Source organism: Cryptomeria japonica, chromosome 10 (assembly GCF_030272615.1).
Source record: "Cryptomeria japonica chromosome 10, Sugi_1.0, whole genome shotgun sequence".
Lineage (NCBI taxonomy): Eukaryota > Viridiplantae > Streptophyta > Pinopsida > Cupressales > Cupressaceae > Cryptomeria > Cryptomeria japonica.
The window spans coordinates 289813008-289885096 of NC_081414.1; positions in this window are offsets into that span (position 1 = coordinate 289813008).

Consider the following 72089-nt stretch of genomic DNA (forward strand, 5'->3'; position numbering starts at 1 on the left):
CCGAGAATGACTATTACTTGATGAAACTAAGGACTATGGTATGCCCCATGACTACAACATCTTAGAAGGACACTATCATTCCAAACAGATACTAGCGTGAATCCATGGGTGTCCTAGAAATGGGTTGGAGTCTTTCAAATGTATTGGAGTCCATAAATTATGTTGTGTTTTTATTTTTGCACAAATGTCCTAGCTAGATATATGAAAAATAATTATTTCTCGGTCTCAAACCTAAGGACAACTTATAGGATTTGAAAAAATAAGAATGCAATGAGAAAGCAAATCAATTTTTTTAAAAAAAATAGGAGACCAAAGCAACAACCACACCTAATCTCCAACATGCAACCAAATAAAAGAGACACTTTTGAACAGTTAGAAGGTCTAGAAGGGGACTCCAAAATGAGCTCAAAGATATGAGGGATGAAGGGGAATTTTTCCATCACATGACTCACCCTCCAACCATAAGGAGGGCCTCACAATGAAACCTCACTAAGGTGGTCATCACAACAGAAACAAGACAAAACATACCTTTCAATAGGTTATGATTAAATAATTTTTTAATCGCATTACATTTATTTTAAACTCAAATACAAATATTCTCTATATTCATTTTTATAATCGTAGAAATAATGATGAAAAGAATTTAAAGTGATGTGTTTTTAACACCAACATCAGATCATGATTAAAAAAACAAAATCGTACCATCACCACTTATGTGGTAATTTTACAATCCATCCACTAAGGAGGTTCCAATATAAATATATAACTATAAGAAAACACTCAAAATATCTCAAATGATATATTTATGATAAAAAAAAAAAAAGGAAATTGAAGTGAAGGATTAGGACAATCCTACTTGCACATTCATCAAGCTCCCTTAAGATCCTATAAGTCCCCATTTATGGTTTCCATGCCACTTAACCATATGGCATCCATAGGTCCACTCCACCATGCTCAGAGATCATCACTTGAGCACACACACATACACTCATGCAAAATAAGGGAGTAGAGCTTAGACACACACCAACCAATAAAAAATATCACATCCATTTGACCATAGCAAGATAAATTTGCATGGCATACATACCATCATTAACAATCACCAAACAATACATTTAACATGGTCAATGGTACAACATCACCACATTAAGCATAATAAAGGGGGAGAGAGTCCACGTCATGTGGCATACACAAGCCTAAAATAAGCATACAACATCTAGGTATAAACACATTGAACCACCAAAATATCAACTAGTCACATACACATAGCTAGAGATGGGTTTTTCATTGGATATCAAATCCAATGGCAACAAGGATGAGGGTCTTAGAGGTAGGTGAGAAGTGTCATTGCAATAGCACAAGCATACATGGCTTTATGAAACTGAGTACCAACACTCATCACAAGGTGGGTCAAATATCCATGCAGTATCCACCAACTCCTTTCTACCTGTAATACCCTAAAAATGGTCACCTAAACCATAGGCCACTAATCTTGACTACATCACCAAGGTCCTAACCAAAGGCAAATTAAATCAATCATGAGCACCTAATTAATTAATTCTCAATCATCAATGTCACATGGCAAATAAATCACTCAATATTAATTAAATAATGATTTAATTAATTATTCATTCCAAGTGAATCATTTTAATCAATTATCCTATTTATTCAATTAAATATCCTAGCTTTTTTAATTAATAAATCAATTTGAAAATTAAATCATCAAAAAGGAATTAATTTGAAAAAAAAATTGGAAAAGAATTTAAAATTGAGAAAAAAAATCAAAATGGAATTAAATTGAAAAATCTCAGAAAAGCAATTAATCAATTAAAAATCAAAATTAAATATCAAAATATAAAGTATGAAATAAATCAATTTTTCTGATTTTATCTTAAAATTAGTTCAATTTTCTTTGAAGCTGAGAAAAGCAGTCAATCACATCAATTCACCTGGATTGTGCTTCCTCTTGGAGAATCTTTGTTGTTCATCGTTGATCGATCTTGACCGTTGATCTTTCTCTGGATTTTCTATAAATTTAGGCCCTCATCTCTCATAAAAAAAAAGAACCTGGAGATTATTGTTATTATGTTATTTTTGTTGTAGGCTTATTGAGATTTGTGCATTGAGATATTACATATTAGGTATTGCATATTTGTTAAATCATCGAGCTTTATATTGCTTAAATCATGTTAGATTAATCATGCATATCTAGCTTAATCTTGCATCCATTTATCTCAATTTCATACTCATATAGATTAAATCCTTCGTTTAGGTGTCGTCTAGTCACTAGTATTGCATATGGAAATCTGAGAGCAAAACGAAACTCACATCTACTAGAAGGCAATAGGTCGCTTTGTAATGGTTTATTATTCATTATTGATTTTTGATTTACTAACCATGCATCTAATGACTTAATTGAAGTGTTGTGTATTCAGATACAGATACAGATACAAATCCACTTTTCACACACACATTTTTGGTGCCCACCGTGGGGCCCGAGAATTTCATTTTTAGCCTTGCAAAATCCTTATTTTATTTTGAGTTTTTTCGTTTGTAAAGCCTGTGCAAAAGGTCGTACAAGTTTTTGTGCATTACAGGATGAGTTCTGGGAATACTCATTTGACTATGTGGGAATCATCATACGAGTTCTTTCTTTTTCATCTTCTTTCAGGATTTACTCGTTCAGTCTAGTGAGAATACTCGTTCTGCCCTGTAGGAATTGTCATCCAAATTTTTGAGTTTATCATTCTATAACAGTATATTTTTAGGGTTTTTTTTAACTTGGCTTTGAATTTCACTGACGCTAACCTTGAATTGTCTTATGTATGCCTGAGATTTTTACAGCCTAAAACATTTTCTGCAGAACGTCTATCGAAGAATTTATCAAATCAAACTCATGCATATCAAAGAATCAAAAACAACATGACTACCGATGCATTGGTTTTGTAGGTTGCCTAAGGAGAATCGACCAAATATCATGTATTCTTTAATTCATTTTTAGGCACTTAAATTGCTATTTGGTTAATGAACAAATCTGTCGTTTGTGTTTGAATAAAAATCTAAGAGGTAGGAAAGTATGCTCTTGTCTGCACAGACAATCAAAAATCCAAACCCTTGAAGTTTTTTCTAAGTTTGATATTTGTGTACCTTTTAGCAGGCCTATCACAGTGGGAAAAAGTAATCACCCTCTAAGAATGACCCAAGTGAGTACAGCTAAACCCAAGCATTCCAACTCACTATAATAAATAGGCCTTTCAGGATTAAATTCTCGAGGGATGGGATAATTTGAGTTTTCTCTTTTGAGATCTCTCATAACGAGCATTTTGTAGGGCCTCGCGGTCTCAATCACGCTTGTGTGACTACAACTTGTTTTGGTACCTTGTCAGACTATAGGCCTCAATCGTGCTTGCGCGACTTCAAGGGGTTATTTCGAACGGAAATCATTACTACGAACTTTAAAATAGAAGCTACTTGATTCACCTCCGAAAGGGGGATAATCTTTGTGCAAGAGAGATAGCAACTCTCCCAAGATACTTTCCATTTTGTGCCCCCATTAGCGTTTGGAGTTGGCTAATATGGTGTTGAGAATCCATTGGGTGAGACTCAGTGGCCGTATTCTAATTAGCTATTGGGTGTGTGCCTAAGTCTGCAAGCATAGGTTTTCTCTCTTAGCCAATTTCCTTAGAATTAGCATGTTGTGTTTGATGTCACTTTGGATCTTACGTGTTTGTTGTGTTTTTTGTTTGAAGTAAAACTAAAAATCTAAAAAACTAGAAAAACTCAAAAACACCATAAAAAGTCAAAATTCAGTGGTCAAAAAAACTTAGTCTCCTTGTCAAAAATTGTCTATGAGCATAATTGCCATACGAGCTTCCTAATTTGTTGTATAAGTCATTCTAGTCTATGACAAGTTGTCGTCTGGTAAACCTTAAACTGTCGTTCGAGTATAGGCTGATGAATACTAAGAAGGGGGGGGTGAACTAGTGTACCCAAAATCTTAACCAAACTCTTGAGTAGTTTCACTGCAGACTGATGGAGCAGGTTAAACAATAAACCGGTTAAAACACAAACAAGCTAAATAGCAAATAAAGCATTCACCCACAGAAGCACAATCACCATAACACAAGATGTTTTGACATGGAAACCCAAGTGGGAAAAACCACGATGAGTAAAACTCACAAGTCCACTATCTGCAGAATAGTAAACAGATTGGTTAAGGTCAGACTGGTTAAGGCCTTACAGTGTTCTTCACCAGAACAAATCCTGTTAGGAATCCAGATCTTTGTTAGGAGATAAGTCCTGTTAAAGACTACCCTGTTAGAGGATTTTAGATCCACAATTGTGAACCACCTTGTTAGAGGATTTACAATAGGCTTGGCTAGGCCTACCCGGTTAAGGGTTTCAAACTTGTTGAAGAGATTAGTAGTCAACAAATGAATGATCTAGATAGTAGCACAAAATGCTTGATTAGATCCTTGATAGCACCCTGTTAATGCATTCCAGCATTAATTCAGTCTTGTATACTTTTCACTCTCAATCTCTGTCGTGAGATGTCTTTCCTGCATAGACCTAATATTCTCTCTTACACCTCGCACACGACAACAACCTCAAAACCTTAGACATGATGTCCTCATATAGGAACCTAATTTCATGTCGGTCCAATAAGATTAGACTACAATTTCCTAGGTACAGTGCATCTAGACACATTTGGTAACACGACACAGAAACACCGCCAAAGTGTCGGTGGATGATAACTCACCACACTTTACAAATTTACTGGTTGAATCACCACATTGGTGTCGGTGGATGATAACCCATCACACTTTACAATTATACCGGTTTAACACAATATACCGATTACCGGTTAACAAATCAAGACTGGAAAACTGGAACATGGTGTTCCAATCAAAAAGATTAACTGCCGCTAGAGGTCCTCGTTCCGCTTGAGGTCTTCATACCTCTTGGGGTCTTTAGTCATGCTATGACCGGTAAGCTTCTTCTGCAAAACATCGATAGCCTTTAACAAACAAAGACTATACATACAATGACATACAATACCGGTTGGAACAACTACTGGTTGAGAATAACTCATACATCAAATAAGTGTGTCCATCAATGACAATCACAACTAAACATCATCAAAATTCCAACAATCTCCCCCTTTGGCATTGATGGCAACACTTAGGAAAATTTGACATCTAAGTGCTTATAAAACAAAAAAGATGTCATAATCAAATTACTTCGCCTAAGCATATACACTACTCCCTTTGCCAAAATAAAATTTTCATGACAGAATGTTACTCCCCGTTTGCCAAAAATGACAAAGTAAAACATGCCTCAGCAATTGACCAAAAATATATTACATAATCATGAAAACAGAGTATATGTCTATGACAATAAGGAATAAAACTTCTCAAAAATATATTAAAGTTTTTCAGAAAATCCTTCATGTCAGAAGACCAGGTATCGAGAAGTGAGGCAACAATTTCACTCTCGGTCTTTATCTGGAAGGCTAATTCTTCCATGGCATTGATAGTGCTCATCTCCTGTGTGACAGTAATAGCCTCCAAGTTCAGAAAGCACCTTTAAAGAACCTACAATTTTGGTAATAGAAGCAACTGGAGCTCCTACAAATCTTGAGTCCGTTGGTAGATCTCTGATTCAATCATTGCAATCTGATGCTAGTGAGTGTGAGCAGTCTGCCCATATGCTGTGAAGGAATCATATGGCAGTTTGAAGTTGCCAATATACTGCTTTAACTCCGATTGGAGTTGACTCTTTTTCTTCAAAGCATCATCACATAATAGATTGAGCTGGCAGATTTTGCTCAGCAGTAGGTTGCCTTCACCCATAGCTAAACTTATATTATCTTTTTGTTTCATCAGGTTTGCTCTGTCTTCATCCATTTTCTTTACTAAGGCAACTTTGAGTGCCTTTTCATGGTTTTTCTTTGTAGTGGCCTCGGCAACATCTTCCAAACATTGTACTTGATCATCCACTACTGTGCAAAGAAGTTTTAACTTGGCCAACGAGGAATCGGTACTGGGGAGGTTAGTACCAGGGATTAGATTGGAAAGAGTTTCAACAGTAAAACTAAATGACATCCTATTCTTTCTTTTTCCTTAGTTCTTCCAATCTCTCCTAAGCTAGTTGAATGCTCCTCAGTAGCTCATTCTCATCAACCGATTGAGTAAGACAGACAAGAGTCAAATCGGTGGGATCAACCTACTTATCTTGATCTCCGGTTATCTTAGGAGTATGTCCTCCTTCCTATGCCTTGATCTCTGCTTGTCCTTTCTTCTCCTCTTCTGCTTTTTGTTGGGCTTCCCTAGCGGATTTCTCTTTCTCCTCTTCCACTCTCTTCTTCTCTTCTTCTTTCTTCCTCTCTTCTTCCCTCTTTTTCTCTTCTTCCTTCTTTCTTTCTTCTTCCTTCTTCTTCTCTTCTTCTTTCTTCTTCTTTTCTACCTTATTTTTCTCTTCTTCCTTCTTCTCTTCTTCCTTTTCTGCTTTCCCTTTCTCTTGTCTCACTATCTCTACTTGCTCTTTCTCTGCTTTATCTTTTTCCTGTTTCTCTTTCTCCGCTTGTGCTTTTTCCTGTTTCTCTTTCTCCACTTGTGCTTTTTCCTATTTCTCTTTTCCACTTGCTCTTTTTCCCATTTCTCTTTCTCTGCCTTTTCTTTCTCCAATTTCTCCTTATCTGTGTCCTCTGGTTGAGTACCTTCAACATCAAGGGAATCCACATCAATAGGGTCAATTTGTTCAGGTATTCTCTCACCCTGGTTATCAAAGGCTTCATCTGGTTTGGCTGGAGATATGTTAGGCTTTTGCTCAGCCTGTCGGTTAGCTTCGGATACCTTCTGCATCTTGATAACTACTTTAGTCTGCCGATGGGTATCTTTTTCCACTTCAGAGGTTTTGCCTCCGAGTAACTGAAGTCTTCTTCTTCGCATGAAGAAGATGCCTTTGTACCGGTTGAGAATCTCAAACAAATCTAAATTAGAAACATCAGGAAAATATTGAGAAAATATTTTCTCCCTAATATCTTGCTCCTTTTCAATGACAATGCGCCATTTATTATCCAAATAATCCTATAAAGAATTAGGAATAATAGACTTAATATCAATCGGAGACCGGTCATTTTCACACAAATATTTAATGACCTCTTGCTCTACCTCTTCCTTTTCAATATCGCTAAGAACATCAAAATAATCTTTCAAATCATCAAGAACTTTATTTTTAATATTCTTCATAGACCTTTGAAAGTGAGTCATAGGCTGGAAAAAGGTTCCATGTATATTTACGAGTGCGGAGGTTGCAAGTACATTACCAGTTGTCTCCATCTTCTTACTTGATTGCCTTGTCTTCTTCATTTCTACCTCTGGTTCAGTGTCGTCTGAATCAGGCGTGTTATTCCTGGTTTTTTTCTTCCTTTCAAATACCTTTGGCGGAATGGCCTCCGATTTGTTTTTGGCTAGTGACCTCTTGGTCACTTTAGGACTAGTAGTAAATGCAATCGGTGTTGATGCTGATGGCATTTCTTTCCTCTTCTCCTGCTTTGGTACTTCAATATATTTGATCATCTCTGAGTAAGTATCGGTCCTCTTCTTCTTTGGATCCAATGGTGAAGCAAATAGGGTAGAGGCATACCCTGTGAGTATATCATTTACCACTTCATAGCTCATAGGCTCAACTTCATCTTGTCTAGGCTCCACCGCTTGCATTATGCAGTGATCCACTTTGATTGTGAAATAGATATCTTCTTCATACTTTTTAACCAAATCACCTGATATTCTCATTCTCTAGTTCATCTTTAGTCTGAACTCATCAAAGTACTTGTTCAGAGTCTTCGGATAAGAAGATCCCATTGCTTGCAGACTCTCCTTTATTTGTCTTGAAACTGGTGAATTACTCGACCATTGAATATCACCAACCCCTGGAAAGTATCCTTGAAAATAGAAAAACAAACTGACAAGCAGTTGACCGAACTTAAACCTCAGTGTCTTGTCCTCTTTGATGGACTTCAGATTCTCCATGAGTTGTTTTTGCATGCAGGTACATAAGTTATATTCTACATTTTCCTTGATCATCCTATAAGCGGCATGCACTGTAGCTATAGGAACAAAATTCATTCTACTATCATAGAAACATCTATACCCTATCACCATGCATGCATACTTTACCAGGTCATCTTTTATGGTGTTTACAGTCATTTCCCATTGGTCACTCACAGAATTGGTGAGCTCTGTCACTTTGGTTTTGGTGATCTTACGAAGAACAGGGACTTCTCCAACATTGTAGAAACTAGTCACAACACGGATTGCCTCTGATGTAATATCATGGGTTTGTTCAAGGTACATCTTGTCACCATGAACCCTACTGAGAATAATCCTGATGTGGTCTTCTGTAAAATCCTCAAGAAAATATACTGCATTGTGAAATTTCTTCTTCTCGATCACGCCGTATTCAGGTTTAATCTTCTTATCATCTCCATAGAACAGACTCAACTGAGAGTGAATTACTAGAGACCCTAGGTATTCTAGTTTGCAATCAATGTATCTTGAAACATCTCCTTCGATAATGACTCTAGTAGGAATTTGAGATAGGGAATTATATTTCACCTTCTTCTTAAGAAACTCAGATGATTCCTCAGGTTCAGTAGAACTAGAAGGGATTTTAGATGTAGAAGCCATATCTAGATAATTGCAAATGACAAGAATGTTTCAACGAGAAATACCTTCACATGCCGAACTAGGGTTTGTCGATGTCGGGCACAACACACTTCTTCAAGAGCTTACTTTACCGATCTAACTTCCACACTGATAGCTTGAAATGACTGCAAAATCTTGTACAAGATTCCTTTCTGAATTCTTTAAAATGCAAGATGAATCACTCTGGTTGCACTGCTCAAGCTAGAAAAATCTTCTCTGAAAAATAGGTAAGTAAAAATGATGACAAAAGTCACCATTAGGGCACAAACCCTAACTTTTCCTTTTACCGCTTCATTTATTTTGTCTCTTGATAGGTAACCAATATCGATAAAGGCACTTTACCAATATACTCTGGGGGTTCAAAATAATGTTACCGATATGTTCCCCCTAAGCTTTTCGAAGCTCATTTTGCTGGTTCAGGGGTCTCCACACTGGGTGCAGAAACTGGCTCATCTTGTGGCTTCTCTTCCAATTTCTTTTTCCATGTTTTCTCCATATCTGCCTAAACGATTTCAACATTGACCTTTCCTTCTGGGCCGACCGATATGACTCCTGATGGATTCTTTCTCAGTCTGCATTCTCTAGCAATGTGTCCCAGTTTGTTACAATGATAGCATACCATACCAGGTGCTCTCCGTGGTCCGGTGTTCACCTTTCCATTCTTCCTCATGCATGTTGCAACAGTGTGACCACTACCACGATAGATCAAACAAGTTGCTCTCCAACTGTTTGCCACTCCATAACCATTGATTGGTGGTCATAGGTTCTATACCGGTTTGGGTTTCGATTCATAGGAGTTTCCGGGACAACTCCTTTAGATCTTGGTGCATAACCTTCAGAGTTGTTCATAACCGACCTACACTCAAAAGCTCTATGCCCAAACTTGTTGCATGGATAACAGTGACCATTAAATCTACCAGTTCTAGCCAGATTGTTTTGCATGTAAGGAAATTTATTGTAAGCCTTGCTCCTACATATATTGGCAATATGTCCTTCCTTAAGACAGTTAAAGCAAACAGGTTTAAAATTTTGATTACCTTTGCTCTTGTTGTTGTTCTTAGGTGTCGATTTCTCCTTTGGTCCATCACTCTTGTTTCTACAGGTTTCACCTTCCTCATATCCAGAGAAACCAAGTCTAGTGGTATCCTTTAATGGCTTTACCAATTCCATCTTTTGTTCCAACTTCGCACCACTCCGATTGAACTTAGCAAGTATTTCCTTTGTCTTAGCAAGTTCCTTGGATAGAGCATCATTGGTCTCCATCAAGGTTTCATTCTGAGAAATAGTTGCATTCAGTTCAGCTTGTATTTCTTCTTTCTCTTCTTTACCCTCTTGTAGATAAGCGGTAAGGGTACCAATTTCTTGTTTCAGCTTAGAGATCTCATGCTCCTTATCCTTTACCAAAGATTCATCTTTTCTTCTGTTTTCTAGCTCCTAACTCATCCTGATAGTCAATCCTTCCAGCTCCCTCCTTAGGTTAGTTTTTGATTCATTTAGTTTCTCCACTTCTCCAATTAGGGCATCCATGTTTGCTTCATCAAACGAGCTATTTTCAGTATATTCCATCAACTTCTTAGTATGCTCTCTTCTCTTGTCTAAAGATGCTTTAAACTTGATCTAGAGTTCATCATAGGCTCTCTCAGATTCAGCCAATCAGTAGGTGAGTTCCCTCATGTTGTATTCCCCCATATCTCCTTCCAAGTGGTTAGACTTATGGAAAGGTAGGCTCTGATACCAATTGATGAATACTAAGAGGGGGGGTGAATTAGTGTACCCAAAAACATAGCCAAACTCTTAAGCAGTTTAACTGCAAACTGGTGTAGCAGGTTAAACAATAAAATGGTTAAAACACAAACAAGCCAAATAGCAAATAAAGCATTCACCCACAGAAGCACAATCACCATAACACAAGATGTTTTGATGTGGAAACCCAAATGGGAAAAACCACGGTGAGTAAAACTCACAAGTCCACTATCTGCAGAATAGTAAATAGATCGGTTAAGGTCAAATCGGTTAAGGCCTTACACTGTTCTTCACCAGAATAGATCTTGTTAGGAATCCAGATCTCTATTAGGAGATAAGTCTTGTTAAAGACTACCCTATTAGAGGATTTCAAATCCACAACTGTGAACCACCTTGTTAGAGGATTTACAATAGGCTTGGCTAGGCCTACCTGGTTAAGGGTTTCAGACTTGTTAAAGAGATTAGTAGTCGACAAGTGAATGATCTAGATAGTAGCACAAAATGCTTGATTAGATCCTTGAGAGCTCCTTGTTAATGCATTCCAGCATTACTTCAGTCTTCTATACTTTGCACTCTCAATCTCTATCATGAGATGCCTTTCTCACACATACCTAATCTTCTCTCTTACACCTCGCACATGACAACAACCTCAAAACCCTAGACATGATGTCCTCATATAGGAACCTAATTTCATGTCGGTCCAATAAGATTAGACTACAATTTCCTAGGTACAATGCATCCAGACACATTTGGTAACATGGCACAAAAACACCGCCAAAGTGTCAGTGGATGATAACTCATCACACTTTACAATTATATCGGTTTAACACAATATATTGATTACCGATTAACAAATGAACATTGGAAAACTGGAACATGGTGTTCCGATCAAAAAGATTAATTGCCGCTAGGGGTCCTCGTTCTACTTGAGGTCTTCATACCGCTTAGGGTCTTCAATCATGCTATGACCTGTAAGCTTCTTTTGCAAAACACCGATAGCCTTTAACAAACAAAGACTATACATATAATGGCATACAATACCGATTGGAACAATGACTGGTTGAGAATAACTCATACATCAAATAAGTGTGTGTCCATCAATGACAATCACAACTAAACATCATCAAAATACCAACATAGGCAGCAACTCACACGATAAATTGTCTTTGTCATCTGGAATCTGTCAAATTGTCATCTGAGTCAGTATCCTCTACCGTACGAATCTCTGATTTTGTCTGTCCAGAACTTGTTTGTTTGCATACTTTTCTAGAACTGTCATACTTGCCTAATCAATCCGCAATGAGCGTAAATTTTCTCATTGTAATATTGAACATAAACAAGCTCGATAGCGTACCTATGTCATTGTGTTGCATGACTTTGTCGATTATCTCCCAGCTAGTTCAAATCAATCGATTATCAAACTTATCAAATCGATTATCAAACTTAATCAACCTAGGTTGCTTAGATCACGTCTTACACAAGATAAATTGTTCTTGAAACCAGACTGGGTCTTAGTTGCCTTTCTTAATCACTACATTAAGATGTGTAACTATCTTTGATGTAATCTTGACATCTGCATCACATCTAACTCTCGGTCACGTCGGTTGTAAATGCATATTCGAACCAGGACCTCTTCTAAGAAAGCTAACAAAATTAAGGACAATTTTTTTCATTATAAATTAATCCATTCTTGCAAATCAAAAATGTCATAAATCTCCATGGCTACCTTAGCTCAACAAATTTAGGATCTCAAGAGAGAAATATATGACATTCAAGCCCAACAATAAGATTCAATGACCCCTTTTGAGATAAAATTTCATGATACCAAGAACACCAGACTTCAAGAAATGTGAAAACAATTATATAGGGTGGAACAAAAAGTAATTGAAAATCAAAAGCCAAATCTCATACAAGATCACAAGGCGTCTTCACAAAGACAAAAGGACTTCTATCTTCTAGATAGACACTTTACACCTTTGGGGAAATCTATTGCGTCAGCTTTGGAAGAGCTTCTTAAGCACAATCTTATCATATTACCTAACAAGACTACCTGGGGATGTGAATTCTTGAGTAATTATTGTACATATCATAGGAATAACAAACATAAGACTTCAATGTGCATAGAATTAAAACATAAAATTCAAGACCTCCTTGATGATGGTGTTATTGAGATTGAAGATCCCAATAATTCACCTAAGGAGAAACCAGATGTCATTACCAAGCATGATCAAAATTATGAACCTGTGTCTAGCAATGGCCCACTTGTAGCCTCCATCTCTTCCAGGCTTCTCAACAACAATCCATACCATATCCCTCTTATAATGATCCTAATGATGAAACTTTGCATGTTGACCCTCAAGGGCTATCTCAAGGGCCATCCCATCCAATGGTTGAAAAAGATCTTATCTCCACAGAATCCCATGATGATTCCCTTATACCTTTCCATTTATTCCAAGATGATCATCTTCCGTGTCAAGATCAAAGTATCCCTTCACCCCCCTTGTCATAATCCTCCATGTTCACCTTAAGGATCCATCATGCCTACAAAGCTATCTCATGACCCTACAAGTCAAAATATTTATAAACACAAAGGGGTAGACCTTCACAAGCAAGAACCCCTCCATGTTAAAGACAATATTAAGGGTCATGGCCTCAGTGGCATTCCTCAAGATGTTGGTATCCCTACTAAACTAAAATCCAAATGCATGCCTTCCCCTTCATCTCTTCCATCCACTTTAGGACTCTATATCCCTCCATCCCTTATGCAGGATCAACAAAGGAATACATCTTCATGTACCTTCCATCCATATAAAAGGACACAAAGGCTCACTGAGAAAAAGAAAGAAAAATCAAAAGTTATATGGGTTCCTAAGGCACTTATAGAAGCAATGCATTCCAAGGAACTGCAAAAGCATGAAAAATAAAAAACCATGTGGATCCCTAAGCGGCTCCTTGAAGCACAACAGTCTAAAGGAAAGTCCAAATTGGCATCCAAAATTGTTGTTCCTCCATCCAAACTTTCCAAATCTATTTCTCCATTGCCTCTTTTATCAATTTTGGATCCTTATGTCCCAAAATCCCTAGTTGTGCCTCTATCCAAATCTCAAAATCTAAGATCCACTTTTCCTCCATCACTCCACCATCCCTGAAGATGTGTGTCAGTGATGATCTCGCCAACATTTCCATTCACTCATGCACAAAACTTTCAATATTTGATCCATTATCCAACACCTTATTTTCACCCTTCCATCCCCCTTATCCAATCCTTTACATAAGTCTTTACCCTAGTTTCATGTCAAAATCCAAAAAAAATGAGGAAATCAACATTGGAGATGTTAAACATGTACACTTAGCTAAGTCATTCTTGGAAAGACATCTTTATCCGACTCTTAAAACAAATACCAATGAACTACCTACATAAAACTCCCTGACACTATGAACAACATGCACCTTAAACGATATTATATCTAAGGGTTGGTTTACTTTCAGTTTTTCTTTTTACATTGCATATCATTTTATCCAAAGCATTGCATCGCATATAGTTTCTTTTTTTTTTAATGGATAGTATTCATATAGTTTTTGCATTTGTATATAGAAGCATTAATAAAACAAGACAACTATCCAATTTTATCAATTGTTTGCATTCAAGAGAAATAAGGGTTGTATCCTTAGATATTAGGACATGAATTTTTTGAGGCCCTAAGGTCATTCATTTTCAACATTATTCTGTGACGACACTTTACTTATGGTTGGGTAGTGATTTCACTTTTTGAGACTTTGTTAACCCAAAATCTATCAATTTCTATATCTCAAACACATTAATAAATTCTCTAATTCATTCTAGACACCTAGTTGATCATATGAGCGGTGAAAAATCTAAAATTCTACTTCAGCACCACTATAATTGTCATGCCCAAGTAGGTTTCATTACTTACAAGTCAAGGAAAGAAAAATAATCTAGTCTAATAAATTTGTGACCCTAGCAATTTTTGAATGCATTAGGGTCCTCGTGGATGTGAATTTGAATCCTCTAGCCTGATCAAAGACCAGAGAGTGCTCAGCTTGCAGAAATAGCTTCTTCCTTGGCCTCTGCATCACCCCGACCACACTCTACCCTAGAGAAGATGGTAGGACAGGGATGTGGTGCCACTTTTCCCCCTTGGACAGGGGAATGGTGCTCTTTTCCTCCCAAGATAGGGGCGTGGCACCCCTATCCCTGCCCTATTTTGGGGCAAGACCCTTCCTAGAGCATGCATTGTGGGTTGTGCCTCAGGTGGGAAACCTCCCCGATGTTGGCCCATGATGAAAATCAGATCCACCAACATGTATTTAAGAGGAATTCATCCTCTCATTTACATAAGTTGGATAGGTCGAAGTTGGAGAGATTCAAGTTGCATAAGCGATCAAGCATTCAAGCATTCTTTTGCAGCATTGAGCATTCTCAAGTCTCCCTTCAAGATTAGGTGTTGCATTCAAGTCAAGGATTCAACCATTGAAGAGGAGATTGATTCCAACATACAATTCCACACAAGCATTTTTATCAACATTGCTACTACAACCTCCCTTGAGATGATTTACAATTCAGTCTTTCATTTACATCTACTTGCAAGTACTTTCTTTCATTACTTGGTTAATTCCAAAACTAGGGTTTGACCTAAAGGCAAACCCCCAATCCCAACCCATTTTCCTCTCTTTTATGTGTGTAGGTTGCAGGTACATAGCTATACTTTCGGATTCAAGCTTCATTTGCAGAGGCAGAAAAACTCTTTTCATTTCACAAATTTTTCAGAGGACCGTGTACATTCCTGCCATGGTCTGGAAAAAATTTCCTCACATTTGCAAGGAAATTTTGTCTCGACATTTCACTGCCTGATCCAGGTGTATAGCTTCATCCCATATTCTGATCTCAAGTTATAACCGATTCTTTGACACTTTTGCACTACATAACATAGTCAATTTCCTTTCCAAATCAAACAAAGGAAGAGGGGATGAGCTTAACATTCCCAATTCATTCATAATTCAATCTACCATATTCATGTGGAGAGATTGAATCTAGTAAATTATCTTCTCCCCTTCCTAATGTAATGGTGAAATGTGCTTGAATGGTAATCGATAGCAAAATTCTCATCTCTCTTTGAGGGAAAGGGTAGTTCCCTTCTTGATTCATCATTCATCATTTTCGCACCATTACATTTTGGTGAACCCAAGGTCTTGCATGCTTTGCTTTGAACAAAATTACATATTTTTCATTTACAAGTTTCAACTTTCTACAAACTTAGTGGTTGTAACATTCAAAACCCTAGTTTTTCAATTTAAAATTGAACTTGTGATTTGTAAAAATTGTTTTTTCTTATCTTAAATTTGAAGATTGTTTTGTTTGTAGAATTTAATTTCCTCATTGTCTTGTTCATTTTGCAATTAAAATTTATAAAATTGAGAGGTTACTTGTTAAAACCCTAATTTTCAAAAATCATCCCAAACTTGTGCAAAAATTGGATTTCAAGTTAATTTTGAGATTTCTGATTGTTCTCAGATTTGTCTTCAATCCTACGATTCCAATTTTCAATTTTACCCCTTTTTCCCAAAATTCAAAATTCAAAATTAAGTGGTTAGGTCATCAAACCCTAATTTTTAAATTAATTGAATTTTCTGTTAATTTCAAATCAATTTTAATTCAATTCAGATTTCTAAACATTTTTCAAGGTGTCCTTATCCATTAGGTTTGACCATTTTCAAAATTGCAATTCAATTCCTCTTTTTTTTTCAAAACCCTAATAGGGTCCTATTTTCACATTTGCACCTTCATTTCAGCCATCTAGAGATCATAAAATTCGCCAATTTTGGGGGGTTAGCTTTAAAATCATTGTAATATCCATCCCAAAAAAATTTGAAAAAAGTTGGTCGGACCATATGCGTTCCTGCCATGGTCCTCGACTTTTTTCCAGAAATTTCAGGAGACTGTTATGATTGTATTTAATAGCCTAAATTTGGAAGATTGGTTGATTTTATCGATTTTTTATCCTTTTGGAATTGGACATACCTTCAAAACTCAACATTTGAACTTTCAAAAGAAAATTTTAAAAAATTAAGAGGTTAATTATAGTCTGCCTCAATTTTAAAAATTCAGATTTTAAAATTATGTGGTATTTCCTTGGCCCTAATTTTAAATTTCTAGTTTCCTTTCATTTTTGGAAATTGTGTCATTCCCTTGCTCCAATAAAGTTCAAATTGTGTAATCATTATTTTCTTGAATTTTGTATTACTCAAATTTTGTAAGCTTTGTTTCAAAACTCAAAATTCAAAATTTCCCTCTTGTGCATGAGTTTTACCACTATTAGTCCTACTTATCCTATCCCCGTTAGACAAAGCATTAGAATTAAGGCTTCCCAATGTTTAATTACCGAGATGATGGAGCCTAATTTGGGTGACTTCTTTAATGAGGATCATGCTAATTTTTCCCATCCTAATCATGTGCCTATTTACCCCATTAATGAACCCCATGATGAAGAAGAAACTTTAACTAGAGTTTCTTTAGATCAACTTTCTACATTGGACAATCAATTTGATAGATTTCAATAATGGATGTCCCAAGAATACCCTAATAGTGAAGCTCTTCCTTTAATTGAAGGTCTTAAACACATGCTACAAAATGATAAGAATGGAATTGATATATTGTGTGGCATTGCACATATTGTTGATTCTACTGTCATGTCTATCAAGAGTTGTGCCAAAACCCTAGGTTACTCACAAACTTCAACACAAGTCAATTCCTCTATTCCTTTGACTAATCCTATGACTAGTATTCTTACCTTCCCATATTGTTGATTCTACTATCATGTCTGTCAGTGTGACACAAGGGGGAAATTCCTTCAACAACTTTATTCCTCCTTTAAGTATGTCCCTTTTCTTACCCAATCATCACCAATGCCTGCTTATCATAATGTCCCACCACCTTATTCTAAGTCCATGTCTTCTTTCAACAACATCACACCACCTTCTCAATCACCTATGTCTAACATCAGTTCTTCTACCAAAATGACAATTAAATATCTTTCTCAAATTGTGTCTTCCTTACAACAACAAATTGCTTCCATTAGTCAATCCAAGTTTAGTGTGCCCACCTTTGATGTTGCAAGCCCACTTTATCTTGATATTATTAAATTAGTGCCACCTAAACATGTGGAGATCCCTCAATTGGAAATCTATAATGCAAAAGATGATCCTCTTACGCATGTCAAAACATTTCAAACCGTGTGTACTGATTTTTCTTATGATCAAAGATTGCTTGCAAAATTGTTTACAAGAACACTAAGAGATAAGGCTTTACAATGGTAAAGCTCTTTTCCTTCTTATTCTATCACTTCTTTTCAACAACTAGCAAATTCTTTCATCCAACAATTTCAAAACAACATTTGTCCTAAAATCACATTGACTGATTTAATGCATTGTAAACAAGGTGTTAAAGAAAAAGTGGCTGATTTCATTGGTAGATATAAGCATTTGTGTGCTCAAATTTTTTTTCATGTGCCTGATAATTTTTATTTCTAATTTAGAAAAAGATATCAGGGCAAAACTTCTTTTGTCTGAGTTTACTTCCTTTCCGCAGTTGTGCGCAACACTCCATAATTATCAATTGGTTGTGAGTCAAATGGAGCAATCCACTCCTATGGCTCCGAGCGATAAGGGGGAGAGAGTTCAACAACCATTTGTGAAGTTCAAACCAACAAAAAGCTTCATCAAGTTCAATGATCCAATCAACAACAATCATGTGAATGCTACAACAGGTGTGCCTTCTATTTCTAAATTCTTCCAAAGAGAAAGATAGCTTACTCCTTTGAATGAATCTTTACATAGTATTATGTTTCAGTTGTTGTATAGAAATTTTATTAAACTTCCTCCTATAAAACAAATTGATCCTTCCAAACTTGCATCTGCTTATTTTGATAACTATTCCTCTTGCCAATTTCATCTTCAACCTGGTCATGATACTGAGAAATGTTTTGCATTGAAAAATAAGGTTCAAGACTTGATTGATAATAATACTATATATGTGGCAGGTGTGAATGATAAACGGAATAAATCAGTTGCTCCTCCTAATCAAAATCAATATTTTCATTGATCCCTTGCCATCTCATACCTCTAACGTTATTGAGATTGTGCCTAATTCTCTCACTTCCGAGGAATTCACCTCTATGGATCCAAACTTGGTTAATATGGTAGAAACACGGGATATTCCTAAGGATCCATGTATTACATTTGACCCTAGTGAAACCATTATAGCACCAGATGGCCCTTTATACATAGTGGCAAAGGTTAAGGATATCCCTTGTCATGGTGCCCTGATTGATCCCTCTTGCATGGTTAATGTCATAACTGAAGAGTATATTTTCACTTTACAATTGTATAAACCATTATATGTTTCTTCTAATGTGATTATGAATTTATTTGACGGCTTCTCTTTTCCTACCATAGGTTCTATCACCCTTCTTGTTGAGGTTCATGCTAAATCCATGGATGTTGACTTTGTTATCATACCTTCTTCTGAGAAATTATGTGTGAAGTTGGGCTATCCTTGGTTATCTTCCATGAAGGATATTTCTTCTCCAATTCATAAGTTTTTTAAATTTCCTCACAATGGATAAATCATAACCGTGAACCATAGCTTATTTCATGCATCTGAAAGAAGCCCTGGTGTTCCTATTGATCTCTTTTGGCCTAAACAATCTCAATCTCTTCCATCAAGGAGTGACGCTCTTTTTCAATCTTATCAAAAATGGAAAAGCAATATGATGTTATCCTTAAGTCAACCTAGATCACCAACACTTAACATTCCTATTATTCTTCAAGATGAGGTTCTTCCCCTCTCAGATAGAACTAATCTCCCTCCTAAGGAAATTTTTCCACCTACTCCTATGCATGTGACTTTACCTTCTCTTAAGGATAACACCAATATTATTCCTAAGGTTAGACCTATACCTCCTCCTCATCATGAACCTGGTCTACTTCCTACACCTAATATTCCTCCTTTCTATGGCGCAGTTCCACATCCTTCCTCTTATCGAGAGAAGAAGCTTTGCTTCTCCTATAGTTCAACCAAACAAACCCCAACCTAAACCTTCCACTATCAAGGAGAGAAACATTCCTACTTTTTCAAATGTTCCTCCTCCTTCTCAGCCTTCCGCTAAGACTCGACGGAATCTTTGTGTGAGAGAACACTGACGAAGACATCATATCCGAGATCGTGAAGCTATCCCTCAAAATATTCAGTCTCCTCAAACTCCAACAGTTGGCATGATTCCCTTTTCTCCTAAGCAAGATGTTCAACTAACATCTCCAAATCATAAGTTGCATTAAACATGTGATGGGTTTACTTCTATTCATGTTCTTTCTCCTCTCTCTCTAAACTTTGATGAAGAAATGGGTGAAAATGTTATTCATAATGGCAATACAACTCATAATGCTTCTGATAGTGAGTATGAGTATGTTGATGTGGATAAGAATTTATCAACTGAGTTTTCACAAACTCTAATCCTAGCTCCTAGAATCGAACAAAGTGACTTACAACATGAGCATAGTCCTTGTTTGGATCTTGTGATAGATCCATCTGCTATTCTTGATGTCGCTCCTCTAACATGTTGCTCGCCTCCCTGAAATAGTGATCAACAAGATTGGGAGGCGAATATGCTAGATTAGCGATATTAGCACTGCAGACCTCTCTCTCTCCTTTCTTTCTCTTTTGTGACCATTCTTCTATTTGTATCCATGTTCTTCTATTGTTCCCTTAATTTCTACTTGGGGATGATGCAAAGCATTGAGATATTTTCTTTGTCTCTTTCATGTTGACTCAAAAGACATCCTCTCTTCCCTTTTTTCTAAGGTAGTGACCTTCTTTGGGGAATGAAGATTATTATATGCGTATACATATACATGAGTTATCATACAACATACTGACCCTGAGGAAAGAAACACTACCCCATGTTTTGTGTTCATTATCCTTGGGTTTATTCCTCAATTGGGGGCTAAATTTGTGTGATAACATGCTCCCTCTCATCTTTATCTCTTGGGTGTATCCTACCTTAAATTAATTGCTCCCAATTAGGCATGTGCGATCACTTTAATGTGGGGGCATACACTCTACTCATACTTTCCTTCTTGTGATACTTAGAATTACTTAGTGAACTTTATTTTGCTTTGTAATCTTTGGTATCCTTGCTTTCATAACTCATAGTGAGGTGAGATTTTCCATTTATAGTCATGGTTCTCCCCTTCTTTATCTTCCCTTTTACATTATCAATCGAAGATGCAAGATCCTAATTCCACTAGGGACTTGCTGCATCTTGCCTCCTTGATGTAGTATAAGTCTTTCAATCTTGTTTCTTTGTACTTTACAGGCATTATTGGTGTATGCTTATACTCCTGCTAAAGTGGGGGCTAAACATAGTGTCGTAAAATTGTGACCCTAGAAAATTTCAACTATATTAGGGTCCTCACGCATGCAAATTCAAATCCTCTAGCTTGGTCGGAGAACGAAGAGTGCTCAGCTTGCGGAAACAGCCTTTTCCTTGGCCTTTGCATCAACCTGACCACACTCTTCCCTAAAGAAGGGGGTAGGACAAGGGCGTGGTGCCACTTTCCCCCCTTGGAGAGGGGCGTGGTGCCCTTGTCCTCCTAGGACAGGGGTGTGGTGCCCCTGTCCCTACCTTATTTTGGGGCAGGACCCTTCCTAGAGGATGCATTGTGGGTTGTGCCTTGGGAAGGACACCTCCTCGATGTCAGTCTGTGATGAAAATCAGATCCACCAACATGTATTTAAGGGGCATTCATCCTCTCATTTGCATAATTTGGATAGGTCGAAGTTGGAGAGATTCAAGTTGCATAAGTGATCAAGCATTCAAGCATTCTTTTCCAGCATTGATCATTCTCAAGTCTCCCTTCAAGACTAGGTGTTGCATTCAAGTCAAGGATTCAACCATTGAAGAGGAGATTGATTCTAACATACAATTCCACACAAGCATTTCTATCAGCATTGCTACTACAACCTCCCTTGAGGTGATTTACAATTCAGTCTTTCATTTACATCTACTTGCAAGTACTTTCTTTCATTACTTGGTTAATTCCAAAACTAGGGTTTGACCTAAAGGAAAATCCCCAATCCCAACCCATTTTCCTCTCTTTTTTGTGTGTAGGTTGTAGGTGCGCAGTTGTACTTTCAGATTCAAGCTTCATTTGCAGAGGCAGAAAAACCCTTTTTGTTTCGTGGATTTTTCTGAGGACCGTGTAGATTCCCGCCATGGTCTAGACAACTTTTCCTCAAATTTGCAGCGTGACTTCATCTCGATATTTTACTTCTAGATCTAGGTGCACAACTTCATCCCATATTCTGATTTCAAGTTATAACTGATTCTTTGTCACTTTTGCACTACATAACATAGTCAATTTCCTTTCCAAATCAAACAAAGGAAGAGGGGATCAACTTAACATTCCCAATTCATTCAGAATTCAATCTACCATATTCATGTGGAGAGATTGAATCTATTGAATTATCTTCTCCCCTTCCTAATGTAATGGTAAAAAGTGCTTTAATGGTAATCGATAGCAAAATTCTCATCTCTCTTTGAGGGAAAGGGTAGTTTCCTTCTTGATTCACCATTCATCATTTCCTTCCTGATTCATCATTCATCTAAAATTCTACTTCAATGCTATTGTAATTGTCACGCCCAAGTAGGTTTCATTACTTAGAAGTCAAGGCAAGAAAAATAAAAAAGGAAAAAGTGTTATGCTAAATATTAATCTCAAGGCAAAAGAGCAATGATATCTAACTGCAATATCATGCTTACAAGTGAGACAAAAAGCTTTACTATGGGAACATGCGAGTAACTCCATTAGGGCTATGGACGCATGTTGACAATGGACCAATATTCAAGAAATTACAATATATATAACCTTGTCGGAGCTCTAAAATCGTATTGGCAGTGAGGCTCTATTCGAGATACTTTTGAAGTTAGAATAATCCACATAGCTAGTCATATAGGATGCTAAAGATCTTTAGTGAACACTAGAGTGGGAATTAACTCATTTGCACTCACATGGGCAAAATAATATCAAAGTTTCAAGAATCAATGGGGAAGTTCTCTGCATTTGCATTTGTAAATCCTAGTCACTACGTGTGTTAATTTGGATGTTCCAAGGGACCTTAAGGATCGATTGACCGCTTATCTATGAAATTTTTTGTACCTCCAATTCAATTGGTGTATTAAATGCTAAACAAACACAGTCATTCTTGTTCAAATAGGAAATGAGTCTTCATCATGTATATTGCATTAACATAGGTCATATCGAAAATTCATTGTCTCCACATGCATTCTGCAGATCATCATGTCATATAAGTCTGCATACTGAGAGCACAACTGAAAAAATCCATAAAAAATCATAAAATGTCCTAAAAAAAAAAATCCTAAAAATAAAAAACACAAAATCAAAAAACTGAAAAATCCATGCAAGAAAGCATAGACCATCCATCAAACCAAAACAACAACAAATAAACTCTCAAGGTCTGCAATCAAACTTATCACGTGTCTTGTTAATCTATCTATCAAACTCTATCAAACATCAACATGTCTTATACAAGGAAGGGTACACTCAAAACCAGACAGATCAGTCTTATACAGGGTACTTACTCTTTGAAACCAAAAATTCCTATCAATGGTCACACAAATCAAAACAATGACATAGATCAGTATGGTTGCTGGATTTTGTCTAGGTTAGCCTTATTTCTTGAACTAAAGTGTTTCATTTTCATGTTAGCTTGTATATATCCTTCAATCGCTTTCATGACACCTTGGTTCTTCTTGGAACCCTCATGGCTTGAAACCAATCAATTTCATAGTCTTAGGGAACTCAACTAGTCAATTTACATATCCTAAGAAGTTCAACTAGGTCATCTTTTTGTCAGTAGTACCAGGTCATCCACTCTGAGTCAGTCACATGTCTCCTATCCACTATTGAGTTTTACCACTGAATAAACACACAAAGCAAGAACACTGAAAACAATCACTAAAAACCATTTGAGCTCTGATTGAAATTTACTTTGAATGTTATCCTTTAACATGATTTTCAATTATTATTCCCTCTGAGTAACTCAAGGAAGTCTATTTTGACTAAGAGGAGCAAGGAGTGGGGGCATAATACTTTTCTTTGTTTTTTGCTTGTAGGAATAATTTTGATGATCTAAAAACATCTCATAAGTTGGGTGCCTGTGATAAGTGCCTTCACATCAAGGTGAAATCGCCACACATACCTTGACTTCATTTATTTGTATGCTACATGCAATCTGCATACATGCTTAATCTATCCTAGGATATGAACGATACAAGGTCATTGCAAGCACGATAATCAATATTACATATAACAAGAAAGGAACTCTTCTTTGTATGGTGTGTTTGCATGTAGGTAACATTCAGTTCATCCTGGCTCTTTATGCCTTGGTGCTTATGTTGGCTTGCTATATTAAAAATGACATGACATTCAGGGCATCCTAGCTCTTCGTGCCTTGATGCTTATGTTTATTTGTGACATTGTAAAATGCTCAGTGATGATAGAAAGGAAATTAAAATCCAGTGACTCGGTCCTAGTTTGCATACGCATTCATTTGCATTCATACTATTGCATGAAAAATTAAAAAATATATAATTTACATCCTTAGCTCATCATTATTATCATTTATTGCATATGAAAAAAAAATAAAACATTCATGTTCATCTGCATTACATACATACATAATGAAAAGAAATGCATTCATATAGCACAAAAGCATATATAAAGACATCTCACAAAACATCTCATATAACTCAACATAATAACATTAAGATCAAATCACGGACTCATATATATATATCTCATTAGAATATCAATGTTAAAGGGTACAAATGACATCAACTATCATATACAATGTCTATCGGAGTAAGAAATACATCAAGTACAAAAAATGAGACGTACAAAATAACACAAAACATCAAAATCTAACTATGACCCTCTCCCTCATCGCCTGGTGGTGGAGGAGGTGCATGTTGTGGATCAACATGTCTAGGTGCATGTGCTCCCTCTGATCGTGCCATATACTGCAAATAAGGAACCGCCTGCCATTGTTGCACTATATGCTACCACATAATATGTTGTGCGGTCGATCTGATGAAGGACCTCACACTAAGATGCAACTAGCTCTTCTCTCAATCTCTGGAAATCCTGATCCTATTTTGCTCTCACTCTCTACATCTCTTGGTCTCACTCCATCCTCAGGCTCTGCAACTGTCGCTCAGGCTCTATGATCTATGCCTTTGCTACTACCACCGGTGTCTACAAACCACGCACCTTGCCCCTTAGGGTACGAATGATATCTCCAGGTTTTTGTCCTCCTTCTCTAGCCTCCTCTTCACCTCCCTTCTCCTCTCTCCTTCGTCGTACCTACCTAGTAGAGTCATCTCTGCTAGATCCTGCTGCCTCACCCATCTCTACATCTACTGCAACATCTCCTCCCATGTTGCCACCTACATCTCCACCCTCCCCCCTCCATCATCGATGACCTCCCATAGGTGCTCTGCTGCTACTCGCACCCGGATCTCCTCCTGCCCTCCTAGGTGTCATTTCTTCCTAAGCTCATGCATGTACCTCCTCAACCTCATCTATATGAGGTGCATGATCTCCAGGATCTATAAATAAAGGAAAGGGGTGTCTCTGAAACCAATCTCTATATTGGGGAAATACCCTCATGTCTGCAACATCCTCTAGGTACTCCCATCTCTGTGGATGTAAACCCACTAACTCCTGCATGGTCAATGCATATGAGAGTCTAGGTGCTCATCCTTGTCTCTCCTCATCCCCAATTATAACATAAGCAGTAAACTCCTAGGATATACTCAGTGGTCTCCCATACTACCTCAAAACCCTAGACACTACAAAACGCTCAATAATAGTAGACAATCTATTGACGAGAGGTCTAGTCATAAACATATCTCTTTGATGTATCCTCCAATCATCCCACGGCTTTAGACCCTATACAGTCTCCATACTATAACTATCAAGTCATCTAATTGCCTCCTCCAAACATCAGTCTTGCCCAAGTTGGGCTATGTGATATTACCTGAATACCGGCATACAATAGGTTGATGTGCCTCCCTCAAATCATCCATAATAGGTCTACAAATGGGGATATTCTCTCATTCCCATATCTACAAAACTAGAACACCTGTCGCCATACTCTTCGCCCCTTTATAGGCGATCTCATGCATCTCATGGTACATATGCGTGAGTAAGCATGAACCTCAATCTAATCTAACTGGATGAGTAAGCAATCTCTCTAGCATTTTGCCCCATCCACATAAGAATCCTTGATGTCCTCTGTCAGGCATCGCGAAACAACTAATCATGCCAGCCAAAACGCAAGCAAGTGGGTACTATACACCATACCTACTCAACAAATTGTCCTAATTGGTAGAACGATCAAGGATAGTTTCATCATGGAAAATGCATCTGAGCGACTCAATGATCGATCATGGAGTCGAATGGTAATCTACCTTATCTCCAGCAAAAGGAATCCTCAAAATCCTGTAAATATCCTCAGGAGTGATCATCATCTCTCCAGTCAGCAAATGAAATGTGTTATGCTCAGAATGAAAGCACTCAACCAATGCAGTCAACAAACTATGATTCACACGGATATTGAGAATATGCATCAAGTATCCAAAAATGCACAACCCAATGTGACCTCTCTATGCATTTGATAAGTTGTGCACTAATCGCATAATATGAGGATATGTACATCTGAACTATATGTATGGCAACTGAACCTGCAAAATTGAACAAAAAAATCGTCAGTACGCGATCAAAATTGGGCTAAGAATGTGTTAAACATGCTAAAGAATCCAAATTTACAACAATGAAAATCCAAAATTTGATGTTTTGGTCCTTAAAAATAAACATTGTTTTCCATATGAGTTTGTACAGCCAAGCAGCAACTCGTACGACAAAACAATATGATCTGCATGAGTAAACACTCCCATACAATAATTAGTAACATGCAAAATGATGAAATGATCTATGAAGAACATCCTCGTATGATATAAGGGTAGACACCATACGATAAATCATACATGACCATACCACACAACAGAAATTGCTAGATACTCGTATGAGAAACAGTATTGAACCGAACGATAAAACGACACAAGACAACTTAACACAAAATTAAAAATGAGAAATTCAACAAAAAATCAAACGATAAGAAATGCAAAAGGCTTGAGATCGATCACATACTGTTGGGGGATAGTTTCGAGGTCGATATGTCGTCTCATGAACTCGAATCGATTCTCTTGAATAGGAATTACCATTTTTCTTCGCGGGAGGTTTTTCAAATTTTGAACTTTGAGAGGTAAAAATGAATTGACAAAGACACATTGAACCCCTTATATAGCCCAAACCCTAATTGTCAAAATTGCTCCGATAGACATAAAATTTGTACTCTAAGATAAATCATCGGTCCTGAGTCCATTTTCGGGATTGAAATCAAAATTTGAGGTCAATTTTCTAGTCAAAATTTCACAATGTTGACCCCTTAGTACTTTCCTCCTCAAGTAAATTTTTGAATCATTTTGCACTCAATTTAACTCTGATCTCAAATTCATTCTTGCATCAATCTATGTGCTCAAATTATCATCAATAATACACATCTTTTTTCTTTTCAAAATGACCTAAAATCACTGCACTCTCGCTATCTTTTGATTTCGCTCCCAAGGGGGCATATTCATCACATCATCATTATCAATGATTACATCATCAAAAAGTCAAGCTTTTTTTTTCAAATCTTCATCTAAGTAGAGAAAAAAATCTTTTTAATCAAAGATTAACTAAGCAAAAATCCTATTGTTCTTCAAAATCGAATCAATCTCTAGGGGCATATCAGTTTCATCGCACCAAATCAAGTTGATATTTGATGAGCTGGGATATTACCTCCTTTTTTTCTTAGAACTCATAATTTTTTGTCATGTTTTAATTTTTATAATGGGATGGTAATGATGTATTAAAATTTGACTATATGCATTTCAGATGTTAACTGAACCCATTAAACCATGTTGTGTCTTTGCCAGTTATTCCTATAGCCATGTGATTTGTTCTTGTTGCCATACAGATTGTCATAGGCGATATCACATGTGAAATAAATAAGTGTTATGATTAATTAAAATGGATATGCATATGCTTGTATGTTCTCTCTTTTCAATTGCAGGAATAAATGAGATGTTGCAGAGAAGGTTATCATGTCACATCGAGAAGGCAGTTTGAGATATTTAAGGGGCGACTAAAAGTTCAAATTAGTGAAGAGGATAATGGGCGTGAGGAATGGCAAAGGAGTAGAAGGGTGCGCAAGACTCATTTATGTCTTACTTTAGTGAGCATCAACCTTGTAATACCACCACACTATATTCTTGGTTGTGGTTTGGAGTAGATCCATGTTTTTAGTGTCTTAACTCTGACTGTTCTCTATCATGGATGTTATCCGCCTCTTCTCATCGACGTGATCTTAATTGTAGGAATTTATTTTAATTTTCTTTTAAATAAGTTTCCCCACCTCTTCTCTGAGGTTTGAGAGAGAGAGAGAGAGAGAGAGAGAGAGAGAGAGAAGAGAAGAACGAAGAATGGATTTAGAAATACAGTTGCAGAGTGTTTTAGTTTTCTTTCATTCTGAATGATGTATCAACTTTTGAAAAGCAATGATTAAAGTTATGTCATTCTGAGCACTTAGAGTTATTTTTGGAAGCCTGGATACACTCATCCAAGAGGGCCCACTTGGTGAGTGATTCTATGCTTTTCTTAAATCTAGTTTTCCTTTTCTGTCACAGTAGACGTCCTAGCATTGACTGTTCCTGCAGCCACTGGAAATAGTTGCATTGACTGTTCTTGCAGCCATAGCAAACAGAGTAATTCCTGTTTGATAGCTTTGGGCTTAGTTAACATTTCTTCAAGTGTTTTTTATGTTAATGTAGAGTTTTCTTGTATCCATTCAGTTGTTTTAATTCTTGCTCACCTTTTCCAAATAGATTATATTTGCTGCAGTAATGCAGGATAGCTATCGCAGGAACTTAGTGTATATATAATGCAAACCCATTTCAAGTAATACTTCCCTAGGTTGACAATCAAATGAACTTCAGTTATGGAGATAGTAACTTCACAGAGTGAATTTCCAAACTTTGGGTTGAGACTTTAACTATAGTTATTATTCCTATTGGTGGAGAACACATTTTTGGCATCGTTGTCGGGGATTGTGTCAAACTAAGAACTTGTTATGGTTATTATCTTTTTAATTTTTAGTTTAGTTGTTTTTGATAACCCAGTTTGCTTAAACTAATTCTTATGAATCTGCATGCATAGAAGAAGAAGAGATCCTCAAGATAGATTCCTTCCCAATCATCCTAATCATGCAAGAATCTATGCACATAATCTCCCAGATGAAAATCCTTTTGTTGCACTATATCAAATCCCAGAAAATTTGAACCCTCCTGAATTTGAACTTCCTGAGAACAACCTCCATTTTCTTTTGGACCTCCAAAGGAGGAACTTCATTTAGTGAATCATCCTCAAATCCCAATGCAAGGAAATCCACCCCCTGGTGGGAATAACCCACCTCCACCTATGGCACCAACATTTGAGTTCCTTATTTCTGATCAGCATGATAATGCTAATCTCAAGAACATTCTAGCTTCTTCCCTTCCTAAATTCTATGGATTAGTGATAGAAGACCCACACACATTCTTGTTTGAGTTTCATGTCCTCTGTAGAAGTTTTGATTATACTATAAATGCCCATAGACTCAAAATATTCCTTGCCACTTTGAAAGAATCAACTTTGAGATGGTTTATGAGTCTAGGGAGTAGCACAATCACTACATGGGATGGGATGAAACAAATGTTTCTCACAAAATACAAGGATTATTGTAGAGGCACTGACCGCCATGGGGATGATATTTTTACAATGACACATAAAGAAGATGAGAGTCCATAAGATTGTCTGGAGAGGTTTCTATTTAGTGTCAAAAAGTCCAAGCATAGCACTCTAAATGAAGAGTCTTTCAAGCTTATATTCTTGAGAGGAATAAGTGATGAATGCACATATGCTTTGGATCTTATGGGAGGAGGTGACATAACACAATCGACATGGAATGACATTGGGCAAATTTATCAGAAGTATTTCAGATCTGCTTCTAAGAAGCGTAGGCATTTCAAGCCAAGAGTTTCTTCATCAACATTTGGTAATGGAGTTTCCATAATGGAATTTAGCCATTTGTTGAAGGATTTTAAGGAGGATATCATAAACAATATGGCTACTCAACTGGACACACTTTCAGCTAAGAAGAAGCACGAGGAAGCTGATGCAGTTCTTGCAAAATTTTGTCCCCATTGTAAACAAAGGAAAAGAAATTGCAGATGTAAAATGGTTGCAAATATTGAAGTTCCTGATTTCAAGATAATACAAGGTGAGGATGAACAATTTTTCTATGTTTCTCAAAGAAGGCTAAATTTTCCAAGACAAGGTATGCCTCCCGATCCACTTTCTCTTTCTAGTTATGGTGGAAATTGCTATGCACAAAATAGTCAATGGTAATCTTCTTATGCTCAAAATTTGGGTAGTTATCCAAATTGGTATGGCCCTCAAGGGCAAGGGCATAATTTTTCCAATCAAATTCCATAATGGCATCAACCACAAGGAAATTGGTCTCCACCTTAGGCACCATGGCAGCAATTTCAAGGAAATTGGCAACCTACTCCTCAATGAAGGGGGGGTCAGCCATGGACAAATCAGTCATCGGGCTATCAACAACCTATGCAATAGCCACAACCACCTGCAATAATGCATCCTCCTACAGCCACTACTATTCCACCTAAACCCACATAGTTGCCCACTCAGCCAATGTTGAATCCTAATAGCAAATCTCAGCAACAACAACAAGTTTATTCAGCTGATCCTAATCAATACCCAACCTATTCTATATCTATAAGAGATATTCACCTTTGATCTGGGACAACTTTGCCTAATCCATGATGATATGATGAAATAATAAGTATCTGGTAGATTACGGAGAGGGGGCGGGTGAATCAGTAAACTAAAAAACCGATACAAACTCCCAAACTTAAAATAAAACTTATCAACAAAATAACTCTGTCAAGATAATATCTCATAATATTACCAACATCAACCGGTTTGACTGTTATGGCAACTTAACAGTAAACAACTTCAATCTTGTAGACATCAAAATGCTTAATCAAATATCAACATATTCAACTCTCATTGCTTCCAGTTATCATGCCTTAATCGAATCAACAAATAAGATCATAACCACAAAAGCATTCACCACTTGACACAAATATTTATACATGAAAAACCCAAATAGGTAAAAACCACGGTGAGATGAAACTCACAAAGATAGCTATCTGAACTCTTCTAAATTTTGCCCTATTAGGAGCCAGGCCTGTTAAAGATTTTACAATAAGTCCTATTAAGAACTGATTTTGTTAGGAATCACCGAGTTAAGAGATTTACAAAAATGCCTTGATGAAAATCACAATACCCTGTTAGGAGTAACCTCGGTAGAGGATTTGAGAATCCAAGCTAATGGATCACCTTATGAGGGGATTTATAAATTAACCAAGCTTGTTAGAGCTTACCAGGTTAGGGGATTTCAATTATGTTGTGATTATTAGAAAACAACAGGTTTTTCTTGATCTATCTGAATAGCACTACATCTGCTTGATCAAATCCTTCTTAAGCTTCAATCTACCTTTACTCAAACTGTAGAGTCATTCTCCGGTTAGGCAACCTCACACTCAACTGACAACAATGAAATAAAACAACTTCATCGACCTTAAATACAAATCAATTAGGTCGGTAACACAACAAAAACCTAATTCTCATCATCGAGATTACAAACAAGTCAGTACAATCTTGACCATTAGAAATCATAACAATCTCTTCACATTAATCAAGAAAAATCCAATCGCTCCATGATCACCGCTTCATCAGACTTGTAACTCATCACGTGCTATGCATTTGATGCAATCCACTTTGCTCCTTCCCTAGACAATCAAACGTGCTAAAATAACTTGAACTTATCTTCATACAATGACCACACATGTCACCATCATTACCACTCAACATCGGATCTTAAACCAACAAACTTTGATCGGCTAGGGTTTAACAAAAACAACTGGTAGTGTTTATCGGTTACATAACATAGAAAGGTTTAACCCTATACACCGGTTTACCAGTTCAACATACAAACTATCATACTGGTTTACAACATATTCCACAAAGTTCATCCTATCAGTTACAAGACAATAGCAATAACAACAATAATATCAACAATATCATGAATACCATTCACCGATTCAATTGACATCAATGACAGCATATCATTAATGCAATCTATATGCAAAATGCCAACAATCTCCCCCTTTGGCATTGATGGCAATACAAATATCAACGCTGCTGATTAGATGTTATGATTAGTGAATAGGAATCATGGTTTACATACCAAGTAGTAACTATGCTCTGTTTGTCATCATCTTATCACTGGTTCACCTAATCAAACACAAAAATCTTCTCCCCAATCACATAATTCTTCTCCCCCTTTGACAGCAATGCCAAATTAAAAGTAAAACATGTAATTTCAAATTCTCACTGTGCATCAACATACTGCAACTTGATGCTCCCATTGTGGAATACATCCACTCCAAACATCAATCCATGTAAAATTATACAAGTACTTCAGGGATTGATGCAATCAGCATCATGTTCAACTAACCTCATGAAGGGGTACAACCCCTAGTTGTCTTCTAAGACACTCAAATGTATTCTTAGGAAGAGGTTTGGTAAAAATATCTGCAAGCTCCTCCTTGGTAGAAACATGGTCTAAGATAACAGCTTTACTTTGAACTTTCTCCCTCAAGAAATGATGCTTCAATTAAATGTGCTTATTCCTTGCATGCAAAAAAGGATTCTTAGAAATATTTATGGCACTTGTATTATCACATAAAATCTTTATAGGTTCTAAGATCTTCATCTTAAAACCTTCCAAAATGTGCCTCATCCAAATAGCATGTATTCAATTCATATAAGTTGCTACATACTCAGCTTCGGTAGTAGATTGTGAAGTACAACTCTACTTTTTACTACTCCATGAAACAAGCCTTCCTCCTAGAAAGAATTCTCCGCCGGTAGTACTTTTTCTGGTCATCAACATTTCCTGCCCAATTAGCATCTGTGTACACCTTTAGATCAAAATTTCCTCCATATGGATACCATAACACATAGTCAATTGTACCTTTCAAATATCTAAAAATTATCTTGGTTGCTATCAGATGTGCTTCCTTTGGATTCTTCTGGAATCTAGCAACTATACCAACTGCATGGGAAATATTCGGTCGACCGTGACCAACATAGTGTAATTTGCCAATCATTGACTTGTATTATTTTTCATCTACAGACTTAGATGCATCTTCCTTGGACAATTTACAACCTGTAACCATTGGTGTTCCAACTGGTTTACAGCCACTCATGCCAAAAGTCTTCAAAACCTCTTTCACATACTTAGATTGAGTAATGAAAATACCATTCTTCATTTGTTGTATTTGCAAGCCTATGAATACTTTTATTTCCCCTACTAATGACATTTCAAATTCATTCTTCATTTCATCTGCAAAACTATTGCTCATGACATCATTACCTCCAAATATAATTTCATCAACAAATACTTCACTAACCAGTATTTCATCTCCTTCAAACTTGAGATAAATGTTGTTGTCATCACTGGTTCTTGCAAAGCCTATCTTCATCAGATGTGTATGACCCCTTTAATACCATGCTCTGGGTGCTTGCTTTAATCCATATAAAGCTTTATGCAATCTGCACACCATTTATTCCTTATCTGTCAATGCATAACCATCAGGTTCCTCTATATATACCTCTTCTTCCAATATCCCATTCAAAAATGTCGACTTAACATCCATCTAGTATACCTTGAATTTATTATGAGCTACAAATGCAAGTAATGTTCTGACACCTTCCAGCCTTGCTACTGGTGCAAAAGTTTCACTATAATCTACTCCTTCTTGTGCATAACCCTTGCAAACTAGTCTTGCCTTGTTGTGAACTAGAACACCATCTTCATTCAACTTGTTTATGAATACCCATTTAGTACCTATGACATTCTTTTTTACCGGTCGGGGTACCAGGGTCCAAGTTTTGTTCTTCTCAATTTGATCTAATTCCTCCTCTATTGCTTTAACCCAATGATCATCACCAAAATCCTCCTTAGCACTTCTTGGTTCAATGGTGGAGATCATGCAAGAGTTCTCTCATATTCTTCTTCTAGTAGGTACTCCAGCATCCTTGTCCCCAATAATCTACTCAGGACTGTGATTTAGTCTCACATATCTAGGAATAACATGACCATTCTCCTCAGGTTCAGCTTTTTCATGATCTTCTTCATCTAAAATTATGTGTTCCTGTTGAACAAGTGCATCAGAATTTTCCTTACCGGATTCATATTTAACTGTTTCAGGTTCCAAAAGAAAAATGCAAGGATCTTCATCCTTTTTCTCTCAATTTGTTCCTTCTAAAACTTCAGGACATTCATCTACACGAACATGAGCACTCTCAACAATTCTCTGAGTCCGGTTGTTGAAACACTTGTAGGCCTTGCTCTTGGTGGAATAGCCAAGAAATATGCCTTCATCACTCTTTGCTTCAAACTTGCTAATATAATCAGCTCTTTTAATAAAATATTTACTACCAAAGATCTTAAAATAACTAACATTAAGTGATCTTCCATACCAATATTCATAAGGTGTCTTGTCCTTACCTCTTTTCAACAGAACCCAGTTTATTGTGTAGACAGTTGTACTTACATCTTCTCTCCAAAATGTTTTCACTACACCTCCTTGTATTAACATTGTCCTAGCATCTTCAACCACTGACCGGTTGTTCCTCTTTGCTATACCATTCTGCTATGGTGTCCTTGGTGCAGAAATTTTCTGCTTGATACCATTCTGATCACAATACTTAGTGAACTCCTCAGAAGTGAATTCACCACCTTGATCTATTCTCAAACATTTTATCTTTTTGCCAGTCTCTTTCTCAGCTAAGGCCCTGAATGCCTTGAATTTACCAAAAGCTTCATTCTTATCCTTCAAGAATGTGACCCACATCATCCTTGAATAGACATCAGAGAAGATCATGAAATATATGTCACCTTTAATGCTTCTAATTGTTATTAGTCCACATAGATCTGTATGAACCAAATCTAACAAGTGCTCCACTGAGAAGGACTTTCTCTTGAAATTAGAAGAAGTCATCTTCCCTAACTAACATTCTTTACGAAGACCATTAATCGGTTTGTCTATCTGAGGTAGACCTCTTACTGTCTTAGACTTACTCACTTTAACAATGTTGTCAAACTTTATATGACAAAATATTCTATGCCAAAGCCACCTATCATTTGTCTTTGTAATCAAACAGTTGTTAACTTTAGGATTAAGATGAAATAGATTACCTTTAGTTTGTTTCCCGATTGCAATCAATTCACCTTTGTTGTCAAAGATTTTGCACATACCATTTTTAAACTCCAGTGGGTATCCTTTGTCATTCAGTTGTACCACACTCAGAAGATTGTGCTTTAGACCTTCAACCCAATAGACATCGTCAGCACTGCTCTTCCGATTAAGAAAAATAACTCCCTTACCTTTAACCATATAGGGTGAGTCATTTCCAAATCTGATAACACTGCCATCAAATTCTTTCAAGGAAAGAAATTTTCTCTGATCACCGGTCATGTGATATGAACAACCACTATCAATGATCCAATCATCAGAGTTATCCATCCTAGACACTAATGCCTTATGGTCTGATATCTCTTCCTTAATAGCCACAAACACAATATCTTCATTAGCATCATCATCAATAATACCACTATCAATAGCTACAAGACAATCTCTCTTGCCTTTACCCTTATACTTCTTGAATTTGTCTCTCTTGTGTTTGTTTTCACTATTAGGACAATTTGCTGCTATATGACCAATCTTGTTGCATGCAAAACACTTCAATGGTAGCTTACCTCTATATTTGTCAATGCCTCTAGGCAGTCATTTTTCCAACAATTCTTCAAGCTCTACTAAACTTTCTTCATCACCAGCATCTTTGCTGGATCTGGAATCATAGCTATGGTTGGTATCTCTACTTCTTCTCACATATGGGTTAGAGACAGAAGCTCTGAATGCAGGTTTTGATTTCTGTACACTACCATCATAGCCATTTAACTCAAAAGCAGTAAGTTTGCCAATGATAGAGTCAAGAGTTACCTTTGTTTTGTCAATTGATTTCAGCTCTTGAATAGTTGCAACTCGAATAGCATAGACCAGTAGTAGGGTTATCAGTACCTTATTGATCACTGTGGCATCTTCCACTTTCCGTCCCGCACTCTTTATTTCACTAACTATCTATTTTATCCTTTGACCATATTGTTGGATATTCTCACCTTCAAACATTCTCATGTCATCAAAATTTCCTCTTAAACTCTCCTCTTTAGCAATCTCAACATGTTCATCACCGCTATAAATCTCTTCAAGTTTTTTCCATACTTCATATGTAGTTTCAAGACCATGAACATCTACATATTCAGCATTAGACAGGGAACTTTTAATAGCCTATATTGCTTGATGATTCTCTTGATCTTGATTTTCTTTCTTCTGATCATCAGTCAGAGTTCTAGTAGGTGTAGTATACTTAGTTTCTACATGCTCCCAATACTAACTACCAAGACTCTTGATGTAAATCTTCATTTTGTCACTCTAGATTCTATAGTTCTCTTTGTTGAACTTAGGACCTTCTTTCTTCATCATGATCTACAGGATCTTTTCCTCAAGCTGCTAGGCTTAGAGATCTAAGAGGACCTGAGACGCTCTGATACTAATTGATGATATGATGAAAGAATAAGTATCTGGTAGATTACTGAGAGGGGGGGATGAGTCAATAAACTAAAAAATTGATACGAACTCCCAAACTCAAAATAAAACTTATCAACAAATTAACTTTGTCAAGATAATATCTCATAAGAATACCAACATCAACCGATTTAACTTTTATGGCAACTTAATAGTAAACAACTTCAATCTTGTAGACATCAAAATGCTTAATCAAATATCAACATATTCAACTCTCATTGCTTCAAGTTACCATGCCTTAATCAAATCAACAAATAAGATCATAACCACAAAATAATTCACCACTTGACACAAATATTTATACGTGGAAAACCCAAATAGGTAAAAACCATGGTGAGATGAGACTCACAAAGATAGCTATCTGAACTCTTCTAAAGTTCACTCTGTTAGGAGCCGAGTCTGTTAAAGCTTTTACAATAAGTCCTGTTAAGAACTGATTCTGTTAGGAATCACCCGATTAAGAGATTTACAAAAATGCCTTAATGAAAAGCACAATACCCTATTAGGAGTAACCTCGGTAGAGGATTTGAGAATCCAAGCTAATGGATCACCTTGTGAGAGGATTTATAAACTAACCAAGCTTGTTAGAGCTTACCCAGTTAGGGGATTTCAATTCTATTGTGATTGTTAGAAAACAACATATTTTTCTTGATCTGTCTGAATCGCACTACATCTATTGATCGGATCCTTCTTAAGTTTCAATATGCCTTTACTCAAACTACAAATTCATTCTCTAGTTAGGCAACCTCACACTCAACTGATTTCTACAAACTTTGCCAACAATGAAATAAAACAACTTCATCGACCTTAAATACAAATCAATTAGGTCGGTAACACAACAAAAACCTAATTCTTATCATCGAGATTACAAACAAGTTGGTACAATCTTGACCGTTAGAAATCATAACAATCTCTTCACATTAATCAAGAAAATTTCAACCACTCCATGATCACCGTTTCATCGGACATGTAACTCATCACGCACTATGCATTTGATGCAATCCGCTTTGCTCCTTCCCTAGACAATCAAACGTGCCAAAATAAATTCAACTTATCTTCATACAATGACCACACGTGTCACCATCATTACCGCTCAACATCGGATCTTAAACCAACAAACTTTGATCGGTTAGGGTTTAACAAAAACAACTGGTAGGGTTTACCGTTTACATAACATAGAAAGGTTTAACCCTATACACCGGTTTACCGGTTCAACTTATAAACTATCATACCGGTTTACAACATCTTCCACAAAGTTCATCCTACGAGTTACAAGAAAATAGCAATAACAACAATAATATCGGCAATATCATGAATACCATTCACTGGTTCAATTGACATCAATGACAACATATCATTAATGCAATCTATATGTAAAATGCCAACAATCTGTCCCCGCTAATTATAACTGAGATACCAAAAGAACAAGAAATCTCTAGTCCAACAGTCCAAATACCTCAAAATCAGCAAATACCTCCATTTCCTCAGAGGTTAGAAGAAAAAGAGATTCTTACAAAATAGGAAAAAAGTTTTGATTTTTGGCAATTGACACTCATTGGATTCATTTTGTTGTTATTGATGGCAACAAGATCAGATGGAAGTCACAAACCAGCACTAGGAGGCATATATCGACAGATACTAGCTTTGGAGAATTCAGGCTACACCGGTATCAGCACCGACAGCAATACTTCTTTGGAAGCCGACATCAAGGAGGATTTATGTTATAAATCATTTTGTAATTATTGTCAAGGCTGATATTGAATATATTTTGTAAATGTATTGTAAGACAACATAAGGCATATTATTTGTAACACGTATATAGGTTAGTCTGCTAAGTTATTTTGACAAGACATGGATAGATGTGTAATGTAGGAGAATGTAGTAGAACTGTATAATGCGAAATATATGTATGAAGATTATTTTGTATGTGAATGCTATATCAAGCAGAAAAAGCATTATTGGAGGAGAAGAGATACCGGTAGTAGTTCAGGGTTTATGAACTGGTATAGAATAGAGCTAGAACTGGAACTCTACTTGACATAGAAGATGCATTCTTGAGTTCATTTTTCAGTATTCTATTTAGCAGAAAGCTTTTAGTCAGTGAGGCTCTTTAGTGATGAGCAGTACGCTCTAGGCAGTGTGCCTTCCTACAAGTGCAGGCCCCTATTATATGTAATATCTTTTTATATTGCTAGTGAACTGATATTGTGGCTCACAAATCCCACTGTGGTTTTTCCTCATTGAGGTTTTCCACGTATAAATTATATGTGTTATGGTTTACTTGCTTCTTTTTATATATTTATTTGTTTACCAGTTTATATATCCACAATATAAAAGGATAAAAACTATTCATACTGGCAGAACACTGATTCACCCCCCCCCCCTCATTGTTCTTGGATCCCAACAATTGGTATCAGATCCTAGTACCTCGGAAGAAGTTTAACATCTTAAGGAATATCCTGAAACCGGAATATTTGAACATGGCTATGGAGAAGCAACTTGAGATGGCTCTTGATGATTATGATGTTGAAAGAATGAAGAACTTGAAATTGCAAGAAGAATTGAATTATGCAAATGAATTCATTCTTATCTTGCAAGAAAGGTTATCATATGCTCAAGCCAAAAGAAAAGAAATTTTGCAGAAACCAGATGATGAGGAAAAGGATGCACTCAAGGAATAATGTTAGAAACTAAGTCAAGTAAACATGCTCATGAAGAATGAAATGCAAGATCTGACTATGAGGTTATCAAAAGATATTGAGGACATAAAGAAGAAAGAAGATAATCTTGCTATATCTTTGAAGAGCAAATTTTATGAATGTGGCAGATTGACTCATGAGAATAATCTATTGAGAACTAATTTGGCACACTCCCAGAATAATGAACAAGAAATTGAAAGACAAATAACTACTCTGAGAGATGATTTGACTACTACAAGTGAGTATAAATAAAATTTTAGGATCAGTGCTGCACAGTTGGATGACTTATTGAAAAGACAAAGACAGATTAATGATTCTAGAGGACTTGGATTTGTCTAAGGTGAAAGCTCTGGTACTGCAAATGAAGATCAAACAACTGGTATGCAGAACTCATCAGAACAAAGGAAACTAGTAAGGCAATCTAATGCTTATAAATTCAATGGTAGATGTTTTGTTTGCAATAAATTTGGGCATATGGCTAAACAATGTAGAAATAAAGTAAATCAAAAACTATAATTCTGTTTCCAGTCAATGCACAAATTGCAAGAAATATGGTCATATATCAGAAGACTGCAGAATGAATGTTAAATGCCATGCATGTGGAAAGTTTGGACATTTTTCTAATCATTGTAGGTCAAGAAATGATACCAGATATGTCAAAGTAATTCAGAAGAACAATGTTACATGTTATGAATGCAATAGAGTAGGTCATATTGCTAAGTATTGCAGAAGAAAGACTTAACTAGTTAATAATGATAAAGATAATGAGAAAGGAAAGAAGAAGGTAGATGAAATACAACAAGATCACACCAAGAGATGGGTTAGAAAATCTAAAGAACCAAGTGGAGATGGGTCTATACTGATAACTCCACTGGTAGAACAGGGCATTCCTCCACCGGCAGAAGATTCCACTAGTAATTGAGGCATAAGCCTTAGGGGTTGGCAAAGTCATTGTTAAAATTTTGCATGTTACCTCAAAAGAGACTTAAAGAGATCTGAAGGAGATCTGGAGAGTTGTGTTCATCATCGATAAAGGTTCACCTGGTACATGACTGTGAAACTGGCACCCGTAGGGTTTTTGGTGAAGCATTTATTACAAAAAATTAAGGTTTTTATTTGCTAATAAAAGGGGGTAAGAGAATTTATTTTCACTCACCAAGCATTCAAGCATTCAGAGTGAAGAAAAGGCAAAGTTAAGAGAGAGAAAAATCATTGAGAAAGGATTTTGAGTAGTTGTCTAAAGCACTCAATCTTCTATCAGTGTTTTCTTTCAGGTTTTCCTCGAAATGGCATCTGGATTTTCAGCTCCCACTTTCATTGCAAATCCAACCATTGTCGAGGTCAAGGATAGGTTAAGGCCAGTTTTTAAGGAGGTTCCCAAAATTGCTAAAAAGGAAGACTCGGCAGGAGCATTTTCTAAGGTTCCTAAGGGCATGATGTACGTTGAATATATGAGGGCATACATTCACTACACCCTAGAGGATTTGGGCATAGAGGACATCAAAAGAATGTATCAATCTGTGATACTCAGAGACTCCAGAACCATCAAACCGGAATACAAAACAATTGAGGATCTAGGGTTAACCTGTATTCTATACATATCAGAATTCAAGGATGAGATTATCAGATACATTTTGAGCATAGTTCACAAGGAGTTTATCTGGCTAGATAGGCCTTACATGATCATGAAGGAGGCTATTCAAGAAGTCACCGGCTTACCCAAGGTCGGACAAGAACCTAGCAAGAAACTTTCCAACACAAAGCTTGAGAAACTCACTGGTGCTACACCTGATAACAGATCAATGAGGATAAGCATAATCACCAACACAGATATAAAGTTTGCAAGCATGATCATAGGTTACAAGGTAACTCAATTAAACCAATTAAATTATGTTGCTAGTTCATGCATTCATGCACCATATCAGATCCTAAGGAACAATGTGATGTATGATTTATGTGAATGGATGAGAAATGAGTTGATGTTAAATCTTGGTAAGATCAAAGGAACCAAGAAAGGAAATTTTAGATATGGAAATTTGATTGTTTGTTTAATACTTTACTTTCTGAATGAGCTACCTAGTCTAGCGAAGAAGCATTGGGCTCATGACATACCGATAGGTATGCAGATGAAGGATGCAATCACGAGTCTTCGCATTGACAGAGATGAAAAACTATGGGGGTACTTTAAGACATTTCAAGAAAACATGAGGCAAAGGGAAAGAATATCAAAGAACATTGTGGAGAAGTATTCCACTAATATCTGTTTCATGGTAAAAATTGATGAAACTCTTATGGATGCAGTTGAACCTAGGCAAATCTGGATTACTAAGCTTGGATATGAGGTGGATGATAGCATTTTTGAACTCTATGCAAAGATGATGTTAGATGCCCCATTAGATGATAAAATAGAGCATTTTGGTACAACAGGAGAGAAGGCTCTTGAGGTAAAAACCAGTTTTAACAAGAAGAGAAGAGAGAAGAAAATAGACAAGATGTCTGCATATGTACAGGATGTAATTCATAAAGTAGACACTCAACTGGGTCCAAGATCCAAATAGGCAGCTAAACCAATAGAGGTTAGTACTGCAAAAGTGAAGAAACCACAAGCTCACATTTCCCCTATCACTTCTGATTCTGACTCTGAGGATAATGAGCCTCTATCTTTCAGAAGGGTACAAAGGAAGAATGTGGTAAAACCACTAGTAGAGAAGAAGAAGGCAGAGCCTAGGAGGAGACTTGTTAGAAAGGAAACTAAACCTACTGCACGCCCCCCATGGGCAAGGAAGCCTATGCAAAAGAGGAAACCAGTCACATTAGCAACCACAAGCAAAAAGATGAAGGGTGATGATACTGAAACTGGTAAGACCAAAATGACCTGTGATTAACTTGTTGATGAAATTACAAAAGATAGAATAATGAAAAATGTATCAAAATATTGTGAAGATTTAAAAGAGAATGAACAAAATGAATTAGAAGAAGCTATTTTGTTGTATATGGACATTTATAAGAAAGCCTTAGTTGAAATTTTGAAGAAGATAACTTTATCCTTGTATGATAAACTTGAGGCTAGAAGACTTGACGTTGTCAAGAGAGTTAGGGAAATTAAAGAAGTAGCACTTTTGGAATTGTGTGGTGTTGTAAATAATGAAGAAATGAAAAGATGTATAGTTACTGCAAACGGGACAATTTTCAGTAGTAAATCCTGGCAGATAAACCTTATGATGGGGAGAGTAAATGAGGTGATAAATGAGACTAATAAGGGATAGACCAAATTCTTTCAGAAAGACCCATACTTTCTCACATCTCAAGAAGAATTTGCAAAGGCAACGTCTTCCATCATTCCTAACAAATCTAAAGGGAAAGGTATTTTGGGCAGTTCCACTCCAATTTTGACACAACCAGTAGTAACTATAGTTATTCAAACACAATCGGCAGCAAAGGAGAGTATACAGACTGTACTGGCACAGACCATTTTTTAGAAAGGCAATGTACAGGACACTAGAGATACTGTGGATAATACTCCATTGGCAATAACCGACACTGCACCAAGTGGAAAAGCCACTGGTGCAAAAGAGGTTGAGATGGACAAGGTAAAAGCTACTAAGTCCATACCGACAGGTAAAACTGTTCCTCGGTAAAGGTTTTGGCAATTAACACTTCTCAGGTTGAGAAGAAATCAGTTTTTGAGTTGAGTCCTACTGAATTGATGATGATGGCTACTCAAAAATTACTGAAGGAGAGTACTATAGATAAAGGGATAGTTGATCAATCAGTCTCAGTGTTGCATGGATTAATACTTGACTGTCAGATTGAAGTTGGAGAAAGCCCTTCTGGCAAGCTCAAGACTCTAACAGAGCATATCTCCAACAACTTTCTATCTCTGAGGGAGATTGCAGACCCACAGGCTTTGGATAAATTCACAGTAGCTAAGAGTATAGCTTTTGATCAAATTATAGACATGGAAAGGAATAAAATTGAGGACAAACTCATTCCTATTGAGGTTTGTTTAAAACAATGTACAAATATCTACAGAGTGTGTTCTAACATAGAAATTCTTATGGAAATGTAGATAGCAGATTAAAGGAGCTATATGATAAGATAGCTAAAATTGCTAATCATTTTGATGGATTGACTACACTAACCACATCTGTTGATAGACAAATTTTGTCCTTAGAGAACCATTTTTTGTATTTTGAGAAAGAGAGAGATAAAATCATACAAAGAGAAAGAAGTCTGAGAGGACTGGTAAGTCCTAGGTTAGATTCATTGGGTGTTCATAAGAGAGAGTGCACGGACATGATAGCTAAACCCACATCAGAAGATGTCCAAGAGAAGGAAACACTTGCCCACTTATTAAGTGGACTAGCATCCATTTATGATACTTTCAAAAAAAGCTAGGAAACATATCTTCAGTTATTGCAAAAGGCATACCCAAAAATCTTGAAGATAGTTAAGCTCCAGTAAAACTAACAGTATTCATTTATGTTGTTATGAAATTCTTTCAATTCTTTCACTGGTCTTTGGAATTAATGTCAAAGGGGGAGTATGTATATATGAAAAAAATATCAGAGGATACCATATGGGAAGGATATCAAGATATCAGATGGAATGCATTGCTCAGGGGGAGCATACCGGCAGGGAATCCAATTTTCACATGTGTGTTGCCATCAATGCCAAAGGGGGATATTGTGAGAAATTGACACTCATTGGATTCATTTTGTTTTCATTGATGCCAACAAGATCAGATGGATGTCACAAACTGGCACTAGGAGGCATGTACTTGCAGATACTGGCTTTGGAGCATTCAGGCTACACCGACACTCGCACCGGCACCGACTGCAATACTTCTTTGGAAGCCGACATCGAGGAGGATTTATGTTATAAATCATTTTGTAATTATTTTCAAGGCTGACATTGAATAGCTTTTGTAAATGTATTGTAAGCCGACATAAGGCATATTATTTGTAACAGGTATATAGGTGAGTCTGCTAGGTTATTTTGACAAGACATGGATAGATGTGTAATGTAGAAGAACTGTATAATGCGAAATATATGTATGAAGATCATTTTGTATGCGAATGTTATATCAAGCAAAGAAAGCATTCTTGGAGGACAAGAGATACCGGTAGTAGTTCAGGGTTTATGAACCAATACAGAACAGAGCTAGAACTAGAACTCTACTTGGCATAGCAGATGCATTCTTGAGTTCATTTTTCAGTATTCTATTTAGTAGAAATCTTGTAGTCAGTGAGGCTCTTTAGTGATGAGCAGTACGCTCTAGGCAGTGTGCCTTCCTGCAAGTGCAGGCCCCTATTATATGTAATATCTTTTCATATGGCCAGTGAATTGATATTGTGGGTCACAAATCCCATCTTGGTTTTTCCTCATTGAGGTTTTCCACATATAAATTTTGTGTCTTATCATTTATTTTCTTCTTGTTATATGTTTATTTTTTTACCAATTTATATATGCATGGTATAAAAGGATAAAATTGTTCATACCGGCAGAACACTGATTCCCCCCCCCCTCTCAATGTTCTTGGATCCCAACATTGATATCATAGATCACCTGAAACATGTATGTGTTAAAATTCTTTTGTTACAAGCTATTAAGGATGTTCTTGTGTACAGTAAGTCACTTAAGGAAGCATGTTGAAAGAAGCCTGGTAGAAAGAAAAAAGATTTGCAAACAATGCATGCAATGGGTCAATTGGTTGATATCATGTTAGGAAAAGTTTCAATTCCTAACTATGTTGATCCCAGTAGCCCTATTGTAAATATAGTCATCAATGGCACTCAGATAAAGAATGATTTGATAGATTTGGGAGCAGCCTTTAATGCAATGACAAGGGATATTATGCAGTGGCTTGAAATAACTAGTCTCGGACTTACACCTACATTCCTACAGCTTGTTGATAGTTCCACCTGATGGTATGATTGAAGATATAATTGTTGCTTTAGATTATTGGGAATACCTTGTAGACTTTATGATTGTATCTCCTAAGGCCACATTGGGAGGATATCCAATGATTTTGGGAAGACTTTGGCTTGCTACAGCTGATGCATATATTGGATGTCGGTCAGGAGATATGACTATCTTAGATGGAAATACTACCAAAACTTTAGCTTTGTATTCTCCTGCTCAGCCCCAATTTGATCAACAACGAGCCATTTGGCCTAACTTGGGAGAAGAATTGGAAGAAGGAGTTGATTTTGTCAATCACCTTATGATGATTAATAGAGGACCATTCATTGAACTTCATGATGATGACTCAATTCTCTATAAAATTCTGACAAATGAGTTAAGACAAGAGCAACAGTCATAGGAGTTAGTATCAAATACTTTAAAATCGGACATTCCTGTAGCCACTGATATACTACATACTTTGTTTCCATAGGAAGTCCGCACTTCTCATTTTTCTGAAGCATCTCAGATTGACCTTATTATCAAAGTAGATGTTGATTCAAACAAATATTTGAATATCAACAATAAACTCACAGAAACTCAAAAAGTAGCACTTGTGGACTTGCTCAAATGTTAAACATGCTTTTGCATGGGATTACAAGGACATGCATGGAATTGATCTTATAGTTTTTACCCACCATATCTACATAAAAGAAGACTATATCCCACTTAGACAAACTTAGAGAAGAATCAATCCTGCATTAAGAGAAATAGTGAAAGAAGAATTGCTGAAATTATTAAATGCTAGATTTATCTATCCTATCTCGGATAGTGAATGGGTGTCACCTTTGGTGATAGTTCCCAAGAAAGGAGGAAAATGGCGGGTATGTGTAGATTACAGAGCTTTGAACTTGGCAACCAAAAAAGATCATTTTCCATTACCATTTGTGGATCAGGTATTAGACTCCTTAGCAGGGAAGTGGTACTTCTCATTTCTTGATGGATTCAGTGGCTACAACCAGATTCAAATTGCCCCAGAGGAATAGGAAAAGACTACATTTACTTGTCCTTGGGTGTAGGGCCCCTCCCCAATCAAACTCTGATTAACTTAGTTGACCATGGTTGACCTTATTAATAAATGCTATAATTCAATAGGATGGGCTATGTTAGACGAATATATTGGTGAGAAAAGTAATTGAACCAAGTTACGGAATCATTTCACCTTGCGGTGTACATTTTGATGTGTTATGGATTTGAAATCCTATATGATCCACTGTTTGGATAATCTTGATCTGACGTATGTCAGCTATATCTGAATTTGTAGAAATTTATTATGATGTTAGAAATATGACACATGTCTTATGAATGGTTGAAATTTAAGAGGATTATGATAATATCATTCAATGAATTGCTTTATGTGGATTGCATTGGATATATGGTAAATTGATTTGTATGATGGCAATTGTATCCAGAATTATTTATTTGTATTTCTTATTTATATGTTTAAAATTATATGAGGTTATTTGGGAATTACTAATGTGTAATTGAGATGTGCAGGAAAATTATCCATGTGACCATGGAAACATTATGGAGAATCAAGCCTAGACCTTTGTACGTTCGTAAAACCAGGGGTTGTTTATTTGGAGAGACAACACCCCGTATGTATCGTATTTTATTTGTAAACGTAAATGTTTGCATGTGTGTTAAATTGTATTTATTAAATTGTTTAAAACCAATAAGAGACAATTTCCATGTGTAAATTAAGTAATGTATTTTATTGTGTCACTTGACACATGTATTGAATAGTGTTTTGATTTGACATGTCTCTTGGAGGGAAATTGTTTCAACCAAAGCCTTTTTCAAATATTTGAGTGTGGTCCCAAATTTACCTTGGGTAAAGAGTCTTTGGGGTGGTCAACTCAGGTTTGACCCGTAGGTTAACTTCAGTTGGGTTTCTAAGGGGTCAAATGGACTCTTAGGGTTAGTTTAGGGGTTTTTCCAAAGGTCCATAGGGTATAGCTATGGGTTAGGGGTATTTTTAAGCATGTAACCACTCCCATGTGACCTATTTGACCCTTCAAAAATCAGTTTTCCCAAGATGAGCGAAAATCCAACTTGGGGGATTCTTCCTTGGTTAGATAACCTTCTTGGTATGTGTCATTCTTTTTCCCCATTCCATTTCCCTTTTTGAGGTGCCTTGGTTAGGGAGTGTGTAAGGATTTGGGAAGACCAACCAATGAGAGCTCTCACTCTATCCAAGAGGTTGGAAATAGTGAGAGAAGCCTTCTTAGGCAAGGGATTGAGACTTAGGAAGTTAATCACCCACTCTCCATCTTTGGAGACTAGATCTTGCAGTTTTGAAATAAGTTTAGGATAGAAGTTTTTTGGCTAAGTGTTGAAGAAAAGAAGTGTGGATTTGGGTTGCTCTTCTCCAAACTATCCCTTGTAAACCCTTGGCAGATTCAAGGTTGGTTCAATCTGTTACTTTTTAGGTTGAAACTTTGTTTTGAAAGATTGCTTGAATGTAGTTGTTTTCTTCCCTTGTGTTTTATTTGTGAAGATATATACGTGATTTTTCACTTGTTTTTGATTATGCATTTACTTGTGTTTTGGGAGTATCCAAGGCCATCTTACCCTTGGGAGGGTAGAGTGGTCTTGGGGGTGGAAGGTTGTTTGACAGCCTTAGAGTGAGAGGCTCTCTTTAAGAGAGTGATCTCAAGGGTTTGTTTATGTGACCCTTGCTGCATAGTTTTGTTTATGCATTTGGGGGTCATAAGGGGAGATATTATGGCATGTGTGCCTTGGGGGTCATAAGGATGTTGGGTCAAGTTGGACTTGTGATGTGTTCTTGGTTGCCATGAGATGGCTTGTGATCTACTATTTTGCAGTTTCTCCTCAAGGTACTTAGTCCACTTCCACCCATGTAAAAATCACATTTGGTGATGATGTTTAGCCTTGGGATGGGAATGTGTTTGTTGTAAGTTTTCCATGCTTGTTTGTGTGTTCCTTGAGTGTAACCCGTCTAGGACTTGGTTCTCCAAGTTCGGGGGTGACTTCTAGTAAGCCTAGGTTGGGAGGCGAGCCTCCATGGTCATGACCTAAAAGTTTGTATTGCAAGTTTGTTTGGAAGAGAAGGAAAGAAGAAGGCTATGAGTTTATCCTAATTTTATTTGTATTTTAGTAGAAAAATGTATATATTTGTGAAGCCCTCATTTAGTAGAAATGAGAGGCTAAGTTTGAGATCTACTTATTGTAAAAGTTACCAAATGTATTAAATGTAATTATTTGTCTTAAGTTTCATTATGAAATAAAGGAGTAAATTTACTTGAGCATATTCTTGCAAAGAAAAGAATAAAGAAATACAGTTATTTCCTTATAGATATTTGAGATAATTTTTATTAATATTTACTTGTTGCAATATATTAGGAAAGAAATTTATTTATGCCTTATTAAGCTTTTGAAAATAAATGAAATAGATAAAAGCTAGTAGTGTTGTTGTGCAAAAAAAAAATAGTGTAAATCTAAATGTTAATAAAGTAGTCTCTTTGAAATAAGAAATGAAATATTGATTTACATTTATAGTTTAAACTCAAAGAAAGCATAAATAGATATTTTAAGGGTTATTACTGAAAATACATTATATCTTGTTGTTTATTGATTTAATGATATTTAAAGAAAAGTTAGTTGCAGTAAAAATAAATTCATTTCTGTCATATTTTCTAATGCTGAAAATACATGTATAGCATGAAATAAATAAATCTAGTTATAACTATTTAAACCAAAAGATAGCTAAATAGATATAAACAGTGAAATATGTACATTGAAATGAATATGCCCAATGTTTTAAATCTGCATCTAAACTATGGTATTTATTTCTAAAAGAAAAGAATGACTACATATTTACACTAAAGTATAGATATATAAATCTGATGATAATGAGAAAACTAAGTTTAAGGAAACGAGGTTGTTGTTAAAATATATATATATATATATATATATATATATATATATATATATATATATATATTAATGTTAATAAGCTGAAATTTAGATCTAAAAGAAAAAAATACATTTTATCTTGGTACTCTGTTTATTTAATATTTTAATGTAGCCTGCTATATATATATATATATATATATATATATATATATATATATATATATATATATATATATATATATATATATATATATATATATATTTTCAAAGCTTTTAAATAAATTTTTAAGAGAATAAAAAATATATATATCTTTAATAAAATATTTCAGGCGGATTTGGAGTCTGGTGACCCAGTGGGCGCCGTAGCCACCAAGGGGACCGCGATCCCACTGTGTGGGTCACGCCACTGAGTGGGCCGCGACCCACATAGCAGCCAAGGCCGTTGCGTGGGCCACGACCCACCCAGTGGGGCATCTCACTGCTGGGCACTGCGGCCACCTGTCTCAGCTCCCCTTCAAACAAGTATCGTGGTCGAGGGTTAAGGAAAATCACTTCAGCCCCTGCGTTATCACTTCTGCCCCCTGCAAATCGCTACCACCTCTTCGGCCCTCCGTGTCTGGCCATGGCTACCGTTTCTTCACACCTACACACGCACATTGCAAAAAAAAAATATGTTTGAAAAGATAAGAAGCCCTACCCCAAATACGGGTTAGGGTTAGTTATAAAAAAAAATGTGAATAGGGTTAAGTTTTAAGCAAAAGGAAACAACCCTAGTTAGGGTTTTAGAAAGGTAATATTATAAAATAATGTGAGGAGAGGAGGGAAAATGTTCCTCCAAAATTTGAAATGAAGATATCCTTTTAGCTTAAGTTATTATTTAGTTAATAGGTTAGTTTGGAGATCTAATGGAAAACGTAATGAAATGTTTTATAGCATTATTAATATCATTTTGGGCCATTATATTTGAAAATTTTGTTGAAGAAAAATCTAAATAGTATGGGGATTAAAATCTAGTTTAAGATGTATTTTTTTAAAAATGTCTACCATTGAATATTAATATTTATTAAATTTGGGAAATTGTTTAGTTATATAGAAGTAATATACTCTTTTCAAGTAATTTTATTAAAAGGGTTTATTGATGGAAATGTTATAAAGTTTATTGATTTAATTTAAACCTAGAGGTAACGCATATGTTGAATATTAAATATTTATATTAATATTTGGAGAATTAACATATTACGACTTGATTTAAGTTGTATATATACTTTTTAGAAATTTTAATGATATTTATAATTAAATGGAAGAATTTAATCTAGGTTAGTAAATATTTAATTTAAGAGGATATTGTAGTGGCGTAATATATTTGCTCTAAATTAAATTATTGGGTTAAATCTTGTGAACCTTGTTAACCCTAGTGGAGTCTCTTATCATATAATTCAATTATCATAATGATGCTCGGCACTTTAAGCTTATCTAATCAATTAGATAATATTGATACATTGAAATTGTATTAATATTGAATGAATAGATTTAAGAATTAATTAAGTTATAAATGAAGAGGTTATAATATCAATGTATTGGGGAATACTTTGTTGAAATGTGGCGATTGATCAACAAAGTACTGTACACTCAGCACATATCCTCACCAGGGTCTGGGGCCGGGCCGGGCCCTGGGCAGGGGTTCGGGGGCAGGAGCCCCCGAGAAAAAAAAATTGGGTATTTTTTTTATGAAAACCGACATTGTAATAAAACCCTAAAAAGGCCAACTTTGTTTTTTCCCTAAAAACGCATGTTATAAGCGGCTGGGATGCTTAAGGCATTGTAAGGTTGATGTACTATTTTTGCTGGATAATAAGAAAGATTGGACGGCTGTGTATGGTGGACGTAACCCATTCTGGGTGAACCACGTTAAATCTCTGTGTTATCTATGTCCTGTTTTATTTCTTTATCTTTTGTATTTAAATCTGCATATAATTGTTAGTTCATATTTGCTTCGGAGCTACTTGAAACCCTAACATACTTGATATACCTTTACCTAGATGAACCATTATTGAATCGAGTAATTATATTAGTGTCTATGTTGTAGAGGTTTATCTAATTAAGTATTATATTTCGTAGCTGAAATGAAAGGGACAATTGAGTAAATTTGTTATTGTCCTTATAAAATTAATGTGTTCCGCTTGATATTAGGAGTTATTGTAATTGTTATGTAAGTAAGATTCTTATTCAATCATCTAGGAGTTTTATCGAAACCTAAGGCTTCTAGTTAAATTTTATTTCATCGCTCACTTTAGACACCCATTTTTATATCTATTAAGGTTTTGTTGGAACAACTTGTTAAGTTGTCACAACTGATTAAGCATAGGATACATTTAATTAAGTGTTCAAAAAATAAAATTGTTGTTTGTGTTTTTGCCCAAAAGTTTGGGCATGACATTGGGGAAGATATGCATATTTTGTTCTTCCTTTTGGATTATGTAATGCTCCGGCTACTTTTCAAAAAGCAATGATAAACATATTTTTAGATATTTTCCAGAACAACATGGAAATCTATATGGATGATTTTAAAACCTATGGTTCAAAATTTGAAGAGGCATTGAAGAACCTGAAGAAAGTGTTACAGTTGTGTGAAGACTACAATTTATCATTGAATAGTGAAAAGTGCTTCATGATGATGTGGGAAGGTATAGTTCTCAGTCATCATATCTCTATCAATGGAATACAATTTTACCCAGCAAAGATAGAAGTCATTCAAAATATCCCTGCACCGATAAAGCAAAAGGATGTTAGAAGTTTTCTTGGTCATGCTGGATATTATAGGAGGTTTATCAAAGATTTCAGCAAAATTGTAGGTCCTTTATATTCTCTTTTGACCAAGGATATGGAATTTAATTGGACTTCTTCATGCAATGAAGCTTTCTTGAAGCTCAAACAAGCATTGACCCAAGCACCAGTGCTTAAAGGTCCAAACTGGTCCTTACCATTTCATATTCATATAGATGCATCAGATTAGGCCATAGGAGCAATTTTGGGATAGAATTTAGAGAGTGCAATTTACTATATCAGCAAGAATATGCAGGGGCCTAAACTTAATTATAATGTCACTAAAAAAGAAATGTTAGTAGTTATGTATGCACTCAACAAATTCAGGTATTATATAACAGGTTATCTGATATTTGTGCATACTGATCATACTATAATCAGATGTCTTATGAATAAACCCTCACTAGTTACTATTGATGCAGGAATTTGATATTACAGTTGTTGATAAACCAGGAAAATCTAATGTGGTTGCAAATTATCTTTCTAAGCTTCAGTTGCAGGATGATCATGTAGCCATAGATGATGCTTTTCTAGATGAACATTTGTTCCTTATAAAATCACACACTCCCTAGTATGCTGATATTGCCAACTATTTAGCTGCTAACAAAATGCCAATTCACTTCTCCTAAAGAAAAAAGATTGTTAGTTGAGAAAATATTTTACTTCTCATGGATTGTTTACTATTTATTTTATACTGGGCCTAACCAAGTCATGATAAGATGTGCTCGAGAGGATGAAACATATGATATCCTTCATGCATGCCATGTTGAGCCATGTGGAGGAAATTTTGTTGATAAAAGAACAACACTTAAAATACTAGGCACGGGATATTACTGGCCAACATTATATAAGGATGCAACACAATACACCAAGAAATGTGACAGATGTCAGTGCATGGGTAGGCCTACAAGATCAGATGAAATGCCATTATATCCACAGATATTAGTTGCACCATTTGATAAATGGGGATTAGATTTTGTTGGACCAATTGATCCTCCTTCCAATGGAAACTCTTATATCTTGGTGTGTATTGATTATGTCACCAAATGGGTAGAAGCACGAGCTATGACACATGCAAGAGATAATAGAGTGGCTGAATTTCTCTATGAAGAAATATTTACCAGGTATGGAGTTCCAAGAGAGATTGTTTCAGACCAAGGACCATAGTTTATTTCCACATTGATTGCGGCATTGGTTAATGAATACAATATCAAGCACAGGAAATCTACCCCATACCATCCACAAGCAAATGGTCAAGTAGAAGTCACAAATAGGGACCTAGAAGCCATTCTTACTAAAACAGTAGTTGTTCATAAAAAAGATTGGTCACAAATACTTCCTGAAGCCATTTTGGCATACAGAACAACATGGAAAACACTAATTAGTTTTACACCTTTTCAGATGGTGTATGGAAAAACAGCAATGATGCCTATTGAGTTTGAACACAAAACTCTGAGAACAACTCTACAGTTGAATATGACACTTTCTGAAGCACAAAAAGACCACATTCACCAATTAAATGCTTTGGATGAGCTGAGAAAGATGGTTGTCCCACAAACAGAACTTATTCAAAATCAGAGAGCTAAGTGGCATGATAAGTACATAAAGGAGAGGAAATTTCAACCAAGTGACTGGGCAGTACTATATGATTCTAGGTACAAGGATGCTATGGGAAAGCTACAGACAAGATGGTTAGGCCCATATGAGATACAAGAAGTTTTCAAAAATGGAGCAATTTGTTTGACCACTATTGATCCAGTCTGATTCAAGCTTTTAGTTAATGTTCATCAACTACACCTATACCATAAGCATGCAACCAAAGAACAGTTCCTGCATGAATTCACCAGTCAAGATCAAAAATCAATTCCTGCAGCAACTGGAGAAGTTCCTGCAGTGACTGAAGAAGTTCCTACAAAACCTGAAAGAAACATTTAGGGTGAGGTTCTAGCAGCTTATGTAGGGAACGTTCCTAACACTCAATAAATTCTTCAAGCATCATTTCATAAAGATATTTCCATATATTATAGAAAAATATTATTCTCCATTAATAATTTTTCCATCCACATCGTCCCGCCTCATTTCTTAGTCTATCATTTCATTCACATCACATCATTTCATTTCACCCTTCTTTTAGCTAACTGTTTCATGCATCATTTATTAGCATGACAGCAAGTATGTACATAGCTTTTTTGTTATTAATCATGCATTTATTATTTTACTATGATTAATTGTCTATTTTACTATGATTAATTGTCTATTTCAAATTTGTGGACACATGTCATAATAAGTTGGAGGGGGTGTTTTATGGTCCGATTTCCAAGTTAAGTAATTATATGTCCTTGTCGGTAACTTGATTTGATTTGCCAAGCATCATTCTTTTGAATGAAACATTCTTTGGTATGAGTGAGCAATGTATTTTTCATTGAAATTGGAAGTAAGTAAGGAATTTTCAAACAAATATTTTCACAACTGCATATTACTTCAGGCCCTCATTCTCTACTGCAGAAATTATTTTGTGAGCTAAAATAGTCATGGGTGGAGATCATATCTGCCATGAACCTGTAATCCATGACATGTTGTTGTAGGATGCCCTTTGTGAGCATTATTTCTATATGCATGGGTGGATTGATTATTTTTTGAAGATAACAGATTTCAATGAGGGAATTGCTTTTGAGTTTATGCATACATTCAATGAAGGAGAAGCCTTTGTCAAAGGATTGAGAGTTATTGCCACAAAGCAACATATAGCTGAGGTTACTGGGTTGCCATAGGAGGGAGAATTTTTTCCTAAATCTAAGGATGTAAGGAGAGCCAGGGTAGAATTTACACACCCCACGGATGGACCTCTGATGGTGGATAAGAAGGGAACCAGACGAGTATCTCTTCTAGCAGAATGGCCCTGGGTGGTATTGTATATAATGAAATACATTACCTACGATGGAAGGTATTCAAATTTACATTTGGTCCAATTCAAATTGCTTATTCATTTATGGCATGGTTGAAGGGTAAATGTTCCAAATTTTCTATACCACCTTATTTCCATAAGTGCCAAAGAAACACGAAAGGGTGGAAATTGTTTGGTCATTCATCATGCTTTGATAGAATTGTTAGTAGAACGTTCTCTCAGGGATGTTTCTCAAATGGCATGGGGTTTATTTGAAGATATACTGCAATATAGGGTTGAAGATGGTCCTATTGCAGAGGAATTAGAGGCCCAAGAGGAGGATATAGGAGAGCCCTTGTCTCCTAGAATTTCTATAGGAAATCAACCTCATGTTGCCAAAGAAGCTTTGACTGTTGCAGAAGATGTGGTGGCTGAAGCAAACATTGAGCAACCCTCCACTCATTTCCAAAAAGGAGCGGCATCTCTTAAAAGAAAAGGGAAAGAAGTAGAGACAATTCATACAAAAGGAGAAACCATGGTTCAGCCTCAAGCAATGCAGGTTTCTCCTGCAGCCAAAAGGCATAAGCCGAAGGGAAATTCTCCTGCAGCAACGTCTCTACTAGAAATTGTTCATGCAGCTACTCCAAAAGTGTATGCAAGAAGGACTCGGTAGAGTACACAGAAAGTTTGACCAACAGGGGATGCAGTGGTGGTCATTTCAGTTCAAACATTAGAAGATGAACATGGGAGTCCAACAGAGGTTAAATCCCAGGAAGAACATGGCTTCGACAGACTTTTAAGTCTGGCATATGTGGCAGAACAATTTGAAGAACCTATTGAAGAAATTCCACGCCCTAAGGTAACAACTAATAGACCTCCATCATCTCTCACTAGTTCATCTATTTCATTAACATTTTATAGGTAGTGGGAAATAGAGAGGGCTAGGTTACATGGAATTATTGATAAGCAACAGAGGGAAATTGAAAAGAGAGATAATCAGATTGCAAAATTGGAAGCTAAAGTTGACACAATTACCAATATGGTACCTAAATTGATGCAATGTAGGCCTCCTCTAAGGGTTTATGCTTTGCATCTAAAAGAGCATTATTTAAGCTTTAAGCTAAACCACATTATTAGAGACCTTAGTCCTTCCTTAGACACCCTGGAAGAATTTTATAATGCTTATCAGAACTCTCCAACAGTTGTTAAAAATTTATTTTGTGAATTCTATTTGCATAACTATGTTGTGACTTCTGATAATGAGTGGAATCCTTTGTTATATATTGGTGGCATCCACATAAAAGCATTAATGTCATCGGTGCAAAATTAAATTAGCATGGGGACTCAGGCCAAAGCATATAAAAATCTAGAATTTGATTGTCCATTGCCACTCAAGGCTGAAGCCAAGAACCCATAGCTTCTTTATTATGATTGACAAAAATTATTAGCAAGGCCTGATGTAAGGAGTCAAGTGTTACCAATGAGGGAGGAAATATTCCAGGAATATGAACACTTGATTGGAAATGAAAGTGCAATTGCAGTTGACTTTCTAATTCAGCATTGGAATAATCTTCCAGAGGACTTAAAATAGGGTGAGCCTCATTCACTGTCAAATTTTCATGCAGCTATACAGAGAGCCCCTAAATACATTCATTTGGGTAGGATGAAAAACAATGACTGGCTACCCTTGATCTTCCAACCTCCTATCCTCATGTGGCCATTGTTGGGAAGTAGGGTTGCTTACAAACCCTATGAGGCAGCCACAGAAGAAGCCAAATGGTCCAAACTAGAAATGATGAAGGGATTTTATTGGAATTTGGCTACAGGAGGGATAGGATAGGGAACTATTGGTGACTTGCGGATTAGTGCCAGAATCAGAAACTTTCCTCTTGTTGGAGGATCAGCAAGACACTAAGTTGGGGGGCATTATGAGCTAGGATATTAGCTCCTTTTATTCCTAGAACTCATAAGTTTTTGTCATGTTTTAATTTGTATAATGGGATGGTAATTATGTATTAAAGTTTGACTATATGCATTTCAGATGTTAACTGAACCCATTAAATCATGTTGTGTCTTTGCTAGTTATTCATGTAGCCATGTGATTTGTTCTTGTTGCCATATGGATTGTCATAGGCGATATCATGTGTGAAATCCGTAAGTGTTATGATTAATTAAAATGGATATGTATATGCTTGTATATTCTCTCTTTTCAATTACAGGAATAAATTAGATGTTGCGAAGAAGGTTATCATGTCACGTTGAGAAGGCAGTTTGAGATATTCAAGGGGCGACTAAAAACTTAAATCAGCGAATAGGATAATGGGCGTGAGGAACAAAAAAGGATTATCAGGACATGCAAGACTCATTTATGTCTCACTTTAGTGAGCATCAACCTTGTAATACCGCCACACTATATTCTTGGTTGTGGTTTGGTGTAGATCCATGTTTTTAATGGCTTAACTATGACTATTCCCTATCATGGATGTTATCCACCTCTTCTCATTGGCCTGATCTTAATTGTAAGAAATTGTTGTAATTTTCTTTTAAATAAGTTTCCCCACCTCTTCTTTGAGGTTAGAGAGAGAGAGAGAGAAATAAATAAAGAAGGGGAAGAGAGGAACGAAGAACAGATTTAGAAATACAATTGCAAAGTGTTTTAGTTTTCTTTCCTTCTGAATGATGTATCGACTTTTGAAAATCAATGAATAAAGTTATGTAATTTTGAGCACTTAGAGTTATTTTTGGAAGCCTGGATACACTCATCCAAGGGGGCCCACTTGGTGAGTGATCTCGTGCCTTTGTTAAATCTAGTTTTCCTTTTCTATCATAGTAGATGTCTTGGCATTGACTATTCCTGCAGCCACTAGAAATAGATCCATTGACTATTCATGCAGCCATAACTAACAAAGTAATTCATGTTTGACAGCTTTGGGCTTAGTTAACATTTCCTTAAGTGAGTTTTATGTTAATGCAGATTTTTCCTGTAGCCAAATCAGTTGTTTTAATTCTTGCTCGCCTTTTCCAAATAGATTTTAGTTGTTGCAGTAATGCAAGATAGCTATCGCGGGAACTTAGTGCATATATAATGCAGACCCATTTGAAGTAATACATCTATGGGTTGACAATCAAATTAACTTCAGTTATGGAGATACTAACTTCATAGAGTGAATGTCCAAACTTCGAGTTGAGACTTTAACTAAAGTTATTATTCCTATTGGTGGAGCAAACAATATTGTCTTTATCTGAATCAGTCTCTTTGTTGGTATTATGGATGTGTTACATTGGTTTTGTCGTTGATGTCAACACTTATCTTTCTGGAGGTCTACATTGTTGATTTGGCACTCTGGTTATATTGGTTTACTATTGAACCGGCACATTGTGTCCACCGGAAAGGTTAGTGGCTTATGCACAGTCACTAGTATATGTTCACCGGCAAGTTATATGGTTCATCGGCAATAATGATGATCTAGAGATCATTTGATTATGTCGAAGACATGGATTGGATATTTGGATTTGGTGTTTTGGTTATTGGTCTAATCGGGTTGACATATTTGTTGTTACCGACAGATAAGTCTAGGTTATGGACCGGTATATGATATCTCTTCCAGATTAGCACGACACGTTATGAAGATGATTTATTATTTGGATAATGTATTAAGGCCGGCGATTGTATCGCATCAAGACTTATTTTGTAATTTATTTAAATGTAATATCTTTAGTGAGCCGACCTTAATATTTGGTCTTAGGTTTTGTATAAATGTAAGATCTCATTTGAGAGATGTAATAGATGAATGTAATACGGTATGGTATGAGTATATGTGTGAATATTGAAGATCATATGAGCAGATTATAGTGTGAATCACGTAGACATTATCTGAAGGTTGAAGGAAGGTATGAAGGTGTTTGTCAGAGCTTAAACTGGTATTAAATCCAGCATTGGAGATGCTACTTTGAAGAAGTACTTTGTTATAGGATTTAACCATCCTACTGTAGTCAGTATCACTCTCATTCTTGAGCAGTAAGCTCTAGGCAGTTGGCCTTTCTACATGTGCAGACCCATTTGTATACACTTAAAATCTGTAGTAGTAATATCTGATTGTGGGTAAGGTTTCCCATTGTGGTTTTTCCCCTTACAGGGTTTCCACGTCAAAATATTTGTGTCATATGTTGTGGATGTTGTTTCTCTTTCTGTTTCATGCATTAAGTTTCACCAGTATTGATATAAACTGGTAATCTGTTTCACCGGCATTAAGTTTGGTTTACTGGCACTAAGTTTAAGTTGGATTAATTTATATTTGGGTTATAATTTATTGACAACTGATTCACCCCCCTCCCTCTCAGTTGTCCATATGGTTCCTAACAATTGGTATCAGAGCCTAGTCCTCTTTTTGTAGAAGTCTAACAGCTTGAGGAGATCCTATGGCAACGAACATTTTCAGGAAGGACAGTCCTAAACTTGATGGAACTAATTGTGGTATATGGAAGATCAGAAAGGAGACACATCTAAACTGCATTGGAAGAGATATATGGGAAGTTACAAAGAATGGCTATGTTGGTCCTACTCTGAATCAACCACATCCACTGACATTGGCTACGAACTTGGAGAATGATTGCAAAGCAAGAGAAGAACTTCTGAGCACATTATCAGATTAGCAAATCATGGGATTATTAGACCGATCTACTGCTCAAGCTATTTGGGATAAACTAGAAACATTGAATGAAGGAGATACCACTATCAAAATTGCAAAACTGGAATGTTACTGGGTTAGGTATGAAAATTTGAAAATGGAAGAAGACGAAACAATTTATGCTTTTATGGAAAGGGTTAATGAAATTGTTTTAGGAATACAATATTGTGGAGGATCCTTAAGTGAAGATGAAATTGTTTCTAAAGTTTTAAGATCTTTTCCACCGACTTACAAAATGAAAGTAACTACTATTAATGAGTTGAGAACAATGCCTAATACATCAGTATCTAGAGATACCTTGGTTGGAAAACTTTCAGCATTTGAGCTTTAGGAATTTGGTCTTGTTTCTATAGTTAAGACTGATTTAGATTTCAAAGCATCATCATCTACAGCATCATCATCATCATCTGACAAATCTGATTGGAAAGCACTTTATGCAAAAGAACTTGAAAATATTAGGAGGGAAAATGAAGTACTGGAAGAACTTGAAGCACTATTTGCAAGGAAGATGCCTAAAGGTCTAGTAGGAAGTAAGTATGAAGGTAAAGCACCTTTCAAATGTTTTAATTGTAATATAATTGGTCACATAGCATCTAGATGTCCTGAAAGACATGCAAGATTGAGAGAGGAAGCAAAGAGAACATATAAGCCTAACCTTGAATATGAGAGATACAGATTAAGAAGAACAGAGATAAATCATGTTACTATGCTGATGAAGGAGTTACAAATGATTCAGATGAAGATCTGGTAGATAATGGATGGGTATTTGTTGCAATAAAAGAAGATCAATCGGCACCTACTGTCGAACCGGTAGAGCGGGTACTAGCAGCTAAAATTAAAGAAAGAGATGAATCAATCATTGATAGTGGATGCTCGCATCATATGACTAGTGATAAAAGAAAATTCTTGTCATTTCAAGAATGTAATGGAGGGCTAGTAAGATTTGGAGATGATAAATCTTGTTTAATCAAAGGAAGAGGCACTATATCTTTGGATGGTAAGCATAATACTGACAATGTTTATTATGTTGAAGGTTTGAAGCATAATATTTCGAGTGTTGGTCAATTAGTTGAAAAGGGATTTCAATTACAATTCAAGAATGGTAAATGCAAAATCAGAAATAGAACTAGATTGGAGATTGCAACCAGTAATTAGACTAAAGGTAATATCTTTCATTTGAATACCAGTGATAAAACATGTTTGATAGCACATATTGATGAAAGTTGGTTATGGCATAAGAGACTTTATCATGTAAATTTTGATTGCATTGTAAAGTTCAGTTCAACTAAGGCGGTAAGGGATTTACCTAAGATTGTGAAACCTCATAATCCGGTATGTAAGGAATGTCAAATGGGAAAGCAAGTTAGAACTACAGTTAAGAGCATTTCTGAAAAATCCAATGATGTTCTTGATTTAATTCATACTGACTTATGTGGTCTGGCAAGAATAAGAAGTCTTCAGGGAGAGAGATGTTTTATGCTAATAATTGATGATTATTCTAGAATGTGTTGGGTTACTTTTCTCAGGGAGAAGTTAGAAGCTTTTGGAAAATTCAAGTTTTACAAGGCAATGGTAGAGAATGAAACCGTCAAGAAAATCAAATGTCTGAGATCTGATCAAGAAGGAGAATTTACATATAGGGAATTTAATACATTTTGTGAAGTGAATGGAATCAAAAGGCAATTATCAGCACCCTGGACATCTCAGCACAATGGAATTATGGAAAGGAAGAATAGAACTATTCTAGATGCAGCAAGAAGCATGATAATGGAAGCAAATCTACCTCATGTGTACTAGAGAGAAGCAGTAAATACAGCAATTTACACTTTCAACAGAGTTCACATCAAAGGTGAAACCGGTAAGACCCCTTATGAACTATGGTTTGGTAATACTCCTACTCTTAAACACTTCAAAATATTTGGAAGAAAAAGCTATATTAGGAGAGATGAGTATGTTGGAAAATTTGATCCTAGAAGTGATGAAGGAATATTTCTTGGTTATTCATCTAAGAGCGAGGCATGTAGATGTTTTAATAAAAGATTGCAAAAAATCATTGAAAGTGCTAATGTGAATATAGATGAACACTTTAGAGGAAATTCAAGGTCTGTAGATTCTGAACCAGTAGTTGAGATGATCATAAATGAACCAATACAAATTACACCGGTATAGAATGTAGATCCAGTCACACTGGCATCATCAAAAAACTCCACTGTGACTGAAGAACAGCAGCATGTGAACAAACCCAGGTATGTAAGATTGAATCACTCAAAAAATCAGATAATTGGAAACAAATATCAAGGTCTTATGACAAGAGGAAGATTGGCAAATGAAGAGGTATGCTTAATTTCTCAAGTTGAACCAGCATCTATTATTGAAGCATGTCAAGATAAACATTAGATAAAAGCAATGGAAGATGAATTAGAACAAATTGAAAGAACAATACATGGACATTAGTTCCCCAACCTAAAGACAAAAATATAATTGGAACTAAATGGGTATTTAGAAATAAACTTAATGAAGATGGTGAGGTAATCAGGAACAAAGCAAGATTAGTTTGTAAAGGTTATTCACAGAAAGAGGGAATTGATTATAATCAAACCTTTGCACCAGTAGCCAGAATTGAGGCAATTAGATTATTTCTTGCATTTTTAGCTCATAAGAACTATAAAGTATATCAGATGGATGTAAAATGTGCATTTCTGAATGGTGATCTTGAAGAGGAAGTTTACATTGAACAGCCCAATGGATTTTCATTGACAAATGATAAGGATGTGGTTTGCAGATTAAGGAAAGCTTTATATGGATTGAAGCAAGCTCCCAAAGCTTGGTATGCTAGATTGGATAAATATCTTTTGAAGATTGGATACACTAAAGGTAATGCTGACAGTAACTTATATTACAAAGTCACTAATAATGACATATTAGTTATTGATTTTTTTGTGGATGATATCATTTTTGGAGGTGAAGATGGATTGTGTAAGGATTTTGCTAACATGATGCAGGAAGAATCTGAAATGTCTATGATTGGAGAGATAAAAAAAATTCTAGGTTTATGGAAAACTCTAAACTAGTAAGTACTCCTATGACTACAACTAATAAATTGACATTGAAGGATGATTCAGCTCCTATTAATCCGAAAAGATACAAATCTATGATTGGAGGTTTACTATAATTAACACAAACTAGACCTGATATAATGAATGCAGTATGCATTGTTTCAAGATTTCAGAATAATCCTAAAGAAAATCATGAATCAACAGTAAAAAGGATTTTTTGGTACCTACAAGGCACATAAAAACTTGGTTTATTGTATCCTAAGAATGACAATTTTGAGTTATGTGCATATATAGATTCTAATTGGGCAGGAGATGTACATGACAGAAAGAGTACCATTGGCGGTGCATTCTGTCTTGGCAGAAGATTGATTTCATGAATAAGCAAGAAGCAGAGTTGCTCATCATTATCTACAGCAGAAGAAAAATATGTTGCAGCCGCAACTAATTGTACTCAAGTATTATGGATTAAACAAATGTTGAAAAATATAAAGGTAAAATGCAAAGAACTGGTAATCATTTATTGCGATAATTCAGCAGCAATTGATATATCAAAGAATCTGGTATTTCACTCTAAGACAAAGCATGTTTCTATCAAGTATAATTTTCTGAAAGAGAATGTTGAAGCAAATAAAGTAAGATTGGTTTATGTGAATACTAAAGAGAAGATGGGAGATATCCTTACAAAGCCTTTGCCTAAGGAAACCTTTGAATATCTCAGAGAGCATCTTGGGGTAATTCCCCCACCAGCAAAGACTTAGATGTTGAAGATTGGCATCAAACCGATAGAAACTAACAGAGAAATTTTTTCGGGCTTTGATGGAGGAGAGCTACTTCTCAGGGGGAGTAGATAGTTGTATGTTCTAATATTTATTCTTAACTACTTTGGCATTTGATGACAAAGGGGGAGAGATATCTATGGAAAAACATTATACCTTTGGGGAGAGATATATTCTTGGAGAAATGTATTTTGGTTTTTGATTTCTGGTATTGATCTATTTTATCAATTGTTGGTTTTTGGCATTTTGCTTTGGCACTTAGATGTTTTTCCATCTAGTGTTGCCATCAATGCCAAAGGGGGATATTGTTGGTATTATGGATGTGTTGCATTGGTTTTGTCATTGATGTCAACACTTATCTTTCTGGAGGTCTACATTGTTGATTTGGCACTCTGGTTATATTGGTTTACTGTTGAACCGGCACATTGTGTTCACCGACAAGGTTAGTGGCTTATGCACAGTCACCGGTATATGTTCACCAGCAGGTTATATGGTTCACCGGCAATGATGATGATCTAGAGATCATTTGATTATGTCAAAAACATGGATTGGATATTTGGATTTGGTGTTTTGGTTATTGGTCTAATCGGATTGACATATTTGTTGTTACCGGAAGATAGGTCTAGGTTATAGACCGGTATATGATATCTATTCCAGATCAGCACGACACGTTATGAAGAAGATTTATTATTTGGATAATTTATTAAGGCTGACATATTGTATCGCATCAAGACTTATTTTGTAATTGATTTAAATATAATATCTTTAGTGAGCCAACCTTAATCTTTGGTCTTAGGTTTTGTATAAATGTAAGATCTCATTTGAGAGATGTAATAGATGAATGTAATACAGTATGGTATGAGTATATGTGTGAATATTAAAGATCATATGAGAAGATTGTAGTATGACTCATGCAAACATTATCTGAAGGAAGGTATGAAGGTGTTTGTCAGAGCTTAAACTGGTACTAAATCCAACATTGGAGATGCTACTTTAAAGCAGTACTTTGTTATAGGATTTAACCATCCTACTGTAGTCAGTGTGACTCTCATTCTTGAGCAGTGAGCTCTAGGCGGTTGGCCTTTCTGCATGTGTAGACCCCATTTGTATACACTTACTATCTACAATAGTATCATCTAATTGTGGGTAAGGTTTCCCATCGTGGTTTTTCCCCTTACAGGGTTTCCACGTCAAAATCTATGTGTCATATGTTGTGGATGTTGTTTCTCTTTCTGTTTCATGCATTAAGTTTCACCAGTATGGATATAAACTAATAATCTATTTCACTGGCATTAAGTTTGGTTTACTGGCACTAAGTTTAAGTTGGATTAATTTATATTTGGGTTGTAATTCATTGACAACTGATTCACCCCCCCTCTCAGTTGTCCTTCTGATTCCTAACACTCTTAACAGTAATCAGTTTCAACGCATCTCATCAAGCTGGTTATTCCTTTAAAATTAATCAAGGGTTTAAAGAGTCTTTTTTATAGTGATCACACACTCAATCCAAATAGGTGTTCAGTTTCATCACATCAAATCAAGTTGGACATTTTCTCTAATCGGTTCTTGTTCAATCAAGTTCGGAATCGGTTTTGTCTCTTCGCTCAATCTAGTTCAATGAAGTTCAAGATCAACATCTCGCTCTTTTTGGGTCCTATTTCAATCAAGTTCAAGATCGGTGTCGCTTTAATCAAACTGTTCAACTTCATCGCTTCAAATCAAGTTGAGCATCTCACTCTTCATTAGTTTGTGATCCATCAAGTTCAAAACAAATAATCTGTTTGACATGAAATTTTCTTTGAATCAATGTGTTGCTCGTACATCAATTCAAAGAGGGGCAAATGTAATACCCTAAAAATGGTCACCTAAACCATAGGCCCCTAATATTGACTACATCACCAAGGTCCTAACCAAAGACAAACTAAATCAATCATGAGCACCTAATTAATTAATTCTCAATCATCAATGTCACATGTCAAATAAATCACTTAAAATTAATTAATCATTCCAAGTAAATCATTTTAATCAATTATCCTATTTATTGAATTAAATATCCTAGCATATTTAATTAATAAATCAATTTGACATTAAGCCATCAAAAAGGAATTAATCTGAAAAAAAAATTAATTAATTTGGAAAAGAATTTAAAATTGAGAAAAGAAATCAAAATGGAATTAAATTGAAAAATATTAGAAAAGCAATTAAATCAATTAAATCAATTAAAAAACAAAATTGAATATCAAAATATAAAATATGAAATAAATCATTTTTTCTGATTTTATCTTAAAATTAGTTCAATTTTCTTTAAAGTTGAGAAAAGCAGTCAATCACATCAATTCACCTGGATTGTGCTTCCTCTTGGAGAATCTTTGTCGCTCATCGTTGATCGATCTTGACCGTTGGTCTCTCTCTGGGCTTTCTATAAATTTAGGCCCTCATCTTTCATATAAAAACAAGAACCTAGAGATTATTGTTATTATGTTGTTTTTTCTCTAGGCTTATTGAGATTTGTGCATTGAGATATTACATATTAGTTATTGTATATTTGTTAAATCATCTAGCTTCATATTGCTTAAATCATGTTAGATTAATCATGCATATCTAGTTTAATCTTGCATCCATTTATCTCAATTTCATACTCATATAGATTAAATCCTTCATTTAGGTGTTGTCTAGTCACTGGTGTTGCATATGGAAATCTGAGAGAAAAACTAAACTCACATCTACTAGAAGGCAATAGGTCGCTTTGTAATGGTTTATTGTTCATTATTGATTATTGATTTACTAGCCATGCATATAATGACTTAATTGAAGTGTTGTGTATTTAGATACAGATACAAATCCTTTTTTCACACACACACTACCCTCCAAGAACTCAACCTTGTTAGAGCAACAAGTTGTGAATGCAAAATTCATGAACTTCCACAAGAGAATTCAAGCAACTAGAATTGGCCAAAAATTATCATAAAATATGTGAATGTCGAAAGATCTCCTTACATGTGTAGGATAAGGAGGAAGTAAGAAGGTCAATAAAACTACTAACACTTTAAGAGATGTGACACATGTAGAACAACTGGGACAAGTGTGAGTGCATGTTCAGGTGTCTATGAGATGAGACATCTAAACCATTTTAAGTTAGTGCAAATAGGTCTACTAGATCTAGGAACTAGAGAAATAGAAACAAGATTTCTAAATACTCTTTTCACACTAACACCTCCCCTTAATTGATACCTAGGATGTAAGTCACTAAAAAATGAGTCCCAACAGTAAGGCCTAGAATAAGCTACTTATGTACAAAATAGAAGTCTCTCACAAATTTAATTAAAGAGAAATTATCAATGGTATATAACTCATCTTCGAAACAAAGAACTATATTTAAATGGAAGACTCAAGACCCCTAAGGACAACTTCCTTCACCCCAAGCAAATGTTTAATGCAAATTAATAAGGTGATGCTAAAGGTTTAATGAAAATGTTTGTAACTTGATCTTGAATACGAAAAATATTCTAAGGAGATAAAATTTGTTTGTAATAGATTAAAGCACAAGTAAACCAATTGTCGTGATTCACACATTACTAGGAATCATCTAAAGAAATTAGAAAACTTGCATTAGAAGTGTAAACATAAATCAAGCATCCAACTTTACTCAATTTTAAATAGACTAGTTACTATCAAAACAATTTATTAACCAAAATTCATTGTCAGATACCATAGCACAACAAATTTAAATAAAAGTGATGGCAATGGTCATCTTAGAATACATACAAATAGAAAACACGCACCATATCGAAGATAGTGGTAGACAACAAGGAAGTTGGGTAACATCAACCAATTTTATCTAACTTGATGTTGGGTCTTTTACAAAGTCGTCTCTCTAACTTCATCTTTGCAATTGGCAACTAAGAACAAACAAAAAACCAGGAAACATCTACCATATTAAGGATGGTGAATGTTAGGTAGCATCTTTCACCCAGTCTTGTCGCTTGTGTTATCTTGGCCTCATTGAATATTTAAAATCTATATTGCCCCAATAGCTAATAAAAAAAATCTCTAGGATGCTTTGCACCTTAAATCTTCAAAAGACTGGTCAATTTATTATAAAACCTTATAAACGGCTTCTTGGAATCTCCCATCCTACAAGGATCGATTAAGCTTCTTGACCTAAATAAATAAAATAATATAATTGGTGGGTGGTATGATATTAATTTATGAACTCTTCTTATAAAACATAGTATAAAGCTATATGTTCTTGTTGTTTTCCTTCGGTTTTCTTTTAGGTCCCTAAGTATTTTCTTAGTATTTTTATTTTTTTATGGAGGTCTAGGCCTGCGATAATGACAGCCCAGCAAGAGCATGAAGTCTGCGAGCTGCCAGCCTAGTGAGGGCCTTCACAAAGTAATTTTTGCCACCCAATACAGGGGCACGAGCCAATAGGTTGAACCTCTTCAGCTAAGAGTCAAGGACTGAGGGGTATCCATTCCACCAAACTCGTCTAGGGCACGATCCCGGCCTCATCCCTTTTGATGTCGGAGCCTTGCACTCAGCAAGACTTGATTTATTATATTTTTGTAAAATTGAAGTGTCTTTTAATAAAATTTATTTATATCTAGTTTTACATGTAATATTTTTTTATAGAATCTTTCTTAGCTGCAAGGAAGTAACATAAGCTTCATACCAAATAAGTGTATGACTAGATAATTTCAAATGAACAAATAAGAACTTCTTGTTAGGAGGTCAATTCATATAAATATATTTCATTTCGTGTTATCGAAATCTAGCTTCTATATAGATTCCCTTGCACTAGAATAGCTCTGATACCATGTTAGAATTTTAAAGGATGAATAGTTTAGAATTTCTAGTGCGAATGAATAGAAATAAAATTGATAATGCAAATGATACAAGATCAAAATAACAACATAGAGCTAGCCTCCAAGACAGAGCTGCAAATGTTGAAGAAGCAAAATAATATAAGAGAAAAGTCTATAGAACACAATTACAATGCAATAGAATGGGATACCAAGACTAGCTAGGACTGAGTATATATAGAAAATGGGAGAGGCTCGAGAGATGAAAAATAAAACCAATAGGAATAGACCACCACAATAGCATAATATAGGAAAGTGTAATTCCCATTGAAGATGATGACACCTTTCACCCACTCACACTAATACTCAGTTGATCCTAAGCAAGCTTAATTATAAATGTAGAAAAAACCTAGGAATAAGAAAATAATTAACCAACTAGGAAATAAAAACCTACACTAAGATTCACTAGTTCTTAGTGGGGACTTATTTGCATGACTTAAGTTTACTTTAGTCCTAGGTTTCCTAGAAGATTAGTTAGTTGTCACGTGATCTTATCTTATCTCATTACAACTACATTTAGTTACCTAAGTCAACACTTCAGTTTTCTCAAGGTATTGGATTATGACACATGTTACAATATTGTCTTATCCTACCTCTCACCTTTCCTTGATAAGAAAGGCTTCTCATGTACATTTCCATGTTCATTATTATATTCAATCAATCTTACATTGTTGAAGCAAGATACTATTTACATTCTCTCCTATGGAGGTTATTTTGGTCTTACAAGGTTCCTAGGGTTGTTGTGGAGTCACCTATCTACTCCAATACCTCCAAGTTGCATCTTTAGTTGTGAAAACTACTCTATTTAGCAAGGCTACAACAAAGAAACTGCAAGAAAATTTTGACAAGCTACAAAACAATTTAATGTAAAATTGATATTGTGTGCAGGAAATGTGGTGCAAGGAAATAGAAAAATTGGTTTCAAAGGTGTCCACACACCAATGGGACTCTTGGTGAAAGTTATGGAGCTATATTGAATAGCTCAACTTCCCAAAGGGTGTTTCATTTTTCTCTATCTCGGAGGATCCCTCAAGTCAATGCCTTTTCTCTCAGATCACTGAGCAAAGTGACTTAGGAATGACAACTCCAACAACGAGTGATTTTTAATCAATTTAACATGAATGCATTCCTAAATATGCATGATATTGAATCTAAGATGATTTAGACGAGCATGAAAGATGATGATAAGATAAAGGATTAGTAAACTTATCCTAACATGATATACTAGTCTAACATGAATATGCTATGATATGGAAATGCTTCTTAAAATGCTATTAAGATGATTTCTATCAAAGAGAGGCTAAATGCTTAATTAAAATGACTATAGATTAGATGCATGAAACTTGGATATCAAAATGAGAGAATGAGGGATTTATTTATAGGAAAAATAGGGCAATGGATGGACAAGATTGGATAATCTTATCGAGGGCCAGGATTGAAAGTTAATCAATCCATGCTTACAGTTCTCACCAATAAAATGGTGACAATTGTCAATAAGAGACTGTTTGAGAGGAGATGTAAGAAGCATTAAATTATTTAGAGGATATGAAGGTTACCTTAGGAGATAAGGGTTAAGTTTAGGTTAGGATCATCCATTGGATAAAGCTTTTATCCAAAGGGTAGACTCTTGTGCAAGGGTTAAAGGAATAACCAAGGGTAAAGCCATAAGTGCTTGATGAGACCCCTGGGTTAGATGAAGGTTGAGTTAGGCAAAAAGTCTCTAACCATGCCAAAAGGGTTAGTTAACCATTAATGGTTTGGAAGACTTTGGGGACAAATTTGTAGGAGTCCTTCCAAATTTGGGGGAAATCAACAAGTTAGCTTGTTGAAGACATAAAGGCTTTAATGCTTTTGGAAGACTTTCCTCCAAATTTGAGAAGTGACATCCTCAAATTTAGGTAAAAGGAATGATTGAAGGGTTTAAGCTAATTGATTAGGATTAGATAGGTTCTAGATGAATTTAGGAAGGGGATTTAGGAGGCAAGTGGGAGATGTAGGAAAATGCAAGTGGATGGAGGAGGATTTTAATTAAAATAAATTACTTTATTTCAACAAAAATAGATGCAACTTGCATAAATACATGTGGGGAATTTAAATAAATAAATTAGATTTATTTACTTGCAAGGATCAATTTAATTAAATGTAAATTTAATTAAAAGGGGAGAAAGGTTAATTAATTAAATAACATACTCTATTTAATTAAAGGGTAAAAAAAGGCTTAGGTGAACTTAATTAAATAAATTGAGTAATTCATTTAATTAAATAGATGAATGTGAAGAATTTAATTAAATAGAGGAATGCGGGTAAAATGAATATTAAATATTCACTTAGGAAAGTGGTCATTTTTGTATGTCTACAGATACAAGAGTACAAAAGGTTGCAATATTTACTTTCTCTTCCTTACAGTTTCACTTCCAATCCTACAATTCCTCAGTCAAGCTATGTTAGTACAACCTTCCAAGATGGGGAGAAATTATCATTGAGAATAGAAGAGTTGAGAGAACAATTAATGCAAAGAAAGCTACCAAATAAGTGCATGAGAGAGGGAAAATCAATTTAGTTAAGATTTATTAAGACATATGTTGGCCTGCATTCTACATAAGCTTGATGATATGTTGGCCAACTACAATTACTTACACCATTCCTTCCAGAATGAGTAAAATTTGAAATGTGTATTGAGCACATGGATTCATATGGTAGAAATAATGGGGAATATATATCTAAGAAAAAAATGATCCTATAGCCCTTATAGAGCTAGGAAGCACTCTTGAAGTTAAATGATATATTTTCTAATCAATAGGATACTCAAATTAAGGCTAAATTGAATTATTTTGAAGCATTAGACGGGGCTTTAATGCCTAAGACATTGGATGAAAATTGAGATATCAATCCATTTGATTAATGAAAATCTAACTTCGACAACATTTTTCCTTCTCTATCTTCCTCAATTTTTGCAAGTGGTGAACCTGATTTATCTTTGTTAAATAATATCATAGATAAATTAACAAATTTAGAATCTAATTTGGATATTCTCACAAAGAAACTAAAACAAATTAGATTCTTGATATGTATAAAACATATAAGCAAGGTGGCAATTGTTCTAGATTTTTTAATGGCCTACAAAAGAGATGTATGTATTATGGCTAGACAAGTATCATGGTTAATGTAATCTTACTAGGTTGTCAAGGTCACCCATTTTTGTGTCCAAACAAGCTTCCTTTTAAATGGCTCTCAATCATTTTAATTTTTAATGGGATGATTATAATTAATTGTTTCTTAGCATATAAGGTTCAAATTCTACAAATACTTTTTTGTATAAAAATTGTACACTTTGATTGAAGCTAATATTAAAACATGCTTCAATATGTCATAATATCTGAATTGTATGCTCAATGATTATTAAGCTCTCTATAACTGAAACTTTCTTACTTTTATTGATAGCTTTATGTTTAAAGAATAAAGTAACAAGCTTTTACATCCACTACACACCACTATGTAATTGTGATATTAATTTTTATTTAGTCTCAATTAAGGAAAACCCACCCAAGTTTTGTAGAGCCTTACAAATACAAAATAGCAATTTTAGAACGCATCTCCTATTCCTTGCCCAATATTTGGATTTGCAAACGAGCAAACTATTTAAAATTGTATCCAAGCTTCATTTTGTTGTCCAACTCCCTACGTCTAATTATTTTCCCACCAACCTCCTCTTCACCACTTTATCATGTGTTTGTCAATTGTTGTCCAATATAATGTACATTTAACAACATATAAATTAGTAAGATACAACAATCAATTACCCTCAATAATATCAAATGAATTAATTAATTGATGTGAAAAGGGATAACGTTCGATACGTAATTTAGATTAAACCTTCAATACTTCATTATTTTAAAAGTACTTGTATATTTACCTTAAATAATATAAAGACTCCAAAAATGAGTGAAATTTTTCAAAAATCAAAA